Source organism: Cupressus sempervirens, chromosome 2 (assembly GCF_028749045.1).
Source record: "Cupressus sempervirens isolate cs-2001-9-10 chromosome 2, ASM2874904v1, whole genome shotgun sequence".
In the NCBI taxonomy this organism is placed as follows: Eukaryota; Viridiplantae; Streptophyta; class Pinopsida; order Cupressales; family Cupressaceae; genus Cupressus; species Cupressus sempervirens.
In genome coordinates, this window is record NC_143119.1 from 346614231 (window position 1) to 346686319 (window position 72089).

A 72089-nucleotide genomic window follows, 5' to 3' on the forward strand; every position below is an offset into this window, starting at 1 on the left:
TCGATCTCCATTGACCATGAAAGGGAAAATAAATATCATGCAAAAGAATTAAAATTCATCCCATCACAAACCAAAGGACAACTAGAAATTGGTGGTTTGGAAACCAAATAACGAAGATGAGTCATTGACTGGTGATGAAATAGAGACCCTAGTATGCAGTGCTAACAAGGGATGATGCAGGTCAACAAGAATTGACTATGCAATGTTAGCTAGTGGATAAACATTAGACAGTAAAGTATAAGGGTGGTTAAAGTATTTGCTAGCAATATCAAGGGAAGTATAATACATGGGCATTATTGATTTATTTGCAAAAAGAATAATGTGAATATATGTAGGTATTTATATTTATGTAATAAATAAATAATAAACTAATCTTATAGAGTGTGATATATAAGATATCAATATTATATTGATCTTTATATTATGGTGAGCTAAAATAAATCTTTAGTAGTGGACACATATGTCCTTTGATACCATAACATGTATAGATGGAAATAAAGAATAAATATGGGATAATTAGACAATATAGTTTGTATTGGATTTTCTTGATAAGGAAGGAATTTAATTAATCATGTATCTATGAGCTTGGAGGTTGAAGCATTAATCTATTGAAAATGCTAAAGTTGATCAAGTATTGTTTGAAGAGTATTATCCTTTGACTATAAGAGCAGTATTTTATAATTATTATTTCTTGAGAACTACCTTCATTTACGTATATAGTTAATCTCTCATTTTTATTTCTATACGTACTATAAGAGTTATGTGAATTGATCTTTTCCTCTAAGAATGTTATTGTAGGAAAAGGGAGACTGATATAAGATTCAAAGGGAGTCTGACACTTCTTTAAAGGTAAAGGGTCTTAGAATATTGATGCTCAAAGGAAGTCTAACATGTCCATCTGAAGGAGCATATATAGGATATGCTTCAATAGATCTTGAAGATCTTGATCATATCAAAATTAGAAAAATTAGAGAGAGGTTTGACTTCATGTAAACTCTTGGTATCATGTGTGTGACTGTGTGATTTTAATGGGCATGCCCCCTATGTACACCATGAGGAAGTGATGACTTTCAAATGAAATCAATTGTATTTGCAAAAGTTAGTGAAAGGTGACAGTTTTACATTAACTTAATTTTCTATTATGGATATCTTATGATATATGTGCAAACCATGATAGATTATACCTTGCATGGTGGATGTTTATATGGTAAGAATTATGAGAATGTATGTACACATACCTTATTAACATTTTTTCAGTATATGGTGAATGTTATGCAAATTGATGTTCTAGAGGCCATTCCACAAAGTATGTGGCCAATATCATATGACTTGGTATTCTGAAGGCCATTACTCATAGTGTTTGGTGAATATCTTGCATCTCGTTTTGGAGGTCATTAGTCAAAAAGTATCTGGTGAATATCATATGTTGGTATTCTAGAGACCAATACTCAATTGTGATATCAAAATGGTGAATATCATATGTTGATGTTCTGTAGACCATTACCTTATTTAGTATATGTTGAATATCAACTATAGATATTCTAGAGACCATTACTCAAAATATTTGGTCAATATCATTTGTTGATATTCTAAAGGCCAATAATCTAGATATCATATGTGATATCAAAATGGTGAATATCTTCTAACCAAAGATATCCTTAAAGTTTGTCATTCCTAGTATTATCAATGGTGTAATATATGTCTTGTGTTTATCCTCCCTAGCTAAGAGGGAGTGTTGATGTTTAATAGCTTCAATCGGATAAACTTACATATAATTATATATGAGATATAATTAATATATGTGTCCATTATATTTGAGATATATGTTATTTTTTATATAAGAGAAATTAATATTATATATAAGAGAGATTAAATTTGTTATTATATTAATTATATGATTAATGAATAGACATGTCCCATGAAGGGATATGTCTCGTCGCAGATTTTTTCTCAATATAAATAATATATTGTTGTCATTTGAAAAACACATAGCATATACAATGGTAGTGCTTAGTATAGTTCCAGTGATCCCAAAAACTAATAGTTGTGAGGGTAACTCATTATAAGTTGTGTAACATGTGATAATATAAGAATTAAAAATCTTATCTCACCCATACTTTGAGATAAATTAAAAAGATAAGTTTAAGAATTTGCCTTGACCATGCCTTCAGTGCTTGTATAGGCTAAGGATGGGATTGGGATTACACCTAGTAAAAGGTAATGACTAGTTTCCTCATATTCACGATAGGGTATTCCGGTTTCGCATAGAGTCACTAGGGGGTCAGGGTCTAGAGAGGCTGCCCAAATAACCTTAGAGTTGGCTCATGTGATGACACTCCCTAGTATGTAGCTTGAGTCTCCTTCATGGTTTTTATATTTTGCTCTAGAGGTGTACTTGTTGGGTATTACTTTTGATGGTGTGTTTATTGTAAGTTGTTACTTATTGATTGGATGTCATTTATTGTCGACAGATGACTTTTATTGATGAGCTTCAGTTATTCATTAGTGGTTTTTTTGTTCTTGGAGTTATTGATTGGTGATTTAATCTCTTTGATGACAATTTTTATCTATTGGTTATTGTGCTTTTGATATTTGGAACTTGATTTGGAAAATGGATATTCTTTTTATATTGTATCTCTTTGATTTTTGATACTTGATTTGCACTTGGTATCTGTTGTTGACTTTGGTATGTGATGTTGGTTTGGATGAGTATTTTTTCAACTTTGGTTATCTTTTCTTTATCATTAGTTTGTGTTCACCCTTGAGGTGGATTTGGCTATCAGGATCCCTTGCCTAGGATTTTTTTAATAATTTTATTATTTGTGTGTGGATCATTCCTTATCTTCCCCGCACAGTGGAAGTGATGCCTGATTAGGTTGCCACATAGTTAGGAGGCAGTGACTCCTTATCATTTGGGTCCCCCTTAGATTGGTTGATGTTGAATGTTCATTGATGTCATTGTACCTTTATCATTCTTGTTCTTGTCTTAGAGACTTCTATTCATTTGATGTATCTATATAATGTGTATCTTGTATTTGAGATCCTAACTAATGTTCTATATTATTTTGATGTACTTGTATTTATTATTGTATATCCAGTGATATGTGCAATGGATGATGTTATCTAGAATTAGTTTATCTTATTAGTTGTTCTCATCCGATTATGTGCTTGTTATTCATTTTATGATTATGGACTTGTATTCAAGATTACAACTAATTATATAAAAAATTATTAAACATGACTCAATGTGAAGGAACCCTTGAGGAATGAAATATGTATTGTAATTGCATGTGTAATTTTTTTATGTTTGTGTATGTTTCTTCTACATTGTTACTTTGATGTTGTTTAAACTTTTAAAAAAAAATAGTTCAATATACTTTGTAACATATTAGGTTTATTTATTTTGGGTTCCCAAGCGGGGCGTTATAGAATACAATAAGAGGCAAGATTTAATAGAGGGTATAAGAGAAGTGGACATGCCAAGATTCAAATAAGTAGAGGAATTATTTGACTCTGTTGATTATGGGTTATATCAAGATGAAGAGAAAGAAAAATTGCATTCCATCAAAAATATCATCAAGCAATTTTATGTTATTTGGTGAGGATAAACTGAAATGAATATGTCGAGTGAATGTAAACACAAAAGAGAACATGAGAGAAATAATGGAAGATCTTGAGGAAGTTCAAAGGGTTTGAACTCAATTAAAACCCTTTTAAAAAATCAAAAAATTCACCTTGTGTTTATGAAAGTTCCAAATTTTATGAAGCAAATGAGATTACAAAGAAATTAAGGCACTTCTAGGAGTTCTACCTCAACATTGAGTGTTCATTTTCCATATATTCTTCATTTATTTGCATTCATTATCAAGCACAACCCATGACCCAATTTTTTGAAAATAAAGAAAAAAAAGCCCAAAATTCTAGAAAATCACATTTCTCTTGAAAGACTAGAATTTCGGGGCCCTAGATTGCATGCGATGGGTGTTAGGATCATGCGTTGCCAAGAGGAGGGTAGAATCAATATTGTGACACTTTGGCACTAATCAATAACTTTGAACCTTAACCATAAACATCCACATATAGAAATACAAAAAGTAAACCATAAAGCAATAAAAACTCATAATATGCCAAGGAAAAACCTTGGTGAGGATGGTATCCACAACTATGTACTCATTTGAAAATACTCTATTCGGAGTTTTTACCTTGTTAGGATTCATTACATACATTTACAACATTCTTCCTTTTTATAGGACTTGACCTTTTAGAGGTACCAACCTTGTTAGGAGTTGTAATTTACAATAGAAATCTCATTGTTTAATGAGGACTCACTATCCAATTATATTAAAGATAGTATATACAATACCAAAAATGGCTATATTGATATCACAATGTTTAATTAATTTGAATTGTAGCTCGCATCTGATTTAATTCAACATCAAGGCTTGCATATAACCAAAATAACATCAATATAGCATCATCACATATCATAAGTCCATGCTCACATACAAAATATAACTTTCCTTTATATCCTTCTTAATTTCTTTCCCAATTGGTTAGAAAAAAGTCTTTGCAAATCATGTAGCACAATCTCCAAAAATAATTATTTAGAAATGATATCCTATCTTAGGGCTTTGTGACCTTGGGCTTCTTAGGACTAGGACCTTATGCTTTGGTCTTTTGTCTAGGTGTCTTCGTTGGTGTAGGTTCATTAGACTTCACTTATTTTATAGGTGATGTAATTTTTAATGATTTTCTTATTGCCCTCTAAGGTACAGGTGTAATCTCATTCTCAACAACCACTACAATTAGTACATGAAGTACCTCGTGTTTACACATCATTTGTAACATATTATATTACCTTCTTTGTGCTTGTCCCACCAATCTGTTCTTTGTTGGCATCTTTTTTTTATTTTCTAAGGGCAATCATCTACTACTTAGAAATTCCTTCCTTCTCTGCAATTTTATCTACTATTTTCTTGATTTTCCTCTATTTTGAACCTCCATAGAATTCCTCTCTAACCTAACTCACTTTCCTTGTAGGTAACCCATCTTTTTGCATTAGGATATTTAACTAATGTCCTCTGCATACTGCTCAAACATATCATATTCTACTTCATAACCCATGGGACATACCCATTGCAATCTAGGCTCAACTGCTTTCATGCTAGTATAGTTTGTCTTGACCATGAAACATATGGTATATGCATACTTGTCAAAAAAATTCTTAGGTATTCTCACTCTATGTTCCATCTCTTTGAAATCCCTTGAAAAAACCAAATAAATCATGTTCCTATGTTGCATTCTATAATGTTATGTGATCAATGTTGTCATAGGAACATCATCCTTCCATGCAATTGGGTGCATATGATGAAATTTGTGAGTGATATGAAAGAATACGTGTAAGATCATTTATCCAAATTTAAAAGCCTGTGACTTATCATGCTTAATCCTTCTTATTTTTTCTAGTAGATATTATCTAAGATTCTCATAATTATCATGGTGTTCATGTTCTACAGTCATTTAATATGCTGTTTGTTTGACTCCTCCAAAAATTGAATTATGCCTTCTGCTATAATGCATTTTGTATCCAAGAATCTTTGCAATCAACCTCACATTATGTTGTCTAATGTCACCAAGGGTCATAATTTGTGTATCCCACTTGGAACTTTTGTATGTTTCAACCTCCTTCTTGATCATTTTTTCCGCAACGGGATTTAAGTCAGCATTATCAAGTCAATTACTAAGTGTATCATTTCTTTGGTAGTCTTAACTAGTTGATCTCCTAGCCAAAAGAATTGGTCATGGACTTTGCTAAGAATTATTTTAATCCATTATTTCTCCTCGAATTCTTAAAAGTCTATAAAATGCACAAAGTTCGAGTTTTCTAAGTGTCTGTATCCATCCTTAAATGATCTTTCATCATTGTATATCTTGTCCGAAAATTCCCAAATGTCTGGGTTCCCTAAAACCCCATACTTACAATATATGTAAGCTTTAATATCCTCTAAATTTAAGACTTTGTCAAGCTTTTGTGAAAATGATCCCTCAGGGTTGTCTTACGTTGACTTAAAGGGTGTTTCTTGAATTGGTACCTAGATCTCTCATTTACATCATAAATTAGTGATTTGACCATGACTAACAAGCTGATTTCATCTTCAAATACTTCAAAACAAATCTAGCAATGCAGTAAAATACCTTTCAATGATGTCAAAGTGGGGTTTGCACAAAATTTCTTGAAATCCTTCCTCAAACTATCAATTCACCTTTTGCACTCCTCCTAGCTCTCGCAACTGAAATGGTGAAGAATGAATCAATTTCAGTTGTTAAATCCTTGCAAAAAGTATTTATCATTAATGTGTGAGGTCGCATTTATCAAAAAGTTGATATACACTCCTATTATCATATAAACATCTAGGAACAGAGATATTGACTCTCTCAATTTGGATACTCCTTAAGCTAAGCTTGCACGTCTTAACTCTGCAAACTCGAGGTCGTTGTATTTTCTGCTAAAGTCATCCCCCTAAGGATATGGTAGCCAATTAGGTTGATGAAGAGGGTTAGTGTAGGGCACTAATTCTCCCTTGTCTACTATGACATTTTGTTTTTTTTATTTCCATTCCCATAGTTTATTTCCTTTGCAAATGTCTTTTTTCATAACTAATATGACTAACATTATTTGTTCCTTCTTCCATTGTAATTATTCCATCTAATATTAGGTGTCCTTGTATTGTTCACAAATCCATTGAATCTACAATATTTAGTTTCATGGCCTATATTTTTGTACTTTAACATGTAACAATTGAATTTTCATACCTTGGTCTATTTTGATTCACCTATAACCTGTAATCTCTAGAAATGTGTCTAGAGTTGTTGCACTTGTAACATGTAACACTGGTAGATATAACATTGTTGTTTCCAATAGGTCTTCTTGTATCAATATTTGATCTTTCATTTGTTCTCCATTTGTTCTCAAATTAGATCTAGCTTTGCACTCGTTTGATATATGTCCATAAAACAAACAATTGAAACAAAAACTAGTAAAAGGATTAGTATCCATGTTACCTTTGTAGTTCATGTGTCCATATGTGTTGCATGCAAAACATCTTCCTTTGAACCTTTTTTTATTCGTTATCTAGGTTCTTCATTTTGAATGGTTGTTTGAATATGATCTTCCGTAGATTTTTCTTCTACTTCTTTAGAACATTTTCCATCATAATAACCTATCCAAGTCATGTCACCTTTAGACTTTTGTTGCACCAATTGTTCGTCAATTTTATCACTGCTTGAGTGCATCTCCTCAAGATGTAGCTTTGTTTCCACAAACTCACCCTAGACAATATTAGTCTACTTTTCAAGTTCTTGATATTTAGTCTCTAAATCTTCAAATTTTAATTTTACTTTTCCAAGATAAGTGTTCATTGTGACTTCCCATTTTCAATCTCTTTGACCATCTAAAGTGATTTGATCTAGAATCCATGTTTAAGTGTTTGATTCTTATTTTGATGATTTATAATCAAATTTGACTCTTCATCTGATCTAGGTTCTTTGATCTATTCAATAGGTTCTTTTCTCTTTATCCTTGAAATGTCAATCTGATCTTTGAGTTTCTTGATGTAATCGTGAACATATTTAAGCTTCACTTTCAATCTCTCATTATCTTCGTTTGCTTGTCAAAATCTTCAATGGTCGCATTAATTTTTTTTGTAAAGTGCTTGCATCCATCAAGATTCTCCTCAAGTTGGAAGACTTTTTCTAAGGAACTAGACTTTGATACCAATTTTTAGGATCAAACAATATTGAGAGGTGGGATGAATCAATATTGCAATACTTTTACATCAATCAATAACTTTGAATGTTAACCATAAACATCTACGTATAGCAATACATAAAAGTAAACCATAAAGCAATAAATAACTCAAACATCGTGATCTATTTTTGAGAAGTTCTTGGCCAAGGGAAAACCATTGTGGGGATGATACCCACAACTATGTACTAACCTGAAAATACTCTATTAGGAGTTTTGACCTTGTTTAGAATCATTATATACATTTAGTCATTAGTCCCTATTAGAAGATTTGACCTCGTTGGAGGTCTTAAACCTGTTAGGAGTTGTAATAAAATAAAAAGTTCACTGCTTAATGAGAGCTCACTACTTAATGAGGCCTCACTGTCCAATTACAAACATGGCATATACAATACCAAAAATGACTATACTAACATCACAATGTCTGATTAGTTTCCAATGTAGCTCACATTTGATCTAATCCAACATCAAGGCTCACATATAACCAACATAACATCAATATAGCATCATCACATATCATGTCCATGCTCGCATATGAAATCTAACTTTCCTTTATACCCTTCTCAATTATTTTCCCAATTGGTAAGAAAAATGTCTTCACAAAACATATGGCACAATCTCCAAAAATAATTGTTAAGGTTTAACATCTAAGATGTTGATGGCACTCCCCTTAATAACACAAACACATAATATATATAGAGAAATAACAAGAAGTTTGAAGAACAAAAAAATGGCTTCTTATTATCTCCATAAGTATGGAATTACAAATTTCAGAAATAAAACATACAAAGTCATATGGGCATTTTCCTTACAATATTTTGTAAGTCAAAGCTACCGCCAACATCCTAGAATTGTTCTAGAAAACCCTGCGGGTCTTCCTTATGTAGGCAATTTTACACTGCCTAAGAAGGTTCTAAAAATAGTATCCATAGACCTTGAGGTCAAACAACCCTGAAATATTATTATTATTCATATTTTATTATATTAGAGTAGGCTCCAACAACTTTCAAAACTCAAAAGAAATTTTGAGAAAATTTCTGTTTTGCTCATTTCAGGCAATGTGACTTTCGAAGACCATAATTCATTGTTAATTGCTCTAATTGACTATTATGACCCCATTTAAGAAATGTCACAACCAGAGCTCCAATGTCTAGCTCGCACAAGTTTCGCTCAGTCGGGTTTTGACCTCTTTTTGGAGCCTCTAAAGCCTTTAAAATGAGTTCAAAGTTACTGAAAATTTTCAATAAATTCACTAAAAGGTTTGATATAAATTGAACTTTGTTGGTACTAATATATCAAAAATGAACCTCCAAGGATGAAATCACAAGATTCTGAACTTAAATAACCAACATACTAAAAAAATAGTAAATCTCTAGAAATAGTAACTTTGCACTGAGATATCCCTTTTCTTGAAAAACAAATTAAAAATATTTTTGGGTCATGCAAGATTGCCCTTACACCCAAGATGCTCTTACATCAAATGTCAACCCTACAATGCCAAGTAATTGAACTGGTAAAGCAATTCAATTCCTTAGGTCAATTTTTTTTGTTTAATCTTCAAAATTGTTCTTGGATAACTACAAATTAAGTGCAGTTTAGCCTTTTCAAACCAAAGCATATGTTGAGCAACATCTAACATAAGCAACCTTATCTGAAGCATGTAAAAACCTTATATTACCATATTCTAAAATTGTGGGCATGATTAGATTATTGTGCTCGCTGATCAAAATAGTCTGACTGCACATTGTCTTCCTGCATTATACTTACAGATTTTTCATGTATACATATTACCAAAACTAATCGTCAAGTCAAGAAATTATGTCAATTGACTATATTTCCATCAATGACAACATCTATGCCTTGAATACTAATCACTTGGCAACAATGGGTCATTTTTTGCATGCACAAGGTCTCCAATCAATTGCATATGCTTCCAATCAGTTGCATATGCAAACAACAGCTTATCTTGTTGTTTATATACATCAAAATCAAGTGTGGAGCTCACTAGAGACGTATTTGTGAAGAACCACTTGAACTTCATTTATTTATAATTTTCTAGTGCTCATTTTGGTATCCAAATTCTTGTTTTTTAGTCTGGAACTATTGTTTTCATTAGACCCCCCTTAATTAATTGACATGACAAATCAAATTCACAATTCTAAGGCGTTGGTGGAAATATTTTTTAAATCAATTTTTGAAATATAAGTTCCTTTTTCTTATTGGTTGCAACCATTTTTGCTTGGAGTTATTTTTATTTTTGAATGGGAAAAAAATTAAGAAAATGAAGTGTAACAATGACAATTTGTTTAGTGCTCTGTCAAAATATTTATTGCTCTTTTGTTATTATCTCTTGCATGTAGTATATAAATTGTTTTGTTTTCAAAGTGCCAAGTACACTTGTCCTCTTGTAAATTCTAGAAATTGTAAACTCTTTTCTTTTCTTGGTCATAATTGTCGTTACATTTTTTTTAATGGAATTGATCCATATCTCTATCATTGTTCTAACTTTTCAATTAACCAGTCATTTGATTTCTTTTATGGCTAGTATGGTGTTAGCCCCTTGTGAACTTATTTAATTTTCTTTTAATTATAGGAAGTTGTATACCGTGCACCTCCATATAGTTATTTTAATTTTCTATTTGCTATCGCTACAAACCTATGCATCTATCGTCATTTTTGGGGACAAGATGCTTGCCAACCATCTTCAATTGCACTCTTCAAAATTTGGGGAATATATATATATATATATATATATATATATATATATATATATATATATATATATATATATATATATATATATATATATATATATATATATATATATATATATCTCGGTTGGTTTTGTAATTGTTTTAAAATAGAAAGCCGCATCAATCCGTATTTTGAAATGGTTATGTTTTAAGGTAATAAAAAAAATGTCATGCGTTCCTTTTGAAAAAAAATTAATTAATTACTCTTTATTTTATTTTATTGAACGATGTCATAGAATTTATTTTTTTTAAAACACAAATTTAAATTTAAATTTTGTTTCAAATTATTGTAAAACTCATAGGTTTCTATTAATAAGAGTAAGTATAAAATTTATTTTTAAAACAATTGTGATACTTATTATTTTTTAAAATATATTATCATATCAAATTTTACACTTGTTTTCAAAAAATTTACTCCTAACTATTTTTACAATTAAATTTTATCTTACTTTTCTATATAATGTAAAATTTAATTTTTCATATAACAATCACATAAGCAAGATGATCAAATCAATCATTTTTATTGATTATTTTTCAATGTTTCCTAACTAATTTTTCTTTAGAATATGTATTGTGCAATGACAACTACCTACTTTTGTGAATACTATATACATAGAATATCATTAAAACATCTAGGAACTCTTCAATAAGCCTAAGGTAGGAACTGAAGCTCTCCTAGAGCTCTTGTTTATCATGTAATCAATGTAAATCAAAGTTAGCATGTTGTAGAATAGTTTAGGAAATATTTTCTTGAATAAAACTTCAGTTTTAATTTTAATATGTATTTTTAGTGGTTGGAGACCCTAATTACAAGATGTATGAATTTGAGATCTAAAAACTATAGAAAGTCACATCTATAAAATGAAAAAGTTATTTGGGTTTTGTAGTTATCGGATCTTTTGCAGTAGAATACAATCTACATTTGGTGTTGTATTCATGGTCTGTTAAGTTATCATCTATGTAAATTTTGAGAATTTAATTTTTAAGTTCAAGAGCACCAATGTATTTCTTGCATGATTTTTCCTATAATTTGATTAATTAGTGATACTGTGATTAAATGTTTGAAAAGATGTTCTTATTTGTGGAAGAGGATAAATTTGTCTTGTGTGCATATCCATGGATCACTTTGCAATTTGATGATTTCTGAGATGTCAACTATTTGCTAAATTCCCATTGATGATTGCATCCACTTGAGTTTTCTAATTCTTATGCTTGTCAGAGTTTTTCTGTATCTATCTAACATTTGATATGCGTGTTGAATTAATGATGTTCGATGTGCCCTTTAGAAATATATTTCAGTTATTTTCATAGGAATTTAATTGGATTGCATTGGTAAATTCGCACCCATGTTATTTGGGATAATCTAGGAAATACAACTAGGGGATTATCAATTTCATTGTTTCAGCTTCTTCAACAACTAGCAAAGGCCTCTTCCTGACTTTTACATTATTTTCTGCTGAGTATCTCACGATTGTCCTGCAGCCACTAATGGGAGTGATTTTTGTGATTCTTTTAAGATAGGTATTTGCATTGCATCTCTCTGCTGTTGCATCATGTAAAAATGACGCTCTACACTTCACTGAAATACTAGGCAACAACTAAAATCTAGACTACAAAAGTTTGAAACTAAGATTCTACGGAATCTTAATCTTGGTCGTTCTAACAAACGGTTAGATCTCATTACTCAATTACAAAATAAACGCTCACAATAGACCACAAATGATATATTTATAGACCTTGCCAAAAAAATGCAAATGTTCGCAGATTCGAGCATGCCTGGAAACATTAATATATGGTACAATTTGATACATGCCACAATTGACATGTAACGTACTTATATGGGAAAGTGTAGTACCACGTAATACATGCCAAAATCGGGGAAAAAATTCACATATATGCACCCCGCTAGATCAGTGTACTTTGCAGACACTAGGGAAAATGTTTTAAGTTTATACAGGATTCTGAGACTTATTGTATGTCTAGTAGAAAGAATACTTTTTAAGCTCTTTGATTATTGGACAGAATTCGTTGGAGTTGCTATAAATTTAAAAAGCACAATAATCACTGGAAATAGTGAGAAGAATCATTTCATTTGATAAGAATATTATTCTGGTGTAAGTTCATCCTTCCACTGATTATTACACTAAATTTTACACAAGCATAAAAGGATGTTCATTTTGTTTCACAATGCAAAATCAAGGTGAATTTCATAGCCAAATTTAACTGAATAAAAAATCTAATGTAACTTACATGACTGCTACGTGAACTTTGGAACTTTAATATATTATAGATATGTAAATAAAGGAACAATCTAACCAATGTTTTCTCCTGCTTGGATTTTTCAACTGGACAAAGCATGAGAAAATATCATTTTGAGATCGAGGAAGGTAATCCTATTTGATTTCTTCTACTGTAACAAAACTTCCACTAAAAGGGAAAGGACAGAGTCCACAAGTTTCTTTTGCACAATTGATCAGAAATCTTGATAACAGTAGATTATATTATAGTTAAACATCTTCAAAGGCATTTACTTTCAACATCATGTGGTTCCTACATTTTGTCTTTCTATTCAGTAATCAAACCACCAGAATGACCGGAGTTAAAAACTCTGGACATGCAAACAAAGCTTGGTACCAGTTATATGTTAAGTGGTGTGAATGAACTTTATGAAATTGGCAAAGCAATTAAGTTGTTTTTCTTAATTCAATAATATTTAATTGGGCACAAAATAATTCAGTTTCCATAATCTCTAGTACTACAATATCCCTTGCCTGTAGATGCTCTGCAATCAGGCTGCAAGTATAATACAAGAGCTGAAACAGTGTAAGGTTTCTTAAACACTTCATTTCAGTGTTATTGCATCCTTGTGAAAAAAAAAACCTGTAGCTTCCAGAGTGCTCAGACATGTTTAAAAATAATAGTATTTCAATTAATCTCAAGATAGCCTTTTGTTCGGTAAAAGTACATGTCTCATACACAAATATGTTCAATATGATCAGTCTCTTCCTGTCTTCAGTAAGAAGAGGCAATTCTTTAAAAATAGGGTATCCACGCATAATAGCTTTGTAGTTTGCATTGTCAATACCCTTACACATACATATATTCTCCTCCACGAATAGCATTTGCAGCACCCTTCCTTTCTTCCTCAGCCTCCTTTTCCCGTTCTTTTCTTGATTCATATTCATGGTCATCAGTCTGTAGTTCGTGCCTACATATGGGACATGAATTGTGCTCATCCTGGAAGAAAGCACAAAAGATGTATCTAGTGTTAATTATCTTTCTATTTTAAATAAACAATTGAGATTGTAAAATAATATCAGTAATAGAAAATAGATGTTGGCATTCTTTACCAGCCATGGCTTGAGGCAATCAGGGTGAAACAAGTGCTTGCAAGGCAGCTCTTGCATCTTGTCACCGACAATCAAGTGCTCTCGACACACTGCACATTCTGTGTCTTTCCCTAACTTTGCCAAAACTTCCTCTGTAACATCTATGATTGGCAATTTTGCAACCACTTCCTTTGATGCTGGAGGTACTTGCTGAGGTGCATGGCCAGCATCCTAATAAATAAAATAATGCATTACTGCCCATCAACAATTTTGGAAAAGATTACCCAACTTCTAGATATTATATAGAAAATCCTGATATGGCACTAAAATTTGTAATAAAATCAATTTTCTGTTAAAGCCTGATCACATGTAGAAGTAAAATTAAAATTGAAAACACTTATTTCATCATACTAGTGAAAACACCCTCAGTCATAAGCTGTGTGGCCTCTGCCATAGTATGCCTCAAGACTTAATTGTGTGCGCAAATAATATGATAAGAATACACCTTGGGATCAGGGAATACAAGCCCACAAGGCACTCAAACTACTTAAGTATGGATAAAGTGCAATTGTTTAATATGCGTAACATGCTCAAACCTTATTTCTGGAATGAGAAGTTTCAACATAAATGAAAGACACTTAAAAAATCTATAGCTGATCTTAAAAAATGGACATCAACAACTGTGATGCAAAATTGCTGACCAAATTTCTACATATATCTGAACGAGATTACAATGCATCCATGTAGTAACAAGTTATAATCAGATAAAAAGCTTAGTGTAATGTCCCCCCTTGCTGCGTAAGACAATTTAGAAATTTGATTTATTAAATGCTTTTTTTTCCTCTCTCAGTATTTAATAAAATAAGAAACCATATATATAAGCATATTAGTTATTGTGCAACTGAATAAGACAAAGGTATGTTTATATATACAAAAGAAAAGAGACTAGGACCTTGGTCGGAAGGCAACGTAGAGGTTCATAGTTGTGGCAATGACTGAGGCTCTGCAGTTACCCTCAGCTGATGGGAAGACTTGGATCACGTCCCAGTTGAGGAGGATTTGAGAAGTCAGGGACGTTATGAACCCCAGGGAATAAACAGAAGGATGGCATCTTGGAGGGGGGAAAGCTGGAAACATCGAATGCAGACTTGCAGAGAATATGGTGAATGTATTCAACAAAGGCTATTTTCAGAGCTGGAAGATGCTCTCAAATTAGCTCTGACCACTGAGAAGTTGCAGAAGATCTACTGGTTTGGTCGTTGTGGGAGCAGGAACTCTCCAAAAATAGTCTCACTATCTTTGGTATTGAGAAATTACTCGAGATAGTTTGATAGCTGGATGGAGTACGAAGAAACTAGACATCACATTGAAAAGGAGTAGGCCATGAAGGGGTAATGGTGATAGGTACCAAAATCAAGATTTACAGCGAAGAGTAGGTGAAGTATCCATACTATACTTTGATGGATCAGGAAAAATGACAGCAAGATCATGGGTTCAAAAGTTGTATACTTTCTTCCAGCTGAAATCTATGGTTGAAGATGAAGCAATCAAATATGCGACCTTGTGTTTGGAAGGGAGTGCTCATGATTGGTGGTATCGTGGTTTGATAACCTTGGGCAATGATCAAATTGTAACTTATGCTGAATTAACTGAGAGGTTGATTGATCGTTTTGAAAAGGACCCTGAGCTCGATTTCAAAGAGTTGGCACAATTGAAACAATGGGGAACCGTGGAGAATTATATTTCTGATTTCCAAAAGAATTCAGTTTCAGTGTGACAGATATTTCTGTAAAGTTTCTGCTAATTCTGTACCTTTTATATCAGACTTTATTCTATCCTTGGTTGCTGATAATGAACTTCTTAATAATCTGAAGTATGGAGGAGTTGTCAACTTTTATTCTGAACTGAAAGTTATTTATCTCTACAATAAGTTCAACTGGGTATTAATGCTTGAGGGAGCAGACTTATTATTCTTGTGTATCCTCAAACTACAATAACACCCTCCTTTAATATCATGACCAAAGGGTATGTCCCTCAAAGGGTCATGACTCTCCCTAAGTCGGCTCAAACCCCTCTCATAGAGATCGGCGACTAGCAAAGATGGTTAACAATAATCAATAACTAACACAATGTGTTAAGTTAATTTTAATATTAAACTATCTCAGAAATCGCCACCCATCACAAGAGGTGTTTGTTATATATTTAATGCCTTCAAAAGATATTAAAGAGGAGGAAGATTATGTGCGGTCTGTACTCTCAGACCAATAGATTATCACTGTTACAAACTTAACACTCCCTCTTAACTTGATAATCATACTGAGAGATAATATATCTAGCATCATCAATTACGATGAATAAGCATAGATTGATACTCTATATCTGTCTGAATCTTCTTGAGAAAATAGCGTCACAAGATACTGAGTCATATAACCATCTTGTGATATGACTCATCACTTATACTAGTGATGTCAGTATTGCATATAATGCAATACCCACAAGATAAAATTCGAAGAATGATTAAATTCTTCATTTATCTAGGTTGTGACTCATAGGAAATGGTAATCCTATATCACAACTTGATCTTGAGTTAAGATCTCCCAAAAAACAAGATATAGACTGAAGAATGAATTCTTCCTTTATCCAAGTTATGATAAATAGGCATGCTTATTTCACAAATGACCTTGAACTCGCCTAGATCTAACAGTAGTTCTCTACTATTCAATACATTATCTGAGAGATCGTCATCTCTCATAATGTCTTTTTATAAGTATTCATTATCTCAAAGATCGTCACCTCTTAAATAATGAATACAGATGGTGGAGCCCATAACAGTCAATAGCCTTACAAATAAAATTATTTTATTAATAATTTAAAGAATACAAATGGATTACAATTCAACCATACAAGTCTTCTCCTAAAGTGATCTATCTTCACTCTAGATAGAGGTTTGGTGAGTATGTCTGTTGTTTGATCTGCAGTGCAAATGTATTCTAATTTTACAGTATTCTTGTTTGCCATATCTCTTATATAATGGTAAGGAATTTCAATATGCTTGGACCTGTCATGAAACACTAGATTCACCAAAAGTTTGATAAAACTTTGATTATCACAATGAATAATCGTAGGATTCATAGCTTACCCAAATAATCCCACAAGTAACTTCCTTACCCAAACTGCTTCTCAAGAGGCCATTGATGCTGCCATGTACTCGACTTCTATGAAGCTTTGGGCTATTGAAGACTGCTTTCTGCATATCCAAGATATCATTGCTGAACCGAAACTGAAATAGCATCCTGAAGTACTTTTTCTGTCTTTAACACTTCCATCCCAATCTAAGTCGATGAATCCATGCAAATCTAAATCAACTTTCTCATATTTGAGTCCAAAATTAAGAGTATTTTGTAAGTATCTCATAATGTGTTTAACTGCAACTAGGTGAATCTCCCGTGGCTCACCCATAAACTGGCTTAAGGCATTAACAGCATAGCAAATATTAGGTCTTGTATTTACTAAGTACATAAGGGACCCAATCATCTGTCTATAGAGAGTAGAATCTATGAAAGGTGATTTTGCTGCTGCTTCTTTAAATTTATGTAGATTAGTCTCCATTAGAGAAGACATAGACTTGCAATTCCACATTCCAAATCTCTTCAAAATATCTGATGTATACTTCCCTTGATTAAGTATGATACTATCAAAAATTTTCTGTACTTCTAGTCCTAGGAAGTAATGGAGTCCCAAGTCTTTCATCTCAAATTCTCTAATTAGATCTTTCTTGCATTGATCTATAAAATGATCATCACTTGTTATTAGTAAATCATCAACATACAGTATCAAAATTACCATATCATCTTTATCTCTTTTATAATATAAATTTGGATCGGCTTCATTTTTGAAAAATCCTAAGCCGGTGAGATACTTATCAACATACCAAACTCTTGGAGCTTGCTTAAGCCCGTAGAGAGCTTTCTTGAGCCTGCAAACAAAAACGTTAGGATCATGAGTTTCAAATCTTTCAAATTGGGCCAAATATACTTCTTCTGTAATCTTTCCATTTAGGAATGTTGTTTTTACATCCATCTGATCTACTTTCCATCCCTTCGATGCTGCAATTGTTGGGACTGCTCTTACAGAGGTATATCTGGCAACAAGAGCAAAAGTTTCTTCATAATCAATCCCTTCTTTCTGAGAGAATCTTCTAGCTACAAATCTAGCTTTATATTTCCCAATGCTACTGTCAGCAACATGCTTTATTTTAAATATCCACTTCGAAGAAACAACAAATTTTCCTTTAGGTCTTGGAACAATTTTCCAAACATCATTCTTCATAATAGATTGGTATTCTTCTACCATAGCTTCTTTCCAAGCTGTATGTTTAATAGCATCTAAAGGATTGGTTGTTTCTATTTTGGATAAATCACATGTTTGTTATATAACTAGAAAATCTTTTTAGGTCTTTTGCTTTCTCTGACTATTCCAGAAGGTGTAGCAAAGTCTTGTGCTTAATTGATTGTTTTAATGGCCCAAAGTGGTCTTTTCTTTGAATTTTGAGTTTCTCTGAGATTTAGATATTGGATTTCATCTTCAATTTCTTCTATGTTATCCCTCTGAGACTCAAACTCGTTATTTCTTTCAAAACTAGGTAAAGGAGAAGGTTCTTCAAAACGTAGGGCTCTTTTGAATGCTAAATCTTCTTCAAAAATTACAATTACATCCCTAATAAGTTCAATACTTTTCTGTCTAGGTATGAAAATCCTATATGCCTTAGATGTTTCACTATACCCTACAAAAATACCTTTACTCCCAGAGGGTTCTAACTTAGCTCTATTTTCTTTTGGAACATGAATATATACGAGGCACCCAAAAATCTTTAGATGACTTATATTGGGTTTGACCTTAGTAAATAATTCTTCAGGAGTTTTATCTCTAAGGTAAGAGTGGGGGCCTCTGTTTTGAATGTAGATAGCATTACAAGAGGCTTCTGCTCAAAGATAATATTCTAGATTTTAATCAAATATCATAGCGCTAGCAACTTTTATAATTGTTCTATTCTTTCTTTCTGCTACTCCGTTTTGTTCTGGATTATAAGGAACAATGTACTCCCTCTCAATTCCTGTTTCTTTACAAAACTTTTTAAACAAATCTGAGGTGTATTCCCCTTCGTTATCAATTCTAAGAGTTTTACCTGATAAATTTTCTGTTAATGTTTTGAATTCTTTAAATCTCTTTAGGATTTCTTCTAATTCTTTGCATTTTAAGAAGTAAATTCATGTTTTCCTAGCGAACAAAATATAGTACCAGAATCCTTCAAGAGAAGGAACAGACATAGGTCCACATAAATCTGAATGAATTAATTCCAAAACATTATTTTTTTTTTAGTGCTATCATGAAATGGACTTTTGGTGTTTTTACCCAGAGCACACCCTTTGCATATGCTTGAGTGGTCTTTATTTGGTTTAGGTAAACCAATAACCATCTTCTCCATACTTGATAAGGTTTTGAAATTTAGATGCCCTAATCTTCTGTGCCAAATTTCATTTATGTCTGCAACTTCATGAATTAAGGCTTGAATAGCTCGACTAGATTCTGAATTCAATTCATACAAATATCCTTTTCTCTGACCAATCAACTTCGCTTTCTTAATTGAGGAGTTCTTCGCCCAAGTTATTACTTTACCATCCATGAATGCAACATCATGCCCATCATCTCCAAGTGTTGTAACCGAGATTAGATTTCTTTCTATTCCTAGAACATAGAGTACTCCTTTTAGGAGAAGAGAATTTTCTAATTTTAGTTTCAAGGTGCAGTTTCCAATTCCTTCGACAAAATGTGTTGAATTATCACCAATGGTAACTTCACTATTAACTTTTTTTGAAATAGAGTTTATTGCTTCTTTGTATCCTGTTATATATCTAGAAGATCCACTATCAATTACCCATGCTTTACTCGAGATTTCATTTGATAGTGATGAATACAATACACAATTCTCGGGATCATAGTTATCTCCTTCCCTAGTAACATTTGTACAATTCACTTGTGATTTAGAATTCTCAAGAAATTAGATTTGTAGTGTCCAAACTTTTCACATCTAAAAGACTTTATCTTGGATAGATCTTTCTTGAGTTTTCCATTCTTTTGATTTCCCTTTTTCGTCTTGAAATGCTTCTTCTTGCCCTTATAGGAGTTTGTATTAAGAACGTGAAGTTCTTCATCTTCTATTTTCAGTTTCCCTCCTTTCTTTAATTTTATGGATTCTTCTTGAAGACAATCCCCCTTAAGTCTGTTGAAGTCAGTAAGTTTATCTCTGGCACTTATTCCTTGTGCAAAAGTTTCCCACGAATCTGGTAATCCATCTATAGCCATTAGTGTTAGTCCCGTGTCACTAATAATGGTTCCTATACTTGATAGTTCATCTCTTATGCCGGCAACCCTTAGGAAGTAAGAATTCGTTGATTCTCCTTTCTTTATTTGTCTATGATTTAGTTGTCTTTTCAGTGCGAGAACTCTAGTTGCATTGTTGACCTCATATGCATTTAGTAATGCATTAATCATATTAAATGTTGTCTGATGTTTTGTTAGTATAGGTACAATATCATTCTTTACTCCATCTAATATGATCCGAATGGCTTTTCTATTTCCTTTACTCCATATAGTTTTATGAGGTTCAATACTAGGTTGTTTGGATGCTCTATCAACAAATTGTTTTACATCATTCTCTTCAAGAATTATCATGATTCTAAATTTCCAGGCATCAAAGTGTTCTTTCCCATCAAACCTGTCCTTGGGTCTGATTGTGTATGCCATTAAAGATAAGAGATAGATGCTAGATATATATATAAAGTCTAATTACTGAATTTTGCAAAGCTTAGGTTCGACTACCAGAGGTCTGATACTATGTAAAGTTTCTACTAATTATGTACCTTTTAGATGAGACTTGTATTTTATCCTTGGTTGCTGAAAATGAACTTCTTGTTAATCTGAAGTATGGAGGAATTGTCAACTTTTATTCTAAACTAAAAGTTATTTATCTCTGCAATAAGTTCGACTGGGTATTAATGCTTGAGGGAGCAGACTTGTTATTCCTGTGTGTCCTCAAACTACAATAACACCCTCCTTTAATATCATGACCAAAGGGCATGTCCCTCAAAGAGACATGACCCTCCCTAAGTCGGCTCAAACCCCTCTCCTAGAAATCGGCAACTAGCAAAGATGGTTAACAATAATCAATAACTAACACAATGTGTTAAGTTAATTTTAATATTAAGTTGATCAAGAGCTGGCATTTCCAAAAAGTGCTTATAATAGCCAATCGGAGCAACAATTCGTGAGTTATGGCCTTTCAAAGTTGCGCTACTCGAAATATCTGAAATAATTGTCAAAGATGTATTTGGTTGACTCTATATGTATTGTTAGGGTCCGTTGGCCCTAGGTATTAAGTTTCAATGTCTAAAACCTTCTCGGACGGCATAAAATTGCCTATTTAAGAAAGGCCCAAACATTGTCTAAGACAGCTCTGGGTGGTAATTCACAGCTTAGTCTTGCAAATTACTGTAATGAAGGTGTGCCCATGTGGGTCAACATTTAGTACTTGTGAATTATGTAATTCCGCATTTGCGGTGCAAATAAGAAGTCCATATTTTGTTCTCGCATTTGTTGTTGTTTCTTTGTTTCAGTTACGAGTTTATGGTTTTAAGGGGAGCACCCTTCAACAAATGCCCCACTCGAAGATCCTTGGAACAAAGATTCAATATAAGCCAAGATATATTTTTTTAAACAAGTATGGATGCACACGACAATCAACATACAAGGATCACAAAGATTGCAACAGAAGACTTAACCAACAATCCTGGCAACCACCGAATCTCCAAGTGCCACTACCACAACTAACATGCTCAACCTGAAGGCTGAAAACCAAAGACAACAACAAAACATAAAATCTTTGATCTGTCGAAGCTTGGAAATACAAGCAAACTTAAAGGGTACTCAAAACACCAAAATGTGTTCCCCAAAAATCAGTGGAAGTACTCCTATTTTCCGCGCAAGGAAATGCCTTGGGACAGCCAACAAATATCTCTGTGTTGTTGGAGAGGTTCGCGTGAGAGAATGCACACATGTGCGGAAGTGCCAAGTCTCGCATGGGAGAGAGTACAATCTCGCACGGGCTTGCTCTGCACTTCGCACGAGAGAATGCCATCTGGTGCGAAAGATCACATTCTCGCGCGAAAAAACACTTCTCTGATGCAAGGAAGTATAACAAAAAACAAAGAAAACAAAGAACGAACAAGTAGGAAAAACAATTCCTCCACACCAGGAAGTACCGGATCCACAAATAGAGGCTTGGACACTCAAACACAAGAGGAGCAAGACAGAAAAGCAATTAACCATCTAAACTATAGCAATAAAAGGAAACATATAGAAAACAACATCACAATGTACAAAAATGACTAAACTCTTGCGCAGTTCCTCCCAACCATAATAGCATCACGAGACCTCGAAGGTCCTAGCCATCCCCGTGCGTAACATCCCAAACTGCCAACTAGATAGTCGGAGCTATCTTATGAGGGCATCACTACTAAAACGTAATAACATCATAAGAACAAGGAAATCTAACATGCTAATCCAGCAAAGCAATAGATACTCCAACTATGTAAATCACATCATCTAATCATATGCTAAACATCATAATATCGGAATGCGTCAAATAAACTAACATAATCTAAACATGATATCCAAGCATTCCGATGAATGCATAAATCACAAGGAAGCATACTCTGGAATCCCGAATATACTGAGTAAGACATCAAGCACTGGTCGCACTGGAATAATAGACCATCTCTGTACAGCAGTCCCCAACAATGGTATAGGTAATTACGCCTCCCAACCACGTGGAACTTGTAGGTCCACTCCCATCGTGCTGAGGGAGATAATGATCCAACCACAAACACACAAAACGAAAACGTCCATTGCTAACACTCACGCCAAACAATAAAGAGGACTACAACCAAGATCAGGCCCTGGTCAAACACTCCATGGGACACAATGTAGGGACTTGCTAGAGGGTAAGTAGCTTGACATCGCGTAGCCCAACCTAGTGTCGACAGCTCAGTCTCTCCGAAGGAGGAGCTCAGTCCTATGTCTTCAAATTTAACTGGTTGCTCACAACATTTTATTATCTTAATTTACAACATTTTATTATCTAAATTTATTATCTAGTTAATTTATTTAGTTATCACTTGATTAGAACTCTTTCACGCCAACCCTCTTGGAAATAGTCACCAAGGTTGCAGAAGAAGCCCCTCCATGCTACCCTACATACCCATACACATCACAATGAGTGGCCATAGGCATTCAAATTCCCAACCCAACCCCAATGAACATAACTCTACCGAAATACAAACGAAAGATCAGGCCTCGCAAGTTACCCGACAAATGCACGCACACGTGCTCGTGTGTGGGAGCACCACCATCACGAAGATCATAAAACAACGGTTGGATGAGAACACAAGGAAAATAACACTCAACCGAAAACAAGCTCGGGAGAACAGATGCAGCACGCATCCTAATGCAACATAAAAGTGCAACAATGGTCTGACTGACATCCTACGAATAATCCAAGTCCTCGACCACCATCATGCCAAGAAAACTCGAGAAAATCAGGTAGCACGCAAATTGGGGTAAAACCCCAAAACTCAAAATCTTCAAAATTAAAACCCATTTGGTCTTAGGGCACAAAAGCCACGAAAATTCAATAAAATTCAGGTTCGAACACCATATGCAAAAACGACTAGCATAACGGCGCGAAAACCAAAACCTCATCCTAAAAATCAGGAAAATGTTCATACCCGACCAACCGAGTAGAACCAGCAATCAGAAACAAAGGAGAACACTAGTTCTCAGCCTCCTACCATACAACTACTAGAAATGGAAACAGAAACGAAAACAAAAACACAAAAATGGTAGAGCCCTCCCTGATAGCCAAAATAGCTAAAACGGGAATCAACCAAATAAAATAAATATCTCGCGGAAGCTGCTAAAAGTTGCGGTAAACCAAGGTCTCCCCGAGCTGGATCCAACGAGACCAATCTCGTGAAGATCCCATGCTCGTAGCTCTCACAGCGAACAAAAACGCAATCCTCCAAAAGAGGATTTTGGAAAAAGCTCTCAAATTTCTAATTTGCAAAGGTGAGAAGTGAGGAATTAATTTCCTCTTTGGATATTTGTTCACTTTTTGAGTGAACAATCGATTAGGGTAAATCGCTGAGTAACCTAGTTAAACCCCAAATCAACCCAAACAAAAGCAGGCTATTCCAAGTAACTGGAATTCATCTATGGCAAAGCTGCCAAAAATTAAAATCAATACAAATAAAGCCTGAAAACCCTTAAACCAAAATCACAGCAAACCTTAATGCTTTCGCAACAAATGCGAACCTCTAAATGCACAGACATGCTCACAGGTCTAATCACATAATGCAAATGAGTCTGGATTTAATAATCACTTGACGGTTTAATTTAAACAATTAAATAAGGTGGGTTGACCATACAGGAACGACATTGGTAAATATGAACAGTTGAATCACTAACTCCATGTGCCACTGCCAGGGATATAAATCCTCCACACTAAAACACGCGATCAAGTGCAATTGCATATAATAACATAGCCGAAGATTGAATAACCTAATTTAACCATTCAATCATACTGAAATAATTCATTTACATCACTCACGTTCACATAAAGAATAACAAAGCAAGAATGAAATCAATAACCATAACACTAAATCCGATATACAACATAATCAGAGATACGTCCAAATACCAAATAACCAGATACCATCATAAAACATACTATCATCTCAAATGGCATCATCATGCAAATATGATCAACTAAACAACATAGTAATCTAACATCTATGATGTTGGAAATCAAAGTTTAACATCTAACCCCCAAGTCATCTCAAATGTAACAATAACATGAGTAACAAGTATCTCTCAAATCAAAATATAACAAGGTACAGATTGCAAACACGAGAGGCTCTACACACGGATGCAGTGCTTGGCATCCAATGGCTACATTCACTTGGTGACTTTAGAATGAATTTGCAAACCATGGAAATGAAGTTTGAAGTCGAAGAGAGGAAGTTCCTTGTTAGAGGAATGACTAATGGTAGTCCAAAGATTTTTTCCTTCAAACGAATGGAAAGGTTAATAAGATATGATCAAGTGGAGTGGGCAGCAGAGTGTGTATTTTCACCAAAAGATTTGGGACAGCAAGACAAGAGTGTCCAGCCTAAGATTAAGGTGCTATTGGATAAGTACAACAAGGTGTTTACTGACATCCGACATGGTATTCCTCCAAATAGAGGCACTGATCACATAACAGAATTGGGAGGGTGCAAAACCAGTCATAACCACACCCTATAGGCACTCAAAAAGACACAAAGATTACATAGAAAAGGCAACTAAAGATTTGCTGGAAATGGGTCACATAAGACCAAGCAAGAGCCCCTTTGCCTTTTCAGTGGTCTTAGTGAAAAAGAAAGATGGAACTATATGCATGTGCATTGATTATAGGGCCTTCAATAGGAAAACAAACAAGAACCATCACCCCATTCCACGCATTGATGAACTGATTGATGAGCTACATGGAGCTTGTTTCTATTCCAAGATAGATTTGAGATCCGAGCATCACCAAATCAAAATAAGGGAAGAGGATGTGGAGCAGATAGCATTTAGGTGTCATTATGGGCACTATGAGTTCCTAGTCATGCCCTTTGGGCTGACTAACACACCAGCCACCTTCCAATCTTGTATGAACCTGTTTTTTAGTAAGCAGCTCCATAAGTTTGTGTTTATATTTTATATGACATTTTAATATATAGCAAAACATGGGATGAGCACTTGAAACATTTAGAAGAGGTGCTTAGTATTTTCAAGAAGGAATCATTGTCTGCTAAAGAGTCTAAATGTGAGTTTGGTTTAACAGAATTGTTGCATCTTGGTCACATTATCAGCTCTAAAGGAGTTAGTGTGGACCCAGAAAAATCAAGGCAATCATAGATCGGTCTCCTACTAATTTATCACAATTGAATAGCTTCTTTGGTTCGTGTGGTTTTATAGAAGATTTGTCAAAGGTTTTTCACAGGTGGCAGCTCCATTGACTGATTTGACAAAAAAGGGGGCCTTTGCATGGTCAAATGAAGCACAAAAATGTTTTGAACAGTTTAAGGAACTTGTTAGTTCATGTCCAATGATAGTAATTCCAAATTTTACTAAACCATTTGAGCTGGAATGTGATGCATCAGGCGAAGGGATGTGTTGTTCTAAAACAAAATAAACTTCCCATTGCCTTTGAAATTAGAAAGTTAAGAGGTGCTGAAAGGACCTATTCAATCTATGACAAAGAGATGTTGGCAATAATGCACGCTCCAGCCAAGTTTAGACAATATTTAGTGGGGAGCAAATTCACTGCTAAAACAGATCACAATAGTCTCAAATACTTCCTAAATCAGCAAGACTTGACTGAAAGACAGCGAAAATGGGTGAGTAAATTGCAGGCCTATGACTTTGACATTGTCTATGTGAAGGGGTAAAGAAATGTTGTGGCTGATGTTCTATCAAAGAGACCACATTTATGTTCCATAGTAGAGATAACAGCCGATTGGAAGCAAAATATCACAGCTGAATATGGTAAAAATGTGGGCCTCAAACATTCTTGAGTATAAAGTGCAAAATGAGCTGATACTCTATTAAGGGTAGGATTTTTTTATTGCCCTGGTTCTAAGCTTAAATTGGAGATTTTGAAGTCTTTTCATAATGCCCCTATGGTTGGTCATCCAGGGTTCTTTAAAACATACAAGCAAATTAGAGAAAGGTTCAGCTGGAAGGGATTAAAACTTGAAATTCAGAGATTTGTGCAAGAGTGCCCAACATGCCAACAAAACAAGCATGAAAACACATACCTAGTTGGTTTATTACAGCCCTTGCCCATTCCTAACCAAAAGTAGGAGAGTATTTCAATGGATTTTATAACCAATCTACTAACATTTCAAGGTAAAAAGTGCATTTATGTTGTGGTTGACAGATTGACTAAATTTGCACATTTTTTTGCCATATCAGCTACATACACAGCAGTACAAGTAGCAGACCTTTTCTTCAAAGAAATTTCAGACTTCATGGGCTGCCCAAGAACATAGTAAGTGACAAGTATAGTAAATTTATGAGTTTGTTTTGGCAAGAGTTGTTCCAGTTATGTGGAACCACACTCACCCCTAGTACTAGTTATCATCCACAAACAGTTGGTCAAACTTAAATTGTTTAAGTGGGTGAAAAGTTACTTAAGTAATTTTGTTTCAACACAGCTGAAAGTGGGGATAAAATGGTTGCACATGAGTGAGTATTGTTAGAACTCAACCTATCACATGTCCATGTCACCTTACATGGCACTCTATGGCTACGAACCACCAAGTATTATAGATCTGGTTTTGACAATACCCAAAGGTGCAGATTTCCTACAGCAGAATGTGGATAATGTGAAAACATTGAACAAGCTCAAAACCAACAGAGCAATATGCTGATCAGCACCAGGTGGAAAGACAATTTGAGGGGGGTGACTTGGTGTATTTAAGATTGCAGCCCTATAAACAATCTACCTTAAAAAGAAGTGGAGCTGAGAAACTCAAGCCAAGGTATTGCAGGCCCTATCGTGCGACTAAGCAGATTGGGGAGGTAGCCAATGAGTTGGAGTTACCCACAAACAGCAAAGTGCACAAAAATTTTCATGTATCAAGGCTTAAGAAGGCACTAGGGCATCGTGTTACTCCTTCAGCAATCCTACCACCCTTGGTTGAGGAAGGGAAGTTGATTTTAATACCTGAGGTTGTGCTTGAAACAAGGGAAAGAACTCTTTGGAAACGAATCATCAGGAATACCTTGTAAAATGGAAGGACTTACCTATCGAAGATATTATGGGCCCTATCAGGTGATTAAGCAGATTGGGGAGGTAGCCTATAAGTTGGAGTTACCCAGAAACAAAAAGGTGCACAATCTTTTTCATGTATCAAGGCTTAAGAAGGCACTAGGGCACCATATTACTCCTTCAGCAATCCTACCACCCTTGGATGAGGAAGGGAAGTTGATATTAATACCTGAGGTTGGGCTTGAAACGAGGGAAAGAACTCTTAGGAAACAAATCATCAAGGAATACCTGGTAAAATGGAAGGACTTACCTGTCGAAGATGCAACCTCAGAAAATCAGCAAGTTCCAAAGCACCCAAAATTGCTATTGCTTGAGGGCAAGCAATTGGGAAAGGGAGGACTGTAATGTCCCCCCTTGTTGTGTGAAACAATCTAGAAGTTTGATTTATTAAATGCTTTTTCTTCATCTCTTTTAGCATTTAATAAAATAAGAAACAATAAATAGGCATATTAATTATTGTGCAACTGAATATGACAAAGGTATGTTTATACATATATAAAAGAGAAGAGACTAGGACCTTGGTCGGAAGGCAACCTAGAGGTTCATAGTCATGGCAACGACTGAAGCTCTATGGTTGCCCTCGGCTGATGGGAACACTTGGATCACATGGCAATTGAGGAGGATTCGAGAACTCAAGGACGTTATGAACCCCAGGGAATAAACAGAAGGACGGTGTCTTGGAGGGGGGGAAGCTGGAGACATTGAATGCAAGTTCATAGTCGTGGCAATGTGTAATGTCCCCACCATTAGAGTTACATTAGAATACATAATAATTGTAAAAGATTGACCTTATCACAATAAGTCTAGCTAAGGTTTCCATATTCTTAAGAATACTCAAGTATCATATGCGATAAATGTTCTTCACCAGCATAGCTCGAACCATATACGACATTCATCTTAGAATGCCCTCCACCAAGACAACTTGGATCATATGATGACATCCATGCAAGATGCCTTCCACCAAGTTGTACTTGGATCGTTCTCCACCAAGATTGTCTTGGATCATGTTATGACATTCATAATGAATGCCCTCCACCAAGTTTACACTTGGATCATTCTGTGACATTCACAAGGAATGCCCTCCATCAAGTTTATACTTGGATCATATTATGACATTTGTAAGGAATGCCCTCCACCAAACATAGTTTGGCTAGTATTATGACATTCGAAATGAATGCCCTCCACCAAACGCAGTTTGGAATGTATTATGACATTCGAAATGAATGCCCTCCACCAAACGCAGTTTGGATTGTATTATGACATTCGAAATGAATGCCCTCCACCAAACACAGTTTGGATCATAAATGTTTATACCTTTCTATCTAACCTTTATTTTAATATACATTTTCATTATAATAATTATTTATCACATCTATTATTTATGTAATACTAAAATATAAATAAATCTCTATAAATATGTTTCATTTACCTTACTTAATAAAAGAAATGTATATATTACCTACAATTACCTTACTGGTGTAGAATCTGATTATACACCAATGTCGAATGTGGGACCCGTTGTATTTGTTGGGGTCTACCCTTTTAACTTTATTTGCACTTCCTTTAGTGTAGATGACTTATGTCCTTATTGAATATGTTCTTTCATGTAGTATGATTTACAATGGCTAATCGATCTTCTTGGTGGGTCGTTTTTACACTTGGCTTAGGTTTCTTGTGTGCTCCAACTGTCCTCCATGTTATATAGTCTTGTGTTTCCCTCTTGATCGATATTAATTAGACTCTAATTTGTCCGTTCGTAGGCGAGTATGTGCAATGGTTGGATGTAATTAATATGCCTTTTCCTTTGATCGCATGTGATTGGTCTGTGTGTACTATGAGATCAATGTATGTTTCTTCTTTTTAGATTGTATAAGGACCGATCCTAGTCTTCTCTGATGATCTTCCTGCAGATTTGGGTGCTTACGTGGGCTCCTTTTCCCTTCTTTATTTCCATGATGTGACCTCCGTGTTGTGTCCTCCGTGTTCAAGTTAACATGTTTTATATCCCCATCTTCAATACCGATATCATTCCATATATGCCCCTTCCTTGAGTCGTGTCTCCTTAACCCTTGATGAGGTATTAATGAATATTATTCAAATTAAAATATGTAAATTTATTTCAAGGTAATGTGTATTATTATTTTTGTTCTTTATTATTATTCTTTCATTACATAAAGGTAATAAATCAATATGATACATTGATTAATTTTTATGTATTGAGATTGTGTAAATGCAAGTGGTCAATATTTAAAAATGATTAATGAGGTATAATATTAATAACGAATACATATATTTGTATTAAATTAATATTTATATTTACATTAGTCATATGTCATTATGGGGTTATGACATAACGACTGAGGCTCTACAGTTGCCCTCAGCTAATGGGAAGACTTGGATCACATGGCAGTTGAGGAGGATTCAAGAAGTCAAGGACGTTATGAACCCCAAGGAATAAACATAAGGACGGTGTATTGGAGGAGGGAAGATGGAGACATCGAATGCAGACTTGCAGAGAATACGGTGAATGTATTCAACAAAGGCTATTTTCAGAGCTGGAAGATGCTCTCAAAGTAGCTCTGACCACTAAGAAGTTGCAAAGAGATCTACTAGTTTGGTTGTTGTGAGAGTAGGACCTCTCCAAAGATAGTCTCACTATCTTTGATATTGAGAAATACTAGAGATAATTTGATAGTTGGATGGAGTACAAAAAAATTAGACATAGAATCGAACAGGAGTAGCAACGCACAAACTTATTGATGGTTGGCAGAAGGAACTAGCAGCATTGATGCACGGATTGCTTTCATCATTGGGAGTGTGGAACACTATCTCCAGATGACAACAAGGGAGTTGGAGTGGCATCGCATGTCACTAGCGAGTCTCGACTGGTGTGTATCGAGTGTGAACACTAGACATGGCTTTGGTATATGTGGCGAATGTAAGGGATGTTGGCGAGAAGCGCAAGGAGTTTCCAGACTACAATATTGAAGCATGATGGCTGGTTCATCAATGGATTTAAGCTACACTAATGGGCTTATAGGGATTGTTCATGGTCACAACTCATTTAGGCATATAGTACTAAAGCTTTCTAACTTGACATATCTCATATATCCAAACAAATTGTTAGCAGGAATAGTGTGGTGAGTGAGGGAAGTTTTGACAAACACCCAGCAACACATTAGCCACTGGCATTATCGTTTATGTTCAGAAGATGACTAGAGGACTTCGGTGTGAGCATTGGCAAATATTGATTGGCAACCAATGAATTCACGCTTGCTCAGGCCTTTAACATTGTGCACTCTTTTCTCCTAAAGGAATAAATCAGCTATATGTACCGTTTGGACCCAAAACTATATTGTCATTTTTCAATCTATTTGGTGAAATCAGACTGGTTTTATGCTAAAAGCTAGGCACTAAGTAAATTGTTGATAAGAGCTAGTAAAAATCGTAAACTGAAACAAAACAAAAAAGTGGCGGGCTATTATACTTAGTTACCAATTCTCTCCTAGCAGGCCTTGAGCCAAATATGGGTGCTTGTGGAGGCAGATGTGGGTGCTAGTACGCTCTGGATGCACCACGAGGAATCCAAAGCTGTGATGTTCCTTCCTAGGCGCATGTAAAGCGCACTGGATGCATCCCTGAGCAATTTGGGCCCAGTTTGCTAGAAAATGTCAAAACTCTCATTTCTTTGAACTTTAAAACACAATAAAACATATGCAAATTACCTTTTTTAATTGTTATTTAAAACGGCCCTAGTAGAGAGGCCATTCAATGTCTTTTTCATCTCATTTTGTTGAAACATTGAATCTATTTTTTAATTGTAATGATTTTCTGATTTGCATTGAAATTGTGAATATGGACATATATGATATGGCTCGTTAGTTATTTCAATTTGAATATTTGTGAACTGTCAATTGGCATTTAATAATCTTAATCAATGATGAAGTATCATACTATCAAATGAATTAATTTTGTATATCTCTTGCCTTTCTTTGCATCTATATAATATATATCCAAGACCTCCAAAAAACATTTCATGCATCCGCACACCCACATTTGCATCCACACCTGATTCAGCAACTTAGATAAAAAGTAACAAAAATGCAAACACCCAATCTAAAGAAAAGCTCAAAATTATAATAGTGAGAGCTAGAAATGAGGAAAGGCATGCATATGAGCTTTTCGATGTGAACATGATGCTTATCTGACGTAACTCTCAAGTTGTTTATGATGTTTAGAACTTTAGCATTAAGAAAAATTGTATATCTCCTAAATGCAGAATTAAGAATTATAAAGAAAGAACAAATTATTCATTGACATGATAGTTTAAGGTGAAATGTATCACAAGACTTACTGAAGACAAAAAGGCTGACATGGAAAAGACGGCAAAAAGGGACATGAACGGAAATGCTCATCAATTGATTTACATGATGAAATACAAAAATGTACGTAATCCTCTGAATGTTTTCATACTTCCCAGAAAAACTATCAACAAAGAGTTTGGGCAGGAAGTGGCATGCTAAAATTTTTGAACTACGGCTATTATTTATCAATAAGAATTTCAATGCAGGTACACCATGTCAGTGAGAAGAATTACTAAATAACTACCTGTAAAGCAGCTTCAATGGCTCTTTCCAGATTATTTTCCATATCTGCTGCTCGCAAAAAAATGAAATCAGTTAAACTCTCTTCAACGCTCTGAGGTGCATTAGCATCTTGGGTACTTGCTTCGGATGACTCGGCTGTTGTACTCCTTGCTTGATTTTCCATGGCAAGGGCTGTTAATTGAGCAGCAAGCCATCTAGGTGGTGGTGGCGCTGTCCCAACAGTCAACTGCCCCTCAAAAAGGAACCTTGAATCTGCCAATACCAAAGTGAACACCATTAATTATTTATGGAACTCTCTCAACGGAGTTGTCTTCCACATGTTAACTGAAACATCATTTGTTTGTGCAATTAAGATTCTTCCATAACACTAATTATGTGTCTTCTTTTTAGTTTTATTGCTCTGGCACTCCACGCATGCACTGTACAGAGTTTCTGTTCTGTTTTAATGTACAGAATAGCCATTCTTGTCTGGTTAGCACAGCCATTCTTGTCTGGTTAGCAAGTCTGCAGCTGTGTGCTTGTTGTCAAAATACAATAAAATTGAAATATTTATATAATTTGAAACTTCTACAGTTCTACTAATGCATTTATCTACTTTCAGAAAATAATTAGGATATTTGTAAGGGTAATATACGGGCATATACATAACAATTACCTTTAAAGAAGACATTTTGGTTGCGAACTCCATTTAATGTTGACAATCTGATCTTGACCTCTCACTGCCCAATGAGGGATTTAGACTTGTTTGTTTTGGGATTTCTACTAAAAAGTATGCCTCTTTTGAAGAGGAAATTTCATCCACTTGTCTACAAAGGCTTGTGTCCAGTTTTTCTAGCCCTAAGGATCTTATGTAACTGATTAAAAAGACATCTCATGACCTAGTAATAACAAAATATTTCAACACAAAAAATTGGTTCAGTAAGCCATGATACAACAGTGTGACATTCCTCACAATGAACTAATCATGTATATTATATAAGAATCATTGAGCACAAGATCAGGTGAATTTTGACAGAAATAGAATCTCCTCAGACCTGATTTCTAAGCTGCGAACAGTACTCTTAACTTGATAGTGATTTCTCATGAGTTAAGAAGTCAGGTGCAAGTGTTGAGCAATTCCCTAGAAGAAAAAAGAAATTCTTGACTATTTTCCAGGAATGACTATTCCAATTAGGGGCTAGCCATTTCTGCTCACGCCCTAGATAAAATCATTTGTTGCTGTATTTCTAGTGTTTGGCTTGTTGCCTATTTTTTCAATTCTTGGAACTCATCTGTTGCTCCCCTTGCTTGATTACTAAACGTAATACCATCAAACTACTTTGGCAGTTAGTGAACACCAACATAATATTGCATTCATTCTCTCTTCTGTGAATCATAACTGGCCAATATATTGTTCATATCCACACATTGTTGACATCCATAAATCAAACACTAAAATCTGAATTCTGAAGTGAAAGCCAACAGCAGAAAATTAAAAAGTTATTAATGCACCTGCATTCTGTAGTGGATATGTTGGCGCTTCTTCTGTTTCATTAGTTTGCTGCAAATGTTCTTGTGCCCTACTAATACATGTTTTGATGTGATCCTTTTCAGCAGGTTTATTAACCAGTTTATCAGCTTCTTCAAAGACCTTCATTCCAGTAATCCAGAAGCCAGGAGCAACATATCTTGTCTGCAGAAGAGTCGCCACCCGGCAAACTGCAGCATACATCTGCCAAAAAATGAAAGACAATTCCAATAAAATTATGTAGATATGCAAGTACTTATTAGAGAGGATAAATTAAGGAAATTAACCATTTCATTGGTAGGTACTTATTGAGTGAGTTTAGGAAAATTCTCACCCTTTTCTTAGACCACATCAACAAGACAAATTCAGCTCAATTAATCTGGATAGTCTTTTTGGTCATCTAATAACAGAAATGCTCAATAGAAATATAACATATTGATGTCAAAACTACCATTTCAATGAAAATCGTTGTAAAGAGAATATGTACAGGCAGAAATGCAAAGACAATAAAGCATAAGGTCAATTTTACAATTTCAAATATGTATATACAGACAGCTTGAAACCATTTAAAGTTTGAGTCTGCATGTCAACAATCTAATGATTTATAAAGTTATTCGAAAGTCAACTGAAACACAAGCAAGGTTCGCATTACCCAGTTGTACTTTCACGGCAACCTTCTTTCCAAATAAGTTCAGTGGAATGATTTTTATCTTAGTTACCGGATTCACACAAGGTCCGGTTTTGACCCTGTGGGTCCATCCAGATCCGCATATCTGGATGGACCCGCAGTTCAAATCCAGACCCTATGCAAATCCATCACAAATCAGTCACAAATCCATGCAGACCCGGGGGATTCTGACGCAAATCCAGCACGACTCCATGCAGACCCCCAGGGATCTGCGGGCCAAACTTGGAATAAGTACACACAAACCCATATATATATAATACTTTCTTTTTTTTTAATATAATGCATATATATTCTTATATAATATGTATACTATATAGTATATACACACAAATCCAATAAGACAAATTAAAATAACGTAATTGAGATAGTTTTCACTAAATTCCAATGACAGAAATAATTAAAATTACAATCAAAACAAGTGTCTTTTTGTCATGTCCCCTCTTTCTTAAGCAGGACCAATTCAAAGATTAAGCCCTATAGTTCATATGGTCCCCTGTGAGATACTGAGTGTTTGTAAGGGGCCCATTTTATGGCGCACTTGTGATGCCACCTCATTGGTCTATACTGGATTACAAATTCAGATTGTGGCACCATGTCTTTCTTGGCCGACTTGGTTGTTTGTGAAATGTGTTAACACCATATATATTCAACATTCATGGAGCTTTTTTATCATCAATCAACTTCTTTATTTATTTGTCTCAATAATTCTGCATTGGAATTCATTGTGAGATTGCAGTTTTGAAGGTAAGATAGACTCCCTAGTCTACTATTGATCCCAATTTGATAAAGTCTCTTCAAGACTGAATTGGATTGACAGATTGATATAATTACCAGTAATCCTCATTCATCACAATCTGAAGATCACTGATCATTTTCAATATTCTTGCATCTACAATTCACATCATATTGTTGCAGTTTCACAGAGACACAATCAGCCACCACAGAAGCAATATAGTAATTTCTTTGCACCAAAAAAGATAACAATTCAATATTATCAGTGATCTATCAGCAACATTGAAGCAGTGGCAGTGATCTATAACCTCTGCAATATATTTAAGCATCACTTATGTCAGAGATACATCAGCAAAGGCATTGGGGATCACTATATGTAGTGCCTCTCGTGTTTGCAGTATGTACCTTGTTTATTTTGATGTGAGAGATACTTGATACTCTTATTATTATGTGCTTTCGGATGACCTGAGGGTCGGATGTTATAATTAGATTTCAGTATCATGGATGTTATACTGCTATGCTGTTCATTTTATCACATTTGCATGTTGATGCCATTTTGAGATGACAGTAGGTCTATGATGATATCTGGTTATCTGGTATTTGGACATATCTCTGATTCTGTTATGTGATAGATTTTATGCTATGGATACTTACTTCATTCTTGTTTCATTATGCTTTATGTGAACGTGAGTAGTGTAAATGGATTATATCAATATAATTGAATAAATGGTTAAATTAGTTATTTAATGCATTTATTGCTTCGGCTATGTTATTATATGTAATTGCACTTTATCATGTGTTTTAGTGTGCAAGAATTATATCCCTGGCATGGCAGGTGGAGTTAGTGATTCAGCTATTCATATTTACCAATGTTGTCCCTGTATGGTCGACGTATCCTTAATTAATTGATAAATTAAACCTTCCGGGGATTTGTTAAATCCGGACTCATTTGCATTATGTGATTAGACTAGTGAGCGTGTCTGTGCATCTAGAGTTGCACATTGTCGCGAAGTTGTTAAAGCCTTCTATGACTTTGGTTTCAAGGTTTTCGGGCTTTATTTAATTGATTTTTATTTTCTAGCAGCTTTGCCTTGGGTGAATTCCTATTACGAAGGATAATTTGTTTTCGTTTGGGTCGATTCGCAGTCTAGCGAGTCTAACTGACTATTTGCTCTAATCGAATATTCACTCAAAAAGTGAATAAGTATTGAAAAAGGTAATTGTTTTCTCACTTCTCACTTTTGCAAAACACAAAATTGAGAGCTTTTTTGAGAATCCTCTTCTGGAGGATCACATTTTTGTTCGTTGTGAGAGTTGTGGGCTTGGGATCTTTGCGAGGTCAATCTCGTTGGATCCAACTCAGGTAGACCTTGCTTTGTCGTGATTTCTGACAGTTTCAGCGTGTGATTTATTTTATTGTGTTGTTTTCGATTTCAGCCCTTTTTGCTATCAGGTAGAGCTCTCCCGTTTTCTTGTTTCAGCTTAGATTCTAGATCTATTTTTGGTAGTTGTTTGTCTGGAGGCTAAGAACTAGTGTTCCCCTCCATTTCTGTTTGTTGGTTCTTCCCGATTGCTCGAGTATGAACTTTTTCCCAGTTTTTGGGATGAGGGCTTGGGGTTTCGCATCGTTATGTTGGTCGTTTTTGCATACGGTGTCCGAACCCAAATTTTATTAGATTTTCGACGTTTTTGTGCCAAAAGACCAAATTGGTTTTAATTTCAAAGTTTTCCAGTTTTGGGGGTTTTTTATCTCGTTTTGTGTGCTGCCCTATTTTCTCAGGTTTTCTTGGCATGATGTTGGTTGTGACCTGGATCATCCATTTGAATGTCAGTCGGACCATTGTTGCACATTTATATTGCATTGGGATGCGTGTCACATCCATCCTCCCGAGTCTATTTTGGTTGAGTGTTTTTGCTTGTGATCTCATCCAGTCCTTGTGTTATGATCTTCGTGATGGGGGTGCACCACACACAAGTACATGCGCATACATTTGTCAGGTGACTTGCGAGGCCCAATCTTCTGTGGTACTTCCGAAAGTTATGATCATTGGGGTTGGATTGGGAATATGCATGCCTACGGGCACTAGTCAAGCACTCGTCGTTGGATGAGCATGGGTAGGGTAGAGTAGCATATGGATGGGGCTTCTCTCTCGCAGCCTGGTGATCATTGTGCCCAAAGGGTTGGCAGAGGAAGTTTTAAGTGATAACTAAATAAAAATACTGGGTGGTAATAAATTTAAGATAATTAAAACTGGACTATGCGCCTTCCGTTGGGGAGAGCAGCTGCCAATACTAGCTTGGGCTTGTCGATGCCAAGCAACTCTCCGTGATGTCAACCCCTATATAGTAGCCTATTGAGTATCTGACCAGGACCTATAGTTTATGCATCGTCTTTGTTCTTGGTTTCAGTCATCATACTGCCTGGCATGAGTGTTAGCCATGGACGTTTGCTTTGTGTGTGTTTCGGGTTGGACCATTTTCTCCATCAGCACGGCAGGAGTGGACCTACAGGTTTCACATGGTTAGGAGGTGTAGCTACCTATACCACTACTGGGGACCGATGTACAAAGACGGTCTTTTGTCCTAATGCAACTGTTGCGGGATGTTTTCACTTGGTACTTCAAGTTCCAGAGTATGCTTCCTTGTGGTTTATGTTTTCATTGGAATGCTTGTATATCATGTTTAGATGATGTTAGTATTGACGCATTTCCTTATTATGATGTTTAGCATAGGATGTTATGAGGTTATCTTCTTTGTTAGAGTATCTAATGCTTATGGTTTAGCATGTTAGATTTCTTGTTCTTATGATGTTATTACGCTTTAGTAGTGACGTCCTTATAAGACAACTCCAACTATCTAGTTGGCTGTTTGGGATGTTACACACGGAGGATGGCCAGGACCTTCCAGGTCTCATGATGCTATTACGATTGGGAGGAATCGCGCACTTAGTTCATTGTTTCAGTTCATTGCAATGTTGTTTCTATTCATTGTGATGTTGCTTTCAGTTATTTCCCTTCACTACTTTGTTTGAAGTTTAGATTCAGAATTCGTCTTTCAGTTATGTGATTCAAGTGTTTATGCCTCGATTTCTGGATCTAGTACTCCCCAATGTGGAGGAAATTCATTCCTTAGCTTTTTATCTTTTTGTTTCTTGACTTGTTGTTTTGGAATCTCGCACGAAATTGTGCTTTCTCGTGTGAGAATGCAAGATCTCGCGTGGTGTGTTGGGTTTTCTCGCGTGGCTCTTGGCACTTTCTCATGCAAAAACCAGCACCAATTTTGGGGTGCCTTGGCTGCTAGGCCAAGCACTTTCTCACGCCGTTTGGTGCACTTCCTCGCGCGAAGGGTAGTTTCTTGTGTGGCTTGTTGCACATCCTCACGCGAGAATCTGTCAATTTGTTGTCCTCGCACGAAAAACAAGAGGTCTCTCCTCTAGTTTTCAGGGATCGATTTTTGGTGTTGCTAGTACCCTTTGGGTTTGCTAGTATTTCCTTGTCTCTGCAGTTCAAAGATTTTAGGTACTACTGTCATAGTGGATTTTCGTCCTTCTATTGGTCGTGTCAGTTCAAGTAGTGACGTTTGGAGATTCGTTGGTTGTCGGGATGGTGGTTCAATCTTCCATTGCGATCTTTGTGATCCCTGTATGACGTTGTTGTGTGCACTCATACTTGTTTAAAAAAATATATATCTTAGCTTGTATTTCATCCTTGTTCCAAGGATCTCTGGATGGGGCATTACACCATATCAGAGATACATCATCGAAAGCATTGGAGATTCAGATAACCATATGTCAGAGATACATCAGCAAAGGCATTGGAGATCATCATACAACAGAGAGACAATAGCAGCAGCAGTGATAACACATGGTGGTGTACTGCAGTAATATCATCAAAAATTAGAGATGTAACAGCAACAATATATATCAAGGGCATCACTACAATAGAAACATATCCATTGCAATTCACGCAATATTGTTCTTGTGTGGAGCATTACCAACATCTCTATCAGTGCCATTCATCCTGACATCAGTGGGATGGACATACCAACACCAGCATATCCGACACTCAGACATCTGCATCTCAAGCATACAGACATCTACGTATTGAACAACCTACCATCAACACACTAAAGGCATTGCTAGGAGATAAACTATCAACCTTTCACCCTAAGTCAAAAGGTTTGAGTTCAAGTTCAACTTCGACAACCATGAAATTTGGATGAAGTTCAGCAAGGTCCAAAAATATAAAAAAGAATCCACATAAAATTTGCCTTATAATTTTCAGATATATATATATATATATATATATATATATATATATATATATATATATATATATATATATATATAAAGTAATGCAATAATAAATAAATAAATAATAATTTATAAACATACAAAATATTAACATTCAGCTAATGAAAAAACATAAATAAAATATACATTAAAATATTTTACTGTTGATAAATAAATTAAATATGTGTACATTATAATAAGTTTTACAATACAGGATCAGATAAAGATTGCAGATATACTAAACAATGGGAAGGGGAAGTGTCTTCCCAAGGAGCAATGAAGATAACAACTTGGAATGCCAGGGGTCTCAACGCCCCTAGCAAAAAACACTTGTTAAAGCGTAACATCACCCTATTTGACTCAGATATCATATTACTACAAAAAACAAAACTTAACAAAGAAGAAGGATTGAAAATGAATCAAAAATTGGGGAAATGGACATCAGTTTTTCAGCAGTCCCAAGGAGCTTCAGGAGGATTAGGGATAATTTGGAATCCCCAATTTACCAACATGGAATTAATCACCCTTCAAGTAAAGTGGATGGGAATGAGAGCCACTAGTACAAAAACAAACCTACAATTAATACTTATCAATGTTTATGGACCGACTTCCACAGAAGATAAATTGTCAGTTTGGAATGAGATTAGCCATTTCCTTAAATCAATAACACAGGAAACAGCCATTATTGGTGGAGACTTCAATGTGGTTGCAAATCTGGATGAAATTAACCACACCAATAAAGCCGTGGAAGGATTTAAAAACTAGATTCACAAGGACTCCCTTTTGGACATTAAAACCATGAATGGAGTTTATACTTGGAATAACCGTAGAAAAGGAGAATGTTACATTGCGGAAAGATTAGACAGATTCCTTCTAAAAGGTGAGCTAAACATGGACAATTTGATTATAGCAGAAATTTTACCTATGGCAGGATCCGACCACTTTCCAGTGAAATTGGAAATCAAAGAACAGAATAAACCCAGCAGAAATCCTTTCAAGTGCGAGAAGATGTGGTTTATGGACAGAAGCTTCATGGACCAGATTAGAGATTGGTGGAAAGAGGATCAGTTTGAAGGATCAAGAATGTTTTGCCTGGTCTCCAAACTAAAAAACTTAAAGCAAAAGATAAAAAGTTGGAACAAACTACATTTTAAAAATATATTCCAAGAAAAATTAGACATTGAAGAAAAAATGAGTAGCTTAAATAAGGAAATTTTTGCGAAAGGAATTAATAACGAATCATATCAATTAGAAAAAGAATACACCCTCAAACATGACAAAATTCTAGCAAAAGAGGAAATATTCTGGAGGCAGAAATCCAGAGAAAAATGGCTCCTGGAAGGAGACCATAATACAAAATTTTTCCACAACAGCACCATTAATAATAGAAATTATATCAATATAGCTAAAATTAGAAACCTAGAAGGGGAGCAAACCGAAAACCCAATAGAAATTGCAGGAATCCTTTCCGAACATTTCTACAAGACACTTAACAATTTTGACTCATCTAACAAATGTGCTCAAGAGGAAATGATTAAGCATATCCCCAAGCTAATCTCAGAAGAGGACAACAAATTTCTAAATGAATCTTTCTCCATAAATGAGGTGAAAAGTGCACTTTTTAGTATGAATCCAGATAAATCACCTGGACCCGCTGGCTTCCAAGCCTTCTTCTTTCAAAAATGTTGGGACATTATAGGAGAGGATTTGTGGAAAGCCCTAGAAGCAACCCGTAAAGGTGGATCCATCTTAACTGAAATCAATCACACCTTCTTAACCCTTATTCCTAAAAAGCAAGAAAGTATAGCCCCGGGAGATTTCAGACCTATTGCATTATGCAACACTATCTATAAAGTATTCTCAAAAATTCTAGCTAATCGTATCAAAAGTTTTTTGGCAAAACTTATCTCAGAAGAACAACTGGTTTTGTCCCAAGCAGATCTATTCTAGATGGGATATCTATTATTCAAGAAACTATCCATTCAGCAGTAAAAAATAAAGAAGCTTGTATACTACTCAAACTTGATATTCAAAAAGCATACGACAAGGTAGATTGGAGATTTCTATGTAAAACTTTAGAGGCATTTGGCTTCTCCAAAAGATGGATTAACATTATATATCAATGCATTTCTACCCCCAAAATTTCTATTCTTCTTAATGGTACCCCGGAAGGTTTCTCTAACATATCAAGGGGCATCAGACAAGGAGACCCCCTATCACCTTTCTTATTTATTATCATGGCGGAAGCCTTTGGAAGGGCTATCAAAGCAGCGCAACAAGAAATGAAGATCACCGGGGTTAAAGTCACTGAGGGAGTGGAAAACACTACCCATCAGCAATTGGCAGATGACACAATTCTAGCTGGAATAAGTTCTATGGAAGAGGCAAATCATATACAGTACATACTAAATACCTATTCAAATGCATCTGGACAGATGATTAATGCCCAAAAATCTGAAATTTTCTTCCTGAATACTGATACTGAAGTTGAAAGCCAAATTTGTCAAAAACTAGGATTCAATAAAGGTAAATTCCCATTCAGATATTTGGGGATATACCTCGATAAGAACAAACAAACCAATTCGGGTTGGGAACACATCCTCAGGAAAATTGACAATCACACTGACTCTTGGAAGGATAAATGGTTAACTAAGGCAGGCAGAGCAACTAAAATTAAAGCAGTATTGGCAACTATCCCCTCATACCAAATGTCATGTTCTTATCTTCCAAAACATATCAACTCTAAATTGGAAAGCAAATTGAGGGATTTTTTTTGGAAAGGATTGGAGGACAAGAAAAAAGCGGCATTAATTAGCTGGAATAAGATTTGTAAACCCAAAAACTATGGAGAATTAGGCATCAAGAACCTCGAATGGCAAAATAAAACTGTAGGAGTGAAACAAGTCTAGAGACTCTATCAAGAAAGAGACAGAAAATGGGCAAAAATCATATATAATAAATATCTGAATCCTTTAGATAAAACCTCACTATTTAGAATCACTTCCCCCTCGAAAGGATCTGCTGGTTGGAACTTTCTACTGACTAACCGCAATTTGATCTCTAAATACCTAACATGGGACTTAGGAAATGGAGAGGAAGCACTGTTTTGGGAAGATTCTTGGAATGGCAACCCGTCATTGACAAGTTCAAATTTCTCTCCTGAAACTATAAATCTAATAAAATCCACATGGGGCACCAAGGTTAAAGATTATTTAGAGGAATATGAATCAGAGCAAGGAAAGGAATGGAGATGGAAATCTATCGTTGAGTATAACATTGACACAGAAGAAAGAAGCAAACTAGAATTGTTATTAAAATCTCGGACTATTGCATATAAAGAAAGAGAGGACAAACTTATCTGGGCTGCAGCAAAGGATGGAACCTACAAAGTCAGAGAAGGATACAAAATGATAACAAATTCTCAACAATGGGATATCAGCACCCTTCCTCTGAATCTATGTTGGGATCCAGCAAATCTTCCGAAAGCAGGAATGTTTCTCTGAGCAGCTATGCAAAAGAAAATATTAACAGAAGATAGGATCCGAAAAATGGGATTTGAAGGACCATCTAGATGCTCCCTATGCAAAGAGGAAGAAGAAATGTAGAACATCTATTATACTCATGTAAATTCTCTCAAGAATGTTGGAGATGGCTAATAAGGAAACTCAACTGGGCATCCCATTAGCAAGTCAATGGGAAGATCACTTAATGGGATGGCCGAAAGAAAACACTAAGAAAGTATATGGCAAACTTTGGAATATATCACCGGCAATATTCATGTGGGAAATCTGGAAAGAACGCAATCGCCGAATCTTCTCAGACCAATGTCTACCCGTAAAAGCCTTATTAGCCAAAATAGAAGTAGCAATCTCAAAAGTGATGAATAGTGACCTCAGAAAGAGACCCTGAGAAGAAGGATCCTTCTCTGACTGGGATGCAGAAATGAAAAAACTCTGGCCACTATTAATTAATCCCCCCTTAACTTATAAAAAGAAAAATGATCTAGCTAGACTAACATGTAAATGGGAGCCTCCTCCTCCTGGATGGAAGAAGTTAAATTTTGACGAGGCATCAAGAGCAAATCCTAGGAAAGCAAGAATAGGATGTATCATTAAAGATGAAGAAGGTAAGTGGATTGCTAAAAGATCAAAATCACTAGATATGACCACTAATAATATAGCAGAATTAGAAGCTGTAGAAGAAGGTATTAATCTATGCATTAAATTAAAAATTAAAAAAATTATAATAGAAGGGGATTCCCAAATTGTTATTAATGCTCTCAGGAAAGGAGCTACTCCAAATTGGGTACTAAACTCTAAACTAGAAGTAATTATGAATTCATTCTTAGTATTCAAAGACATTAGATTTGCTCATATTTACAGAGAAGGAAATAAAGAGGCCGACGCACTAGCCAATCTTGGTACCAATGGTATTAGTTCATTAACTTTCAATAATTAATAGATCCCTAAAATCAAGTTGGATTTATCATTCCCTTATAAAACTCTTTGATACGATTGTGGGATATCACACGTACCAAATCAATCATGGTAAGGAAATCCCTCAACTCTGCCTAGTAATCACCTTATGATGTATTGGAAAGGAGCCTTTTAATCATGCGCATGCCTCTTCATTATTAGACATCTAGATCTTTCGAATCATCCTATTTATCAGGTAGTTTGGGGCTTTTTCGATATTTAGTTTTCGTTTTCAGCTGCAAATCTGTTAGGGGTATAGGCTGAAAAATGGATTCCAACATTAGTCTGTTTCACGCTTATGAAAATCGTACCATGGCGTTCTATGGGCTTGTTACGCAAGAACGATGGAATAGGATTCTGAGGCCCATAGATGACATGAGTTGAATAGCTGTCAGTAGGGCTTTTGGGGAAGGAGCGGGGATTGAGAAATGGGACATTATCAGGATTACCCATAACATTTTCGACCCTTGCTGGTTGGTGGGTTTGGAACTAGCTGTTGCCAACATTGACGCTCAGCTCCGCATCCCTCTTCCGGAGGCATACATGGAACTCGAAGTCAATAGCTAGGAACTGGCAAGGAGCCCGAAACGTCCCTGCATGACCATTAGGGATAATATCCAGTTCTACAAGGAATGGCCGAGAATGGAGATGAGCATCAAATTTCTGTTAAGATGGAGAGGCATCATTGAAGACCCGGGAAGGGATTGGCTAATTGATTATCTGAAGGCATATGACGCATATATACAGCCGGAAGTGGATTTCAATGAAATGGAAAATGTGGAGTTCTATCTTCCAAATTATGACAAAACCAGCAGGGGAAGGTCTTCTTATGAGTTTCCCCCAGGATCAAAGGCGAGTTCTATGCATGAAGCTTCGGAAATTATAATGGTATTCAAAAAATTCGACCAAATCGCGACATGGATAATTTGGCATATTAACATGAGCCATATTTTGACTAGTAGCACTCTGTTTTAAGCTTGAGTGCCTCTGTAGATACTTTGTCCATACAACTAAATCGGGCAAATCTGTTGTTTACTACCTTTTGTCAATTTCTTTTTTGATGAGACGGAAGATTATGCTTACTGTACATATTATTAATATATATAATGGAAAGTGTGTTTAGTTTTAAATCTGCTTCCTGTTTGTAATATGTTGTTCAGTTGTCAACTATTTAAAAATTTATGATTGATATAACCCCTTAACTAAGGCACGAAGTAATTCGGATTTCACCCCAATAATCATAGATGAAATCCTTATGAGAGATACGAAGTGACGTCTCTGACAATATCTATGGGTTTTCGGTTTGCGATTCATCTAGGATCCTGCTAACTCTTTAAAAATTTAATATTATTCCTTTAATATGCAGAAAGCCACTCTTTGAACGAATAATGCTGCACATTTTCAAATAACTCCCATCATTATAACTTAAACATCAGTAAAATCCATTCAAGTATATATCAAAATAATTAAGCTAAGACAGATTAAAGAATAATAATAAAAAACAATTAAAACAACAACTGAATCAAAATATTAAGCTTATTAAACTATTTTAACATAGAATGTATCTGTTGATAATAATTCTCTTGGCAGCACATTATAGTCAGTTTTAATTTTCTCATTAACCTTTAACTTTTGTTGTTGTTGGTGAATTTAGACAAATAATGATCTCCCCATCCAATCTGGAGATTATTTGGATGAATTATGTATTGATCGGCATATCCATTTTAAATTAACACTGGGGTATGCCCCTTTTATTAATGTATAATATAGGACTAAGGTCCCAGGCAAGACAAAAGGTTTTCTTTCCCTGTTCTTTGCTACCTGTGCTTGTCAAAACGGGGGAACTCTTTGTAATTATTTTGTATTAATAAAATCAATCAAGGCTTAGGCCGTTTACCGAGCAAAAAAAAAAAAAAAGTTTTACAATACAGGAACCTAAAAATAAAATGAAAATGCCCACTGCCACTGGGAGATTGTCAGGACATACAGCAGGTGATAAAATCTAACAAAGGATATCGATACAAATCTAGCACAATTTCTGGTAACAGCCATGACACCATATAGACTTGCTACAGCCACGATGCCATATATACTTGCTACAAACACCTGTTTTTGTTGTTCTCCATCAGACGCTGTATAGACTTGCTTAAAACCACGATGAATGATATCAGAGGAAGGACAACGGGCTGCAACCAACAGAAGCCGAAACCCAAATATGTTTTCTGAAAAATGACACACTGTTGTCATACAAATTTTAAGCCGAACATGAGCAAATTTTTTTCATTTTTTATGGGTTTGCCAAATTTCGCCTGAAGCCAAAAATTCGGCGAGCCCTGTGACTAAGCTTTCGCCAATCTAATGCATGTTCCTTTTTGTTGCAGCCTGCAAACTCTTTCATTCACAATTTTTCATTTCATCTAGAACAATTACAAGCACAAATTGAATTGTCTCTCTCAAATGAGAAACAAATAGCTGCTTTTTACCAATATTCAACTACCTACCCTCTATTCACTCATCAATATAGTCATTCTTTTAGTTGCGGTCTACACAACTCTCTCTTCACAATATTTTGTCTTGCCAGAATAAATACTGGTGTAAATTAAGTAGTGTCCCTCTAGTGAGATTAAAAAATCTGTTTTTTTGTGATCAGCAACTTACCCTTTCTCTGTTTATTCTCTATTTTGCAAAGAAAAAAATCCCAAAAACCAATTTCAATATGTCTCCAAAGACTTAGAAAATATTACTACATTATTATATTACCAAATGTATTCCATTAAAAGTCTTAATGGTGGCAAATAGATTGAGCAGCACATTAAGCACCTTCAAAGAGGAAAACACATATAAATACAAATTTCAGTTGTAATTTTCAGCCATCTTTGGACCCACCTATGATACCAACCTAATAATTGTAGTTGGATTTTACAAATATAACAAACTCATAAAATACTCAGTGAATATTTGCAAGCAAAATATCTAAAACAAGAAACTCATGAATCAAACTCACAACTCAGCTAGATCAATTTTTGATGTGTTTTTCACACATATTTACCAAGCAAAATAGCTAACATGTTTTTATGCATTGAATTCAATTTGCATAAATTTCTATGCTGAATTAAAATATGTCATTTTGCTTGAGTTATTTCATGCTAAAGGTATTCTATTGCGTTAGAAATGCATTTTATTTTAATTTTGTTGTATATTTTGGTCTTTTAAGGTTCAAATATAGTTTGTAAACTCTCCAGGTTGCCAAGTACTTTTTTTTTTTTGCTGGGTGAGTTTTCATAAGTTTAACTCTTGCAATTTTATAGGCACAAAAATCCATGGGTAGAAATGTCAATGCATGTAAAACATTGGTTAAATGTGTTTTTCACTTATCGATTTTGCTATGAAACCATGCATTTTCTCTTTCAAGATGTCAATTTTTAATTTATTACATTTTATAGTTGAATTTAACAGTAAGCAATATGTTTCTTTAACAGCTTTCATTTTTTTGTACTTTCTAAGTTGCTGAATTTTTGTCGAGTTTTTGCTGAGTTTTTGCATTTTGGGCTTGCCGAGTACTCTACAAGTCCAAATTTGTGAACTATGGTTCAAATCACTATTTTTTATTATTTTTAACTTTTGTTTTTGTTATGTTGCAATATAAATTGTTTTTCTGATTTTATGAATGTCAATATAGCAGAAAATGGCATCAACCTCAGGAAGTGGATACTGCACGCTAGTCATGAAGAGTGTTACTTGCAAACCTTTGTAGAAAGAAGCTAAGTTCCTGGTAATGGGCACATACAGGTTCAAGTTTTGGGTGTGCTGGTAATTTTTTATCCCTAGCTACTCATACAAGTTTGTATATAAATTAAAAGTAATACTGAATATAACTATTCTATAACTTATTATTTTTTATATATTGAAATTATAAAAAGAACACTAGACATATTGCCAATAAGGAAAATATTCAAATGTCTTCAGATTCATAATTCAATGATTTGTCAGATGCCATAACAAAATGAATATAACAATCAATTATAGAACTCACAATGTTGAAATGTATAATTTGAAGCAAAATAAGCTATGTAGCACGAAGTCTAAAGATTGGAGAGCACCTAGACAATGGGTGATACCCATGCATTCCATTTCACAGTACAAGGCAGGGTCAAGGGGTTGAGACCTTACTGCCAACTCCAAATTAATGACTTTGAAACAAAACAAATCCTCATGGCCCATGCCATTTGCACAATGTTATTGCTATGTTTTCTACAAGATAAAGTCCTTACTAATTCTAACCAAGACTTCATTTTTTAGAAATTTAAAATGAAGCTAAACAATGTAAGTAATCAAGATTCTAAATGATGAGGGCAACCGAATTCTTCAAATAAGTGAATAAAGATCACTTTATGGTCAAATTAGGACTGTCAAATGCTCTTTTATTTTTATTCCACCTAGGTGTGTATTTGTCCTCTAAATGCGGCTCAGGTTTGCCCAGAATCTGCCCCAAGCACCCAATCTATTCAAATCCTCTCAAATATAGTCCATGTTCACTTAGGGTCCACCTTGAGTACCTTGGATATGGCTTGAGTCATCCAAGGCATACCATAGGTACTTGAGGTTCTCAGTGTAGACCGTGGGTGAACCCCAGGTTACCTCATCCCCCAAAACAGCTCAAACTAGTAAGACATCAATTGCCTTGAGCACCATCTTGTATACAGTCCTTTTCACAAGGTCAAAACATGTCACGATGCCACAGATGAGGCACAAGAGATGTAAGCAACTCTTGAATTGTTGGATCACAAGAAATTAAAGAGGTTGAGGGTAAATGTAGCCATTTATCCCAGCTTGCCAATGGAACTAGAGGTTGATATAATAGATATTTTGGGCTCTAGTCATGCCCACCTTGTCAATCTCAAGTAAAGTCCAGTCATAGTCCCTAACTCAAAACATACTTGAAACACAACCTTCACTTTCAGCCCCAGCTATAGTTTGGAACAAGAAGATACACATGGAAACAAATAAGGCTTTTGTTATTTTTTAAATTTATAATAAACTTATGTTCAATGTGTCAAAGAGCCCATACAAGGAATATTTAATAACAACACTGATTATTGTGGAGAAAGAGTACAAGGCATCCTCTCGACATGACTTAAGTGGGTGATTGTTCCAGATTGTTGCCACTGATACAAAAATAATTTTGGAAGAACAATGAAAGCAGTGGCACAAATTTGGAAGCATTATACTTTCAAATGGGTGAATAGATAAAGGAAGCCACACTCTCATCAACCGTCTAGCACCTTTGAATGGTGAGATGATGTTTGTGAAATACAGAGAAACTTAGAATAAAAAACAGAATGCAGAAAGTTCTAATGTGATACAAGATGTAACAACATTAGAGGTGCCAAGGAAACTACTAGAAGAGAGGTAACCATCACATTTGTTAACCCCTTAAGTTGGCCATTGCCTTTCTTTTAAAGTACATAGGCAACACTTTCTTTTGAAATACATAGGAAAAACTGACAGGGTGAAACCAATTGTGGAATAAGTTAGGAATGTCACTAAATCCATGATGCAAGAGCATCCAAGGTGGAGAGGCAATCTTGCATCACCCAAAAAGAAATGTTATGTTTTTCTTTTGTTTTATGGTTTTTCTTTAGCTGTGTGGGAGCCCACTATGATCGCTGCACAATATAACATATACAGCTAAAATAGCGTAAAACAGTCATGCTATTTTTCATTTGTTTTAATTTTTCCATTTTTGTCACATGGACAGGAAAATTGGTCCCAAAGGAGCATGATTGAAACATTAAGAGACTGGTGAAAGTATCACCTCAATATTAAGCACTTTGAAAGATATTTTTGTTTTTGTTTCAAAAAAATTCTCTGATGGGGCTTAAAACTCAAATCTGAAGACCATAAAGGGCTCAGAAAGGTTTGAAATCCAAACATATAGATCTTTAATTGTACGTGCTGTTGTAGAACTCTTCACAAGCTTTCTAGTGATATATTATACAAGCAAATTGGACACCAAAGTCAAAAGTTAATGGCTTCCGAAAGTTGTCCAATCAAAAATCAATTTTCAATAAAAAAATGAACAAAGAAAAATCACTCTGGTGAGAAATGGAACTAATGAACAGCTGGATGACAAAAGAGAAAAGTTCCACTGTCTAGAATATTCTAAGGCAGTTATTGGTGATGAAGAAGGATTCAGGGCTCTGTTCCAAAAGTGTAGTTTGTGGCTCTGTCTTGCAGATTATTGTTATAAGAAGGTCCATGTGGCTATATCGTGCTATTTTTCTGAATGATGTAATATCATTTCAATGAAGATAATAGAAAGCAATTTGTTCATTCTTGCAATTGTTTTGTTCTTGTAACTTTGATGCAGGAGCATCCTTGGTGTAAGAGCAATCTTGCATCGCCCAAATATATTTCCTTTCTGGTTCTTAAATAAGGATTGTCTCAGTGCAAAGTAGTTGTTTCTAGAGGCTTGCTACTTAGTAAGTCGGTCATATGAGCTTGGAATGTCCTAATTTCAGAGGTGGATGTTCATCTGGAATGTATCAGCCTACCAGTTGAGACTCACTGTGATATCATGAGTATTTGTGAAGTTATTGTGGATTTTTGGTGGGCAATTTGGTACAAAAACTTCAGGCTCAGTTTTGAAGGCCTTAGAGGCTCCAAATGGGCTCCGAAATGAGACCAACTGGAGCTTGAGCAAATTAGGCCTTGTAAATTAGAAGCCAAGTATTCTAGGATGGGGTCATAAAAGGCAATTGGGTCAGTGGTTTGCAAGTTATGGTCTTCTGAAATTGGGCCAACTGAAATTTCCAAAATAAATGTCATAATTGATTTGAGCTGACTCTATATGTGATTTTAGTGTTGGTTGGCCTCAAGGGTTAGGGTTTGATGTCTAGAAACTTCCCGGGTGGTGGACAATTGCCTATATAAGGAAGGCTCGTAGATTGTCTAGGACATCTTTGGGTGATGGTTCACAGCTCTGTCTTGCAGATTATTGAAGGGAAACGCCCATGAGGGTTTGCATGTTGTATTTCAAAATTCTGTAATTTTGCATTCGCATTGATAATAAGAAGCCGATTTTTTGTTCTTGCAAATTGTTGTTATTTCTTAATTTCTGTTATGTGTCCCTTCATCAAACTTTCTATTTATTTCCCTTTTGTGTTTTTTGTATCTGGGTTAGTAACGAGAGCACCCTTCATCAATGCAACTATAATCAACCTCAAATTTTCATCTTGATGAGATATTAAACGAAGAGAAAGGGCTTGTTTGAGCAAGTGTGACAAGATTTGCAACTAACTTCTTCATGTTGCAAAGCATTTGTAATTTGTTGAAGCCTTCTCTCCAATCAAACATTTATGTTGGAGCTTTTCAGCAAGCTGCATACAGATCTATATTTTTTAGATTGAGCTCTTCTCTTGTTCTTACACCTCGCATAAATAGATTCACACAAAATATCATCTTGAAAGTAAGTATGGACGCTTTTCTCTTTAAAATTCCAGAAATAGTATAATATCTTCAGATCTGGAACAGCCATAAGTCATAACATACGTGGTATAATCTCTCCATTTACAAGTGAAGCAACCAGCCTCTTAAAGGCTCTTCTCCAGACACACTGATTTTGAGTTATGTGTATGACTGAAACCTCGCACTTGTTGGAAAATCGGTGTTCTCTCCCATATATATGGCTGGCTGAAACCAAATTCGTCCTAGAAACTATGATCAATCAAAAATAGATAAACATGGGACAGTATTTTTCTCATAGTCAAATGTTCATAATTATTGTTATATTCAAAGATGTGACCTGCAAATTCTAAATTTATGGTCGCATGAAGTGTGGAATTTTGGCCAAAAAATGCAGCAGTATGAATATTCTGAATCCAGATTGCTTATCTTGTATGCATAAAATTCATTCTGCGTTGCCCTTGTAAAGTGTGTGAAGCCGGTAGCTGTAAATCAGAAATATCTCTTGTTTAACCAGGGTATATGAATGATTCCAAACTTCACTGAAATGGACCACTTGACAACCACGCAAATCTCATCAACAATGATTATTCTAAGAAAGTTAAAGGTTCGTCAATCAAGGTCATTCTGAGACGGTATGAGCTCTATCAACCAAGACTGAAGCAGGCCTGTGAGTTCTTTTGCCATGTTCTAGGTCTATCTGGATTCAGATGGTAAAAATGTTTCAGGAACATCTATAAAGAGTACAAGGGACTGGTGTCTCTCTGCAATATGTGTGTGTGAGACCAGTGGATATGCGTGAGAATGCATTTCATATAGTCAGGATAGGGCCACTTTTTGTTGAGGTCAATTACTGAGCATATGGCACAAACGAAAATCAGACATCGTTTATCTAAGATTGGTCTGGAAGTGCCCATAATCTTCACCCTAATGCTTACATCAGGTTTTATACACGTGTTATGGCTTCGGAATCGTCTGCAATCGTAACCATAGGAGTTACATAGATCATGGCAAACCTGCTCCTCCTGTAGATAGGGTATATTATAATTATTCTAGAAAGGGCACATAAATTACATCATGCGTCCAATCAAGCAGGACTTCCCCGTCCTAATCATAAAATCCATTGCTGTGACTTGAAGAACCATATATATAGACCAGTTCATCCAGACTTCACAACTGAATCAAGATGGAAAACTCTTCTGGAATGACCAAAATAATAATGTTCTAAATATCATAGACAGTGGAGGCACAAGTCTCTATTTCTATACGTAATATATGCAGCCTTAATGCACATGCTAGAATCTACGATTATTTGTTTTGCATGGACTGAAGCCAAATTCAATTGACGGGACAGTGGATTTAATAGCACAAGAATGAAATTGATATCAGAACCCGCTTCCAACGGCCTTAGACCAACATATAAATATATTGCACAATTAATAAAATTAAATATAGAATGGGAAATTAAATTAGTACCGAGTGCTGCAGAGATGGAGATGCGGTAGCATAGTGATTGCGCAACATCAATGCCAGTGAGGCCGCTGCCGATTCGAACGTTTGCTTTTTCCCCAGCTGTTTCTGTATATCCTCCATTCTTTGCTTCGATAGTTTTTCTGCCTCCATCTTGCCGCGAATTGAACCTTGATCGTCAATTACCTATCGAAAATGCGAAATAAAAAGAGGCTTCCTTGCAACCCAAGGAAACGAAGTTTGACAACCGGAGTTCTCTTAGGACCCGTTTGGCAACGGGAATACAAGCGGAATAGGCATATGTAAATTTTGAATTCCTTGTTTGGATGCATCAAAACGGAATTGGAATATGAAGTAAAATAGGAATATGTATTCTAATTTTGATTCAAAATAGAGTTTTGCAATTTCACTCAAGTAGGTTTTATTGGAATACGTATTTCTATTCCAATTTTATTTATTTTAGAAAACATAAATTTTAGAGTCCACAAATTCCCATCAAATATCTGTTGAACCAAATAGAGAAGCCCCATTTTCTATTCCAGAATATGTATTCCTATTCCCCTATTCATATTCCAGCAACCAAATGGACCCTTAATTTAAGAAGAGAAACCTTTCGACCACTTGACCAAACACTTCAATGTGCTTTTTGTCATCTACATATATTTCCATTTCCTAGAGGGATAACATTTATAATGGGGTATATTACACAATAAACAATTGGATTGTTTGTTGGTAGAATCGGTGTGGAATTGTCATTGTCAAATTTCAGAATGGATAAATTTTAAGTATGTTTTCAAAATAGGAAAAAGAAATAGGGATTTGTTAATTCTTATTTATTTTTAAAATAAGGACATTAATATTTTATTTTAACAGGTGGAATTAGAAAATTAATGTCAATTCTGTTTAGAAGAAAATTGGAGGTAAATGATATTTTTTTAATTTTTCAAATATGCTAATATTGTGTCATTTCTCATTGGTCTCGTGTTCAATGCACAAGGTTTCATTCTCGCATGTTGTTCAATGTGTGACATTGTGAAGGATAATTGTTTGTGGTCATCATTAAGGAGAATGGTGGGTGACATGATTTAGGAGAAAGCTAGGCGGTAAGCAAGCATCGAACATCGACAGTCTTTATGGCCAACATTACTCCATTTTTCCTTCTAGATTTGAAGGGTTTATATTCATTTAAGAGAGTTCAAAATGGTTTTCAATATATTTGGAGTACAATTTAAAGGTTTTGAAAAGATGTTTCCTTTTGCTTTATGCTTAGCAAATGAGGTCTTCAATTTTTCTCTTCAATTTTTCTTTCAGATCTTATATCTGCTCATTAGCATCCTTTAGGGCTTCTTTTAGTTCCTTTTGATACCTATAACTTTCCAATTTCCCATATCTACTCTGAAGTTGTTAAACTTTCCCTCTAGGGTACTTACCTCTAATACTAATTGTTGGAAAGTTAGGTAAGGTATTGAGGGAGGCGAGGGGGTGAATCGGTACCACAAACTTTTTCACCTATTTTACCTTTTAACCATAATTTGGTAAACTTGTTGATATGAAATAACGTGTTACCTATTTGCTAAAATATAAAGTAATAAACTCATAACGTAGACATTTACACATGTAACACATAACACATTGATAAGTAGGAGATAATTTCCACAACAAGCCAAATTGTGATATTGCTATCAGGATTTAACTGTGTAGCTTTTGAGTCAAACTCATTGGCCCATGTTTCATGAGTAGTGATTCAACATGAATCTATCTCTCATGAGAATAATTTGAACACGTAGCATCACCTAGATCCAATGAGTACTAAGTGTTCTATTTATTCTCATGAGAGATGGATTCGTGTTGAATCACTACTCATGAAACATGGGTCAATGAATTTGACTTTAAAACTACACAATTAAATCCTAATAGCAATATCACAACATAACACATTATTCAACCTCATGGAAAACCCTTGGTTAGAGGTAAAAACTATGTTGCAAATGACACCCACTACTCATCACTGCAATAATAAGATTGTTTGGTTAAGAGCTTACAATAATGTTATCTTTTGAATGACTTCACCCTATTAGAAGTGATTGATAACATGTTAGAAGTATCAGCAGTCTTATTAGAGACTACTCTATTGAGAAATTGTATCCCTCTTATATAGTGTTCACCTTGTTAGAGGATTTACAAACAATCAAAAGATTTTCAATATTGTTAAGAACTATCTGATTAAAGAATTTCACAATCTTGTTACTAGACTGTCATGAATAAATCAACAAGATTTTTTACACATGTTTGCTTTCTCCAAAAGCATGTTAGGTCCTTTAACCTCTTCCTCTATTCTATAATTCCTCTGCTCTTTGATTGTTCCACAAATCTCTAACTCTTCTTTTTTAGCGTCTTTTCCCAATAACTTAACTCTGTTACATGATCTCCTATTTATTTTGACTTTCCCTTTTTCTTTATGCTTTCCTAAACCTAATTAGAGTTCCAAAAAAAATTCATCTTGAATCTTCCATAATACATTTTGACTTTAGGTCAACTCCATCAAATCTTGCCTTGTCATTCCCGATAAAACTAATTTTTTTTATATTCATTAAACCTTCCTCGAGTTCTACACTTAGATCTTTTCCAATATTTCTATAAACCATTTTCTTTGATTCTTTGACTCATATACTACATTCCATCTTCTATCCAAATTCAATGAAATTGTCTCCTTGATGATTATGTGTCTAGTTTATCAAAATTGTTCCTTCATTTACCTATTCATTCTATTTGTTATTCACTGATAGTGTTCCTTTGTTCTAATAGTATTTGATATCTATTTTATTGATAGTGTTCTCCTACTTTCATTTATCCATAGTGTCTTCTATCTTGTGATATGACTTGTTTGTTTGCCTATTTGCTTTATCTTTTTACTTGTAGACATAACTTCTCAATAGTGATCTTTTACTGCTTTCTGATGTGCCACATGATTTTCCAGCAAAAGAAACCATGTTCCAAAATATTCTTTAATAGCCTATAGATAATTTTTTCAATTAACAAATTTTCCTCTAACCTAAAACCTTTTTCTTTCTCAATATTGACTTCTTTATTTAGCTCACCATTCAAATATGCTAACTTGACATTGATATGATAAAGCTTGAATATCCTGTAAGTAGAAAATGCCAAGACCATTCTAATGGCCTCCATCCAAGAAATAAGTGCATACTTCACATCAAAGTCAACTCCTTCATTATAAGAGTAACCTTTATAGACAAGTTTAGCCTTGCATATCTTAAACTTCTCAAGTTCTTTAGATTCTCTCTTTAAAATACAACCTGTGTATATCTAGGATGATCATGAATGAATTAAAAAAGTACCTTTCACATAATAGACCTCTTTCTCTTGTAGGAATACAAGTATTGATGTGCACAAGATCTAGTACACTGATAGATGAGAGACATTTAGCTTTGAATGTTTGTCTTCTTTTCTTTCACTCTTGACATCCTTTTCATATCATACCCTCTATCTTTCTTAGATTTAGTAAGTCTCTAACAACTTCATTTATACTTATCATTATTTAATTATAAATTTCATGTGAAAAATTCTCTAGTTATAGAGCCAATTGTCTTCAACTTGAGATATCAAGCTTCCTTTTGTAGCTTTTTCCAACTGATACATATTTTTGTCAATTCTCTTGCCAATTACAATTACTGATTTTTAATCTCTTCTTAATTTCATATCTTTCATTCTTAAAAATAACATCATATCCATTCTAAGACATTTGTCCAACTGTAATGCCCCGCCAAGGGATCCAAAGAATTAACCTAGAATTTTCACTAAGTTTGGTAACTTTTTTTTTTTTCATGAAAGTAAATACCACATAAAACTTATGCACAATAACGGAAGCAATAGCAATGACCATCTAAAGAGTAAACATGATATGCACAACAGGTTACATTCTTTAAGATCCCTTAACGTGAGTACTTATATGAATCCATCTAGTACAACATCCACATGAATAAATAATGATAAGTCCAATGTTCAATTATTACATATCCAACTGCTCATTCATCCTCTGTACATGTCACAGGGTATGAAGGCTTAATGGAATATACATATGTAGAATAAGGTACATCATCCTATTTTAATCCATGATACATCAAAGTAAAGATAATCACATGATACACATCATAGAAGTCTTATACATCCATCAAAATGATCAACAAAATAAACTAAGTGCACGGTTCCTCCCAATCGTTAATAGCATCATTAGACCATCGTGGGCCCTAGCCATCCCTCCGTGCGTAACATTCCAATTCACCGAGAAGATCATCGGTATTAACATAGTAGGAATGTCACTCCTAATAAATACAACATCATATGTAGAAGAAATCTAACATGCAAACATAAGCATAAGCTAACATCATCTAACATATGCTAATCATCAATGAAAGGATACATATCCACCATCACGAAGGACGCATCAGCCACGATGTCTCAATGAATCTCAAATGATAAGAGTGAAAAATACACTACCACCCGATCGTGTGGTACCTAAGTGGTCCACTCCCACCGTGATGAGGAGATAATCTCAAGTCCCAAACAGGCTATCAAAACCACATAGCACACGACTCTAAAGTCTAGGAATCCTAAAAGTATACTAACTCAAAGGTTCCAATCACAAAATAGACATCTACTTCCCAGAGGCACACAATGACATGTAGGAACCTACTATGCAAGCGGGAAAGTGTCATCGCATTTATCTCGTACAAGTTACCTTGGCAGTTAGCTAAACTCCACGGGTCTATACAGATCTCATGTGGCCACTAGTATCCTTTCATACAGACAAGGCATACTATGGAATGCAAGGTCGCAACCATGCGTTCTCTCTACTCCCATCCTAGCCTATACAAGCACTCAAGGCATGGGCGAGAACCAAAAACTCTTATCTTTTTAGGTTCATTCAGTTAGTATTAAGTGTGTGAATGTTATCACTTATTAATCCAACTTACAATGAGTTACCCTGGCAGCCTCTTAGGGCCCCGACCCCCATTGCAAGCCACTTCCCGTCACTACATGCAGATATCCTACCCTAATGCTCATGGTATCATAATCATAAGAAAGTCCATAAAATCATTAAATATCCACAATAAGAATCATCATGATAAAATCATCAAATATGCATAAAAGCATCAAATCACCATGAGCAAACATCCATAGAAAATCATGATCACAACAGCTCTCTATTGGCAACTGAAGCATCACTGATAATCAAAATATCCATTGGTTCTTAATAACCAAAATATATCTCATAAAGATCACCATATCCATTGGTTCTCAACAAGCAACCATGAATATCTCAAAATCATACTGATCGAAGACCCCAAAATGGTTGAGTCAAACATGTCACAACATGACATCATCAAGAATAAATCCACATTATAGTCCCATCATGGCAACTAGAAAATAATCCAAGGATAACTGATCGATGACCAAAAATAATGGTTAAGTCAAGGATCTCATACATAAAAATCTCAACTATAACAACCAATATTCTCAACCAATACATAGAGCATCCATCACATAATCATGGTTGGGTTTATAAAGATCAAGATTACAACATCATCATGACATCACATTCACATAATCCCCAAGCCTTTGGTAGACGTCCTATATCGGTCAACACTAGTCAACCCAAAACCCAAAACATTAGCATAATGAATACACAATGTAAACACATGTTTTGGTTTTGCTAAGTTTTCAAATTTGAATTCATATGCAAAGTCTCAGTTTTTGTAATCCAAGTTTAGAGAAAGAACATTTTCCTACGTTTTTCCATGTATTAATTTTTGGATGGATTAAAAATTCCCTCTAAACTCAGTTTCCAATTATAATATTTAAAAGACGTTTCCACTGACTTAATTTTCATATGCTTCATATATTTTATAATCTTAAACTATTAATTAATTCATAATAGTTAAAATTATAAAATTACAAAACTATTCATCATTAAAAAAGATGAATTCATAAATCTTTTATTATCAACTTTAAATCTTTTAATAACATATATATATATATATATATATATATATGTATACATATATATATATATATATATATATATATATATATATATATATACATATATATATATATGTATATATGTATGTATACATATATACATATATATATATGTATATATGTATATATGTATATATATATATATGTATATATATATATATGTATACATACATATATATATATACATATATACATATATATATATGTATATATGTATGCATACATATATATATATATATACATATATACATATATATATATATATATATACATACATATATATATATACATATATACATATATATATATATGTATACATACATATATATATATATATGTATATATATATATATGCATACATATATATATATACATATATATATATATATATTTATATTTAAATGTATACATACGTACATATATAATATAATATTTTTTTTTTTTGCATTTTATAAAAACGAAACCGAATTTTTATTAGTTTTGATTCATATCACATAAAGAAAATCGAATAACAAAATTTCTTTAAAACAAAGCCGAATCGAATATGCCGTCGGCTGTCACTGTTGTGACATTTGCCGCGGATACCCTGCTAATGCAGGTACTCTGCGACCGATACAGTCGCGGGTACACTGCGTAGCAGGTATCGCGCGACCCTTTAAAGCACGGGTACGGGGTGTGATTCCGCCCCCACCCAAACATGCATTAGTATTTATTTTAACATACAATCGCAGCGCGATTTAATAAGTTGCAAAATACGTTTATTAAAACGTTTTCGCCACAGTAAGGTTATGATTATATAAATATATTATATATATATATATATATATATATATATATATATATATATATACATAAACCCTATTATATATATATATATATATGTATGTATGTATATATATATATATATATAATAGGGTTTATGTATATATATATATATATATATATATATATATATATATATATATAAAATATACAGAATCACAATATGTTTATAAAAATACAAGCTTTCATTTTCAGAACCTCTTTATGAAACTTGTTCTTTTAAAAATTCTTTGATGACTAATTCTAATGGGTTTGTCCATGAATTGCAACCCTAGTTCATATTATTTTAAGATCTAAGCATATAGAATCCTTAAATAAAACTTAATTGCCCAAATTGAAAATGCACAATGAAGACATATGGAAAATACGAAGAAGACAGGGGAGAGCAAGATGCAGAAGTATCATAATGAAATCACAAGAATCTACCCGGATTCTGATGCTAACTCGCTTATCCTCAGATAACCCGCAGAGCAAGCTCCCCTTCTTCCGAATTTTTCCGAATCCTCCAATGCTTCAACTGTTCTCCACGCTAACCACACTATCCATGCTATGTCCAAGCTATGTCTAAGCTATTAAGGAATGCCCGTATATAAAGAGCTCCCAAGAAAATCCTAAAATGCTTTTGGAACCAGCTGGAAGAAATCGCCAACTAAGCATGGACCTATTTCCAACCTTTTTGATAAGCCCTAGGGTTGTAGACACCATGTGCTCAATTGATGCACTAACCCCCGTGTTGTTGACACATGAAAAATGGGGAACTGCATTCATTTCCAAGCAAGTTTATAATTCCAATTATTTTTAACTAATTTCCATTTATAACTCCCATTTTAATTTAATAACTTTTATTTTAATTTTTATAACTTTTATTATTATTATTTGTCTATTAATTTATTGGTATTTTATAATTATTATTTATTTTAATTCTCAATTTTTCTTTTATTTCTCAATTAATTTCACCTTAATTATAATCAAAATATCAAAAATCATGATATTTAATTTTCTCAAATAATTAATTTATTAATTAAATCTATTTGTTAAGACTTAATTAATAGAAAATTCACCATAGACCTTCATGATAAAATATGAACACCCATCATAGGACAATTCATACAAAATCAGTCTAAAGGATTAAAAATCACAAGATATGTCATCCGACACATTCAGTGGGTACTCAACACTGATACTTGTCCTAACTCACTAGGACAAATGGTTTTAGGGTTTGGGATTTGGACTTGAGAATTTATCTCCCCTCTCTTATCATTGAGATAGTATAATAGGGTACGCTCATCCTGGCAATTTAGGGAAGTCGATACCCGATACCTGCAACCTGCAGAAAAGCCATGCATGTACATACAATATATATAGTGCTAAGCTAAACAGGCAATGGCAGGAAGTGGTGCATCGTGTAGATCTCGACTAAGCAGGTGACTACGACTCCCTTCCTTAACCACATCAGAAATGCCATACAATAAGAAAACACGCACACCATACACATGCAAGTATGGGGTAAGTATCCATAATAAAACTCATGAAATAATAACCATCTAGCTAATCATCAACAATAACTAAAAACAATATAATGATCATCATACATACATGAAATGTAAAGTCTAGATGATCTCATCATATAATAACTGAATCCATAACATAATGTCTGATAGTGTCAAAACAATACCACTAATCCATCTACATAGTACTAGTCCATCAAAGTCTGATAATAATAGCAATAATATGTCCAGAGAAGATGTGAACGAGGGTAGGCACTACACCAACAATCAAAATATTGTGATACAAACTCTTCACATAATAAATATTGTCAGTGTAATTCTTTCCATCAAAAGTATATGATCATTTTCCAACAGTATGTGTTTCTTTGTCATCATCAAATCGAAGAAGACCACCATCATATTTGTCAATTGAAACACATTTATTATTATCTCGAGACATATGAGGAAAACAACCATTATCAATCAACCATTTATTCTTTTTCCTTGTAACATATAAAGAAATTTTAATATCATCAATCTCAAGACTATTAAGTGTCATTTTTACATGATAATTATGATAATTCAATACAAATTCCTCTCTAAAAGGATAATAAAATTGTCGCCAAGGTTCCTTTAGGCTATATGTTAACTGTTTGAATAACTCATTTGAAAGCTAATGTGATTGTTCACATGAAGACCTTTGTTGGTTTGAAGAAAGAATTTTGTAAGACTACTAAAAATAACAACATTTTTTTATTATTTTATCTTTTATAATGAAATTTAGATTTACCAATGCAATTAAACTTATCTCTTAGAATGAGTTTTTGGTGTAGCCAATATAAAAAATAAATTGTCGAAGGATTTTAGGGTAACGAGAGCTTAAAGAAATTATAGATTAAAACCCTAAAAGGACATAATCTATCATTGAATCATCTTGCAAATTAAACTTTAAGGAAGATGAGAGAAAACCCACATAGAAAGGAGTTGAGCACACAAAATTTGTAGATGTAATAACCAAGGAAATTATGTAGAGCCATATGATTTTCTAAAATTCATCCAATCACAAGGCTACCATAGATGTACACACATAAGAGACAAATTGTTAGATAACTAAGAGGGGAGGTGAATCAATTATATATAGTTATCCTATGGGCCTTAAAAACACTTTTATACCAATTCAACTTTTATAAACTTTCAATTCGATAACTCAGTAACCACATTCAATATTTCAAATCAGTTTTGTAACAACTTTACTTCAAACTGTTATCACATTATTTCTTACTTATGCTGAGTATCAGAGTGTATGTAGAAATATGTGAAAATGCCTAAACAATCAATCTAAGCTAATAAATGCATACACGATGAAGGATTACAAATCAAAATGGAATCTTTACCTTTCTTTACTAGTTGTAATGTGCCTCCATTGTCCTCCTAGTCTTGAGTTTCCTAATTTCGTGAGCCCTCAAATCTTGATCAACTCTCTTCTTCAAGATGCTTCAAGGTTTTGGAGATCATGAACTTCAATGCAAGATCTATCAAATGATCCTAAAATGCTAAATGTAGATGATGATGAATGATGAAAGAATTAAGATTCTAATGATATTGGATAAACAACTATGGAGTTGATGATTAACTGTTTGTAAATGTTGTAATGTTAATTCCAAATGTGAAGTCTAATTCTTTTGCTCAAATTCTAGGTGTTGGTAAGAAGAGATAGAGGTTCCTTTTATAGACTCTAAGAAGACCCCAGCCTAGGTGGAAACATCTAACAGTAGAGAGTAATTTAGGATACATGGACATATAAGATTAACATGGTTGGAAAGATAGAGGAAATCAAGGGTTTGGTTGAGATGCGAGAGAAAAGTTAGGGGTAAGAAAGACACTTGGTAGACATCTCATCAAAACTTCTTGAGAGGACTCTAGATTTAAGGAGGACTCCATGGACAAGTGTCTCATGAGCCCCGGTTGACTGCATGAGGTGGATTGAATTACTCCAAGTTACTAGAGGAAGTGGAAGAGGACTTAGTCACCTAGAGACATGTGTCTCAAAGGTTGAGTTAATCAAGGCCACATATCCTCTTTTAGCCCCATAAAATAGGACGCATGGGTGAGGATAAGTAAGATTTTTAATAATTAATTAAAATTAATTATTGGTGCAACTATGAGGTGACCCATGACATGGACAAACTAGGTGAACTAGAAGACTTAGTCATTTAAGTGAGTGGATAACTAAGCAATTTAAATAAATCACTTAATATGATTATTTAGAAGACTTAAGATAGTGTAACTAACTTAGGTGAATTAGTTTAATAAATTAAATAATTTATTAATTCTAATAGAAGAATAATATTAATTAAATATTTTAAAAATCAATTAATTAGCAAATAGTGAATTAACTTAATAAATTAAGTTATTAAAGTTAATAGAGGAAAATACATTAATTAAATAATAAAATATTTAATTAATTGGCTTGAAAAATATGAGTGTATACACAAAGAAATCACTTATTATATACTTAGTTGCAACATTAAGTAAATAACACAAAAAATAAACTAGCAACACATAACAATCACACATTTGACACTGATATTTAACGTGAAAATCTTGTAAAGGGAAAAACCACCTAGGAACCAACAACCTAAATAATTTCACTCTTTTGAAGTGAGCTCTGATAGGATTCAACCTTGGTAAAGGTTACATGTACATTTTTAGTGTGACTTGGTTGGACAATTTATACCAAAGATCTTCCCAACCTTATCACTCCTTGATATTTCTAAAAAGTGGCTTGCTCTAAAGGACTTACAAATATCACTAATGGATGCTACCATATAGGATTTCAAAGACTTTTCAAGTCTACTCAGTTAAGATATTTTATCTGCTACAATGGTAAGAAAGTACTTAGCACTACCTTGCTTGTTCAAATATATGCTTCACTTTGTCTCTTCCTTCTGATCCCTTTCTAGTTGATTTACATACTCACACTTTAACTTAACACTTCCTCTTTCTTGATCTTCTCAATTTTGCTCATCTTAGTTAACCTTCTATCTTCCTTTAACTTTAACAACTCGATCAAAAACACCATTATTATCAACAAAAATCAACAACCAAAACCAATCTTGTTCATCCCATTAAATAGAAACTATTTCCATTCTAGAATCTTCCAAATTTTATCGCTTAATCATGATCATATATCTCAAATACAATGAATCTAGACACTTGGTGCACACATCTTCTCCTTGAAATTTGTGATCATCTTTATTATGTTAAATCTCCTTCATCAAATCTTCATTACATTTCTCTAGTTGCAGATCTCATAACTAAATTTGAATTTATCCTTTGAACTTCTTGAAAATTCTTAATTTTCATCAAATGTCAGTGTCTGATTAAATTTGTTATTAAAGTGTTCTATGTGTTCATACTTAGTGAATACTACAACTTGACTTAGGAAATACATCACTCGGTTAACACTAAACTTCAACTCTTTTTTGCCAGACGCTTGATGCCAACTATAGTAGCTTGGTTAATATTGTATTCCTTTATTCCCCGTTCAAATTGTCTTGTATATTCATAATCTTCATCACTTAATCACAACATTAAATGATTGTAAAATAATCAAATGAATATTATACTATCATGGTCTAACTCATTCAAGTACCCATTGAATACCATACACTTGCCAACTCTTTCATCATCACACTTTCTTAAAATCCTCTTCGTCAATAAAATCCTCTTCATTAATCAAATTATATGGCACCCTACTGAATTGACATAATGTATAATCAATGAAGGCTTGACATCAATGACAACATAATAATTGATATGACTCTTTCACATCCAATAACAACATTATCAATTAGGGCTAACAATCTCCCCTTTGGCATTGATGACAACATGTAAACATAAAATTTTATATTAAAAAATATTACACATAAGATAATCGAATGTATGCATTGAAAAGAATACAACTCTTTAGCTCTGTAACTTCATTCGGGTTCTCTACAAAAAATTCAGTACTAGGTTCACTTAGTCTATAACTTCAACACCTTCATCTTGACAAGCTCTCCCCTATGAGGGTACTTCTCCATTTAGTCTCTATTTTATTCTCTCTTCTTCATATCAGACTCTCTCCCCCTAAGTAGTTCATCTCATCTTCTCCCCCTTTGACAACAATGTCAAAGGTAAATATAAGTTCCACTAAAAAACTTATAAAAACGTTGTACCTTGCATGTACTATTGACATCATTTTCATTACAAACATTTTTCACAACTTTAAGAAACAATCCCTAAAGAATGAACTCTTAAATCAATTTTAGAAAAATATATTTGACCATCCATGAATTGATACAACATGCATCCTTTCTTAGTTAATCTTGGATAGGGGAAGGACCCCTAGCTTACCCCTTAGATACTCAAAAGAATCCTTAGGCAATGACTTGATGAATATGGCAACAATTTATTGTTTAGATTTTACATATTCCAACTTCACTTGTTCTCTTGTACTTTCTCTCTCAAGTAGTGATACTTGTAGATATATACTTGATTTTTTCATGGATCATTGGATTCTTGGATATGTTTATTGCATTAGTATTATCACAATAAATAGTGACAGACTTAGTAACCTCTTCTTGCATTCCTTCCAACAATCACTTAATCCAACCAATATTTGAACAATTCATTGTAGCATCAACATACTCAACTTCAACAATAGATCGTGATGTGAAATTATGTTTCTTGCTCAACCATGTAATCAATCTTTCTCCTAAGAAGAAAGCACTTCCACTTGTACTTTCCTGTCATCAACATTTCCATCCCAATCAACATTAGTGTAGACTTTGAGTTCAAAATCACCATCTTGTTTTTACCATAATCCAATTCTTCAAATCCTTTCAAATATTTTAATATCCTGTTAACAACGGTCATATGTATCTCCTCAGGATTAGAGGAAAACCTTGCAATAATTCCAACCACATGTGCATATCAAGCCTACTATCAACAACATACTATAACTTCCCAATCATTGATATATATTGCATCTCATTCACTTCAGTGGTAGTATCCTCCTTAGATAATTTGCATCCAGTCATTGTAGGTGTACTGACTAGCCTGGACTAATCCATGTCAGATGTCTTCAAAATATCCTTAACATACTTAGATAGAATCACATATATACCATCTTTTGTTTGATGAACTTGTAATCCAATGAAAAATTTAATCTCACCAAACTTAGACATCTCAAACACCTTACTCATTTGATCCTAAAATGATTTTCATAACAAATCATTACCACCAAATATGATATCATCCATATACATTTCGATAATCAATACCATGTTTTTAGCTTCACTCTTAAAATATAGATTATTGTTTTCACTAATTGTCACATATCCAATCTTGATCAAGTATGAATTCAGTCTTTCATACCATGCTCTCGGTGCTTGCTTCAGTTCATACAATGCTTTGTTTAATTTGCAAACTAGGTGTTTATGATCTGGCTCAACAAATATTTTTGGTTATCCGATATAGACTTCTTCTTCATGGATTCCATTCAGAAATGTTGGCTTAACATCTATTTGATATACCTTGGACTTCTTGTAATTCGCATATGCCAACAAAGTTTTGACTCCTTTCAATCTAGCAAAAGGTGCAAAGGTCTCACCGTAGTCAATTCCCTCTCCTTGGGAATAACCTTTACATGTTAGTTTGGCCTTGTTCCTCACATCTTCACCATTCTCATTCAATTTGTTTATGAAAATCTACTTTGTTCCAATTACATTGTTCTTAGATGGTCTTGGTACAAGTGTCCATGTGTTGATTTTTTTAATCTGATCAATCTCTTCATTCATAGCATTAATCCAATCTTCATTGTCAATTGTAGCTTTCATAGTTTTTGGCTCAAATACAACAATCATACATGTATTGTCCTTCAACTCACTTCTTGTCATGACTCCAACACTTTTATCTCCACTTATTTGTTTAGGTGAATGGTTCCTTCTCACATTCTTTGCTAGCATAGGTTATGTTCTTTGATTTCTAGTATTATCTTCACTTTGTTGGAGCTCTACATCCTGCTCAACTTGTTTTGTCTATGGCTCGAGTAATGCAAGTTGACGCTCAACAAATCTTTATTGTTGCTTGAAAATTATACCAAGTGCATCTTTATGTACATTGATAAATTTTGTGTAATCATCAGGTTCCTTTTTTCTTTTCTCATTGTTCTTGTCTACAAACTCATCAATTCTTGCATTTGCACTTTCAATCATTGTGCTATTAGCCTTTTTCAAACATTTATAGGCTCTTCTCTTAGAAGAATAACCAAGGAAAATACCTTCAACACCTTTAAAATCACATTCTCATTCCTTGTATCTTTATGTATGTAACATCTACTTCCAAATATCTTGAAATATCTCACATTAGGTGTATGATCATACCAGAGTTCACAAGGTGCTTTATTTTTTCCTTGCTTCAGTTGAATTTAGTTAAGAGTGTAGATTGTAGTGCTAATGGATTCTCTCCAAAATATTTGAGCAATACCCTTTTCAATTAGCATTGTTCTTGCACAATCCACAATTAATATGTTCCTTATCTCAATAATCCCATTTTTTTGTGGTGTCCCTGGTGTTGATAATTGTCTCTGAATTCTATGCTTAGCACAGAAGTTAGTGAATTCAATAGACATAAACTCACCACCTCTATTAGATCTCAAATATTTTAATTTTTTATTACTTTCTTTTTCAACTCTAGCTTTGTACCATTTGAACATACCAAAAGCTTGTTACTATAACTTCATAAACATGACAATCATCATCCTAGAATAATTATCAACAAATAGTATGAAATATGTGTCACCATAATAACTTTCTACTTACATTGGTCCACATAAATCTATATTCACTAATTCTAGAATGTCATTAGAAAGTATGTGTATTGGAAAATCTTGACTTGGTCATCTTATCGAGCTAACATTGTTTGGACATAGCATTCTTAAGTTTGTACAAATTCAATAAGCCTCTAACTCTTTTCTTTCTACTGACCATGACCATATTCTCAAAATTGAAATGACATAGCCTCTTATGCCACAACCACACATCTTTAAATTTTTCAAAGAAACATGTATCAATTGTAGGATCAAGATAAAATAAATTGCCTATTTTTACTCTTCAATGCCAATAAAATTTCCATCATCATCATAGATCTTGACTTTCCTATTTTGAAACTCCAATTTGTGACCTATATTATTCAACTAAGAAACACTCAACAAATCAGACAATATGCATCATCACATCTGATTTTATCATTTAACATCAATGAACCTCTACCTTTCACTGGACATGGAACATCATTCTCTAATTTAACAAATCCACCATCATATTCCTCAAGTTTATCAAACTTACTAATGTCTCCAGTCATGTGATATGAAAATCCATTATCAATGATCCACGTGCCATTCTTACTAACATGTAAAATAATATATTTTACATCCTCATACCTTTCCTCATAAGGGTCTTCTTTCACAACAACATACACCACTTCTAGTCCTTTGTCATCAATGACTGACTCAGTGTTCTATTCTTCAAAAATATAGCATGATTTCTTCCCTTCATCCTTTTGTCTTTGTTCTTTCTATATTTTTTTATCCTCCTTCTCATTTTCATCACTTCCTATCTTTTTAGGATATTTTGCCACAATATGACCTACTTCATTGAATTTGAAACATATTAGAGGTAATTTACCTTTGCATTTATCTTTACCTCTCAGTAACCTCCTTGCAAGTAATGCTTTAATTTCATCCATATTATCTTCTGATTCAAACTCACTTTCATCTTTACTTATATTTAATTTCTTTGAACTACCAATAGTTAGTAAAGTCTTGAAAGCATTCCCATTTGTAGGCACACTATTATCAAAATGAACTTAATTCAAATGCAGTCAAATGACCAATTAGACCATCAAGAGTAAGATCATTACCTGGCATAGTTTTGACTTCCTAAATCACAGACAATTTTATAAAATAAATAGGTAAGAGAGTTTTGAGAGATTTACTTACAACTTTTGTATTACTATTGAATCCTCTAATAACTTTGATATTACACACAACTTCCTTGATTTGGTTCACATAGTGCACACCATTTTCACATTCTTTAATCCTCATGTTATCATATTTGCCTCGTATACTTGTTTGCAATACATTCTCATATCCACCATGTACAAGTGCCAACTTTTCCCACATTTCTTTAGCAATATTAGAGTTCTTGACATCATCAAAATCAACATCATTCAGGGAAGATGTAATCTCAATCATCAAACTATAATGTTATCTTTTCTGACTCATCTCTTCCACAATCATAGGAGGGGTAGGAGCAACATATTGATGGTTTGGCCAATGTGTAACATTGTCTCTAATTCTAGATAAATTCAGCTTCATCTTGTTTTTCTATAAGGAGAAATTTTCCTTGCTCAACTTTGGTACCTTTCTCTTAGACATCTTCAAATATTTAGCTCAAGTCCCTTCAAGCACTCATATATGATACTGATTGTTAGATAATTGAGAGGGGGGGTGTGAATAATTTATATCCAATTATCCTACATGACTTAAAAACACTTTTATACCATTTAAACCTTCATAAACTTTCAAATCAATAACTCGGTAACCACATTTAACATTTCAAATCAGGCTTATAAAAACTTTACTTCAAATTATTATCACACTATTTCTTACTTATATCAAGTATTAGAGAAATCACTTAGTATATACTCAGTTGTAGCATTAAGTAAATAACATGAAAATAAATTTGAAACACAATAGCAATCACATATTTGACATATATATTTAACACAAAAATCTTGTAAAGGGAAAAACCACCTAGGAACCGACAACCTAAATAATTGCACACTTATGAAGTGAGCTCTATAAGGAGCCAACCTTGTTAAAGGTTAAATGCACACTTTTAGTGTGAATTAGTTGGAGAATTTTAACCAAAGATCATCTAGACCTTACCACTCTTCGACATTTCTAAAGAGTGACTTGCTCTAAAGGACTTACAAACATCACTAATGGATGCCACAATATAGGATTTCAAAGACTTGCTCGGTCCACTCAGTTAGGAGATTTTATTTGCTACAATGATAAGAAAATAACAATCAAGTTATCTATTAGGTGTAGCACTACCTAGCTTGTTCAGATCTTTGCTTCACTCTGTCTCTTCTGTAGTGCCTGCCCCTAGTTCGCATTTCTGTTATCATTGTAAAATTCCTTAGGCTGATTTTATGCATTGATTAGTTTTAGAGATACTGGATTTACAATATTATGATATTATTTCATGTCTTGAATTACAAATATATCGGTTATAATTGTTGCTTAGTTGATTTCATTCATGTGTTGTTAATGATATTTTGATGATCCTAGTTAGTAAATGTGGTTTCTTTTATAAAAATGTTAACATGATGTCTTTAATGATGATTATGTTGTATTGATAGAGATGCATTATTATATGTACGCATTTGATGATACTTACCCCATACTTGCATGTGTATGGTGCGCGTGTTTATTTTATCTTTCTGTCTGACGTGTTTGATGTGGTTAAGGGAGGGAGTCGTAGTCACCTGCTAGTCGAGATCTACACGATGAACCACTCCCCGTCATTGTCTGTTTAGTTTAGATATATTATATACATGTACATGCTTGTCTTTTATGCAGGATGCAGGTACCGGGCATCGACTTCCCTGAATTGCCAGGATGAGCGTGCCCTATTACAAATACTCAAATGGTGAGAATGGGAAGATAATGATCAGGTCCAATCCTAGCCATAAGCCTATAATACTTGTCCTGCAAGGAGGACTCGTAACAGACTGTCTACCCTTTTTAAACCCGTGAGTATTTTATGCGTATGTTGTTTTGTGAGTCTTTGATGTATTTTCTATTAATTAAGTCTAATTAATAGATTAAATTAATAATTTAATTTAATGGAAAATTATTATGATATTATGAATATTTAATTATATTTAATTAATTAAGAAATTAATTAAATATAAAGAATTGAATTGGAGGATAAAAGTTTTAAGATTAAATTTAGAACATGATAATATTTATTTAATTTAATAATAATATATTTAGAGTTCATTTTTAAATAAATGCTAAATATTATTGTTATTTAAGTTAATAAATATTTATCAAATTAAACGTTCAAAATATATTAAAAAGGAAAAGATATTAATTTATGGAAAAGATTTAAGTTCTCATGAATGAGTTTTAAATATAAGAGATTAATTTAAAAGATTAAAAAAAACATGTGAACTTAATAAAGATATTCTAAGAAAGTGTGCATGAGATTTTAAAAGGTTATTAAATTTATTAAAGTAAAGTAAAGTGGAAAGTTAAATAAAGTAATTTAACAATTCACTTAAAGTGCATGAAGGAATAATAAAAGAATATTTTAATTTAAAAAGGGAATTAATTGTGCATGAATGAATTAATTAAATGAGAGAGAATTAAATATTGGAGATAAAAGTTAAAGTTTAAATTTAGAACGTGATTGATTATATTTATTTAATTTAATAATAATATATTTAGAGTGCATTTTTAAATAAATGCTAAATATTATTGTTATTTAAGTTAATAAATATTTTATCAA

The 72089-nt window shown here is 34.1% G+C and overlaps 1 protein-coding gene across 1 annotated transcript; it reads right to left on the minus strand.

Moving 5' to 3' along the window:
* Window positions 1-13229: 13229 nt before the first annotated feature.
* AIP2 (RING/U-box superfamily protein) lies at window positions 13230-53271 on the minus strand. Its single transcript, XM_089813655.1, has 5 exons — window positions 53099-53271; window positions 33957-34176; window positions 32467-32717; window positions 13908-14117; window positions 13230-13794 (listed from the first exon to the last, which is right to left on the minus strand). Exons 1-5 carry the CDS (start codon window positions 53243-53245, stop codon window positions 13645-13647), a joined length of 978 nt encoding a protein of 325 aa, XP_089669781.1. The 5' UTR covers window positions 53246-53271; the 3' UTR covers window positions 13230-13644.
* Window positions 53272-72089: the final 18818 nt, after the last annotated feature.

Bases quoted from the DNA above. Each gene is read 5' to 3' on its own strand.
- AIP2 (XM_089813655.1), bottom strand. From the start codon at position 53,245: ATGGAGGCAGAAAAACTATCGAAGCAAAGAATGGAGGATATACAGAAA. The intron at 34,177-53,098 runs GTACTAATTTAA...ATTTTTTGGCAG, and splicing joins CTCCATCTCTGCAGCACTCG to ATGTATGCTGCAGTTTGCCG. The intron at 13,795-13,907 runs GTAAAGAATGCC...GCTTTCTTCCAG, and splicing joins ATTGCCTCAAGCCATGGCTG to GATGAGCACAATTCATGTCC.